Source organism: Acomys minous (assembly GCF_964271855.1).
Source record: "Acomys minous genome assembly, chromosome: 1".
Classification (NCBI taxonomy): Eukaryota; Metazoa; Chordata; class Mammalia; order Rodentia; family Muridae; genus Acomys; species Acomys minous.
In genome coordinates this window covers 47,018,914-47,091,002 of record NC_140483.1, presented here as the reverse complement: position 1 = coordinate 47,091,002, position 72,089 = coordinate 47,018,914, and the positions used below count along the sequence as shown (strand labels likewise).

The window sequence follows — 72,089 nt, the reverse complement described above, 5'->3', positions numbered from 1 at the left end:
GAGCATGTGACCATCCCATGTCTGAGCTGATACAGGGCAGAACTTTGGAGGTTGGCTTATGCACAACTATTCACAGTGTCTGTCAAAGCTGAGCCAGAAAGGCAGAGCCAAAGCCCTAAGTCAATTAAATTAAGTTGTCTTTTCTTTGGTTGTGTGTGTGTGTGTGTTTAAAAGTAGATTTATTTAACATTTTGTACTTCAGTAATACTAAATAGCAGCTGTTGAGTTTTGTTTTTCTGCATAATATGTATGGGAATAAGGTCCTTTAAAAGTTCCATCAATTGCACCATTTTAAGCCGGGTTTTAAAACACACACACATCTGATGATTAGATGTATTAAAACACAATGCTTGTGGAAACAAAGGCATGACTTTCAGATGACTATATTTCCAGGAAATTCAGGTTTTATGGAACTAGTGGTTTTTAGGTATATAGACTAGGTATATACACTTTTTATTCCCTGAATTCACATTTGTCACAACCTCAGAGAATGAGTCAGAGCCTTCCCGAGAACTTTGTGAAAGTTTGTAGCTCCTCAAGGGACTTAAAAGTTTTTCAAATTCAGGGCATCAGTCCTCCCAGAGTTGCCTTGGCAAACAGGTTAGACTGTCTGATCCTGGCCTTAGTCCCGAGGCAAAGTACTGGATGTCAGAGGACAGACCCAAGCACTGGACTCCAGTGGACAAGTTCACAGTCATTCCTATTGTGTCCTGGAGACTGTGCTAGACATTTTACAGGAAGGTACTTCCTCACACTGTCCTTATTGACTTGCTTACTGTCATAATGACATAGTCGTTTATTTCTTTAGCAGCCCCCACTTCTTCTAAAGGTGTGACCTATGCTCCATCTTACTGTACACCAATTTTCTTGTTGGAGTGAAATGGTCTTGGTAGTTGGGAGCCTCTTTTTTTTTTTTTTTAGTGCTTAAATTAAAGTCTGACATAATGTAGAAACTGAGGATGGAAGCTAATTCCAGCATCTTTGTTGAAGCTGCTGAGACCAAAACCAAACATGACTTACAAAAACAAATTGCCCTCTAAACAGCTCACTCAGAGTTTACCTTAGTACCTCATTTTACTGAGCTGGTCACTCCTATTTACTGAGCTGGAACTATCTTAAAACTGTCCAAAAATGGGTTTCATAGCCCAGTAATATGCTCCATGATTCTCCCTCTCTGGAGAATCTAAACCTTTGGTATTCTTGCTTGCAGCAATGACTTTATGGAACTCATCTTTTCTTGACCAACAGGTTTTTCTTGTTGACTTCATGAGCACTTTTAACTGAGATGATTCACATTTTATTGAGTTATACGCAAAATAATGGTTAGTATTTACTGTTTAACAGCGCTATATACTAAAGCTTTCCTCTAGTGTATAAGGAAGTATAACGAAGTGCTTACTTTAGTATATATGCGTACTTTATGTGAATGCAAGTCAGCATTTTTTCAGTCCTTCTTCAATGCACAATGTTGTTCATTTTTTAGGTCATGTGAACCTGCCAGAACATGCGTTATTTGGGTGGGAATGTGAAAAGAGGAGATAGAGTATTTGTGTGTATTGTCTTTTGTAGAGGATGGACCAGGACTTGGGGAAATACCTATTTTACCAGTTCCTAAAGGGAGCATGTGTTTTAGATGAGTTTGTGAAATTAAGGATATATTATTTAAACAATGGTGAAAAGAAAGTAGGATAAAAACTCTAATGAACATATTCTCAAAATGAATGGTTTTATCTCTAAGGGATAAGATGGATAGCTAAATGCATAGCAGATAATATCTGTGATATTAAATCTTCATGGGGAGAGGAAGGCAAGGAAAACTTTAAAAAGTACATTTTTAGAGGAATATAGAATAAAAAAATTTAGTACACTCTTACTGTGGTAATTTCTTCTGGAGGGGCCATGATTTAAAATCTATTACTTTTGATTCAATAATTTAAAACCTAATACTAGATTTGGTTCAAACCACCTATGGGCTCACACAAATTGTTGGGTCACTTAGACATAGATGCTTATATTTAAAAATCAATACTTTAAAATAATTTTAAATTGTTTTGTTATGTATTTATTCACTTATTTATTTGCTGTGTATGTGTGGGGAGTGATAGAGGTGTGTGCATGGCACAGCGTGTGTAGGGTGGGTAGAGGACAATGTATGGAGGTTGAGTTTCTTATTTTTGCTATTTGGCTCCGACTGTCAGCTTTGTGTGCCTTTGCCTATTGGACGATCTTGATAGTGCTAAGATGTATTCTAACAGAGAAAGAAAGATCCTGTTGTACATATTGGGTGTTTTTAGTGCCTTTGTAGGTTTAGCTTCGCATGAAACTGAAGTATGTGTTAGGGCTGTCAGAGGAGGGTGGTAGGGTAAAAGCTTGGGGAAATCAGCCAATTCACTTGACTTGAAGATGCCACCAGTCTCTCAATGTGAAATTCACTTTGGAAAAAAAAAAAGATTACTTGGACCTACCAGCGTGTTGGCAGATTGTAGAGAAAGCTACAGATGAGGCATGTCATTAGTGAGCATTATTTCCTTGCACAGGAAAAAAAAAATAACAGGCCCTAATATTTACTGTACTCCATAACATTACAAGATGTACCAGTCAAATGTAATCAATCACAGACACTAGAGAGCAAATAATTAACATATCTCATCATCATTCATCCTGCTAGCTGGCCAGCAGATTTGATAATGTGCACTGTGTGACATGACTGTTTGCATTTAATTTGAAGTGTAATCAGAAAATGCTCAAAGATTCTTAAAACATTAGATGGCAAAGACACTAGTCTGGGCTTATCAACATAACAGCTGATTATTTCTTTCTAAATAATTAGTTTCCAGGAAATATTAAACACTAAAGGATGTGCTGCTTTATAAACATATTTGCTGAAATGAAATTGGTCCATTAAACACCTTGACATCATGTAGGTGTGATGTGGGAGAGAAGAGCTGGTTCATAGTGTAATCCAGGCTGGCTTCGGATTCAGAGATCTGCCTGCCTCGGCCTCTGGAATAATAGGACTAAAGGCACGCATCACCACTGACCAGCTTGGACAACCAGCTCTTTAATGAGGTTATTTTCTTATTCTACTTTACAAGTATAGATGAATATCCAAAGTTATTATTCATAAAATGCAGGCCAATATGCTAACATATCTCTCAGTTTTTAGACTAAAAGTGTTTCATACTTTTCCATTTATAATATTAAATAAGCACATCCTGGACAGCTGTATTTTTCCACTTATAAACAACAGAATGGCATAGTAGAAACAAAATGCGGGTTGTGGACATATATTGAGAACTGTTGTGTGCTTGTTGGTTTGTTGGATCCTCAACATACTCTACCAGTCACCTTTTGTTTACTCTGACAAAATCAATACTTTAAAAGAAGAAGGATTTAGTTTGGCTCGTGATTTCTAAGTTTGAATCTATGGTCTCCTGCTCCCATTTTTGTGGGCTTGTGGTGGTGCAAAAACATTGTAATGGGAAGTGCTTGGGGGAGTAAGTTCATTCCATGGTGGGAAGGAACAGAGAGACAGACACGAAGGGGCAAAGAAACAAGACATGGCCATCAAAGCCCGCAGTGACACATTCCTTCTGTGTCACACTTCCTCATAACCCATTGAGCTATGAATTCATAATGGGTTAGTCCATTCATGCTATCAGAGCGTTCCTCAAAATCTGGCAACTAAGACTTTAAAAACAGGCTATCCAGATGAGACCTGATAGGCTGCGGTCAGAAGGTGGGGGAGGAGGATCCCACATGTCAGAGGGGAATAGGGTACAAGATGGAGGGAGGGTGGGAGCAGAAGGATAAGATGGAGGGGATTACAATCAGGATGTAATGTGAATAAATTATAATAAAAGAAAATAATAATAAAGAAAGAAAGGCTCTTAAGTGGAGAAATAAACCATTTTCATCACTGAAAAAAAATTTAAGTTAAGCCATAACATGTACACTTCATTACACCTTTGAGAAGTGACTTTTATTTAGTAAGCAGTTCCTTAGATCTCTCTCCTCCTTATAGTCATTTTCCTTCTATTGTATATTTCAATATTTTGAAATCTTTTATTTTTCAACCTATAAGTAAATGGAGGCTCACAAATACCAGCTTTCCTAAGTATGGTAAACTTAAAAGAAATAGTAGATTCTACAAGTGATTATTATGAAATGTTTCCTTTATTTTATCTCATTTATTTTGCTTAAAACATGTAGTATATTAAGCAAAAAGTCCGAGTATATAGAATGAGAGTAAAATATTGATCATCAAACAGGGTAATAGTTATATTTCAAATGATACAAATTATAGATATGCAAGGTGAATAAGGCCAGAGTTATTATCCAGACACAAAGAGTAAATAAAATTGTATGGCTTTAAGAATTTTTGTGAAATAAATAGATTTTTTTTAACAGTTTTTGTCCTTGGATGAAGTTCCAGACTCATTTGTCTCCCCAAAATTGGATGGAATTGGTTATTTGTTTCAGTTTAGTAATAGTTTATCATCTATCTGTATCTGCTTTGTAAACTTCAGTTATAGAAAGGGTAGATTAAATGGAAAAGTCTGAGTCTTGTATTATTTTTATATAATATGAGATATTGGAAACTAAGATAATTTTTAAAATATAGATTTGCTCATGCGAGTACTTAATGAAGTCTTTCCTCTTTGGAGGAGAGTGGGACTTGCATATAATAGGGATTGTCAGAAAGCAAAAATAAAATATGTGACAATTTTTGTAACGAAGAATAGAGTTAGAGGCTAGAAAGAAATAGCTGCAGCAATGTTAGCTTAAATGGGGTCACCAAAGAACCTCTGGATCATTTGAGCAGAAAACCAGCTCAAGGATGACGCGTGTGTGTACGTTGGGGAGAGAAGGAAGAGAGGCAGAATGGAACAAGAGGCCCAGGTCTGTAGATGTGAGGGGGTGGTTATGTTGCTTAGGGTGGTTTGAGGGAAGTAGACTGTAGAAGAGCAAAAGATTCGGTCGCTGTGGGGCTACTGGGGCCCTTCCAGAACATGTTAGGATTCTGGATATTTTTCTTTATGTGGAATAGAAATTACTTGAGGAGTTTGAAGAGTATGAAACATTGTTTAATGAACACTGTGGTGTGTGCGTGTGTGAGTGTGTGTGTGTGTGTGTGTGTGTGTGTGTGTGTGTGTGTGTGTGTGTGTGTGGTGTTGGACACAGAAACAAGGTGAGATTGGGGATGTAGAAGATGGAAGGTCACTTAGGAGTCTATTGTTATAATCCAGGCATAATAAATAGGCAGTGGCTTGCTTCTGGGAGAAAACTATGAAGATGTTAGAAAATGGGAGTTTCTATGATCTATTTCAAGGGAGAGATGACAAGACAGATCGATTATCAACATATAAGGTGTGACAGCGTAAATTTCAGGAAGAGTCCATGGTTTGGGTATTAAAGTGGTATTTTCTACAATCAGGTAAAAATAGGGAAAAACAGGTCTGGAGAAGATAAAATTTATTTTGTGGATGTTAATTTTGAAAAGTATTCTTAGAATCCTCATAACTTATGGCTATTGCTTAGGCATTTTATAGTCCCTTTACTAGAGAGGTTCTTTTTTTCTGCCTGTCTGGAACAGTAAACCAAGAACAAATAGTGCTGCACTCATAGTGCCTTATAATCTCCCTGTTCTTATTTTCATTGTATCTGAATCATGCAGATGATTTCTTTTTGCCAAATTAACATTCCATTAGGAGGAGTTTATTGAAAAAGAAACCATTTCGTTCTCTCATAGTGCTTTATTTAGTTGACATGAACTCTTCCATAAAGCTCCACGCCTTGACCATCTTGCTGTTCTTCATGATCGCCACCAGCTTGATGGTTTTAAATTACTGCATACTATCTGTGAAATCACGATTATTTACTTAGTGTTCTGATGCACTTTATATTTTTCTAGGGTGATTAATTTTTTCCATAATATTATTAATTCTTCATTAGAGCCATGAGCCAATTTTACCATCATCTATGTTTTACTTTTTGGAGTCTATGGCAGGGTGCTGTTTCTTTGTTCCTGGATGACAGAGTTACTTTAGCAGGCATTTGTTGCTGATAAAAAAAAAATGCATTTCCTAAAACGTTTTTTTAAAAGGACTGTTCCTGTTCAAACAAAGATAACACTGTAATGAAAATACAGACAAGTAGACATGCAATTATTTTAACGAATGACCAACAATACTATCCTTTAAAATTTTTTTCTTCAAGACAGGTTCTCACTAAATAGCTCTGGCTGTCCTGGAACTCATTATGTAGACCAAGCTGGCCTCAAAGTCAGAGATCTATCTGCCTCTGACTCCTCAGCGATAGGATTAAAGGCCACTACTCCTGGCACTCCCCATCATGGCATGTAATATGGAAAGAAAGCAGACACAGAGTGCAAAAAATGAACACATCTAGTTCTGGGCATAAAAAGTGCTGAGAGATCTTTAGAACAAGAACAAGGATTGGGGTTGTGGTGAGAGGAAATGGGGAATGCATAAATGAAAACTAGCCTGGGTTTCACTGCCTGGGTTCATCTCTTGTGAAGGTGTGACTTCAGACATGGTGAATTTCACTCCTGAAAAATGGGAGTCAGGCTGCTGACCCTGCATAGCTTTTGCAGGTGAGTGACAGGAAAAGATCCCATGTTGTGCTACATGGGGAGAGAAACTATACTTCTGGCCAAGGGCGGTTTCCAAGAACTGCCTTGATTTCTAAATATCTTTGACCTTCATGGTTATTCAGGTCTATGTCAGCTGAAGGATTTCCTTACTTTGGTGTGACAACATTAATCTTTTAAAATATCCCTTAGATTTTTAAAAAATTGGGCCTTTATGATTTTTATTAGATTATATCAGTTGATTTTTTTTCTCAGAATTTTCTACTGTGTATATGTTTATGATGATGAGTGCAACCATGCTCTAGATATCACTGGAACACCAACCGTAGCCATCTTGGGATTTATTAAGAAAGTCTCTTGTATGTTATACAGTACCTATGGAGTGTAAAAGGCTGAGTGATGTCATGAAGTCTGCACTTTGGCCTTCCTGTGCAATCTTGCATTTGGTTTATGTTAAATCATAAGTTTGGAGTTAGACAGTCCAGGGACATAGTCGTGGCTTTTTAAAATTTCTTTGAATACGTTTGCATAAATTTTAAATCTGTCTGGCCCCAGTGTTCTCAAGGGTTAAAATGTAGTTCATAATAACGTTGGAAAACACTTTTTACCAAGCAGGAGGCAGGAGGAGAGAAGTGACCATTTGTATTGCCTGGCGTCTCGTAGCCTCCAAGCTTTTCCTGGAAACAAGGTTTCAGAATCTTATTTTTTTCTCACTCTTTTCCCAAAAATAAGCTCTCATGACACGTTTCACAAAGCCATTCAGCTAATAAAAAAGAAACTATTGTGGCAAGTCTAAGTACACAACTGCCAAAATGAGGCATAAAACCTTCTCACACGTGCTCTCCAATTTTAGATCGAGTTGCTTGGGATGGACCTTGCATATGAGTCACTGATACAGAGGGTGCTGCCAGCTAAAGACAAGACTATATTTACCTTAGCTGTCACATATCCTTCTCACTTGCAGAGTCATGTGTGAAGGAACTCGTTGACAAGAGTTGCCTGAGGAACATGTCTAAGTGTGCAGTAACATAGCTAATATGTTATTAGAAACAACAGCTCATGCTATAATCTTGTCCAAAGTCAAGTTGCACATGCCCTTGATTTTGCACATTGTTCATTTTAAAGGATGCATTTCATGCTTGGTGTTCATAGATCTACTATACATCTTCCTTGTCTCCATTTCCTTTTTCCTTGCTGGGTCCAGACATTCTCTATTTATGGATATTTATCATTGTAAACATTACTTGTTGGCCATTATGACATTTGTATTATAACTACTTATTCGTTTGTCTTTCCTTCCTTCTCTCATCTTAAAAATTTGGAACTAATTTCATTTGCCTTCTGCATACTACCGACAGATAGGCAAATACTCAACATGTATCAAATGCTAATGAAGTGCTGACGAAGCAACTTGATGAATTTGAGCTTATTAAATAGAGACGCATTAGCTCTGTGCATACTGTTTGACATCTGAGGATGCTGCTCCCCTCAACCCTCTACCCCTCCTGTTTCTCTTTACATAATTTCATGGTTTTATTTTATCTCATAACACTGTAATCCATTCTGATTTTCATTAGCCACATCTCTCTAAATCCACATGCTCTCTTTTATTAACTGCTATTATTACATATCTGGTGCCTCACCCCCTATGTCTAGTACCTAGCACTCTCTGTTCCCACTTTCTTTCCCTCTTTATTGTTTATGAGAATGGATAATGTTGTTTATTAATGATTAATATGATTGTTGTCAGCTTGTCCATTATGTACCGAATCTCCATTCTTCAACACGCTCACTGACACAGCACCCTGCAGGACAGGCTCTGCAATCACAGAGTGGCTTGTACCTCACCATTTAACCACTGGCCCACACAGCACCAAGCTTTCTGCCTCTTGAGCTTCATCACACTCCTCCTACATATATCAGGGATAAATACGCATTTATAATGGTTTTGGTTTGAGGCTTAAGAAAATAAGACCACTGAAGGCATTCTGTCTATAAAGTGTGAAATACATATTTATAGATGTACACAGGTAATGTCATCGTGCATTTTCTCTAAATTTTGCTTGTTTGTGAGAAGTTGCACTCATAATGGATAACGAAGTAAAATCAGTAAACAATCTTGGGTCTAATGAGGGCACGCCGAAGAAAGATTATTTATCCAAGCCCCTAAACAATGTTAAAAATAGGTTAGTAGATTTGTTTTTCCCTGTTGTAGGAGTTACATATTTGGATACTAACTTCTTATCAGATGATTTGCAAATGCTTTCTCCCATTTCTCTAGGGTGACTGTGTTTTCCTGTTATTATTGTTGTTGCTTTGCTGAAGTTTTAGGTTTTATGTAGCCCGCTTGTCTTATTGTGTTTTTGTTGCTTATGTTTTTGGTGTGATCTGAAAGGACCATTGGATTTTAAAAAATATTTTGAATTGTTTACATCCCTATTGTAGCCCCATCCCCCAACGCCTGCTGATCTCACTCTCCCTCCCTCGCCTAGTCCTCAGAAAGAAGAGCCTTCCTCCCCTAGCATCTGACCTTAGCCTATCAAGTCTCATCTGTACTACCTATATCCTTTTCCTCTGTGGTCTGGCAAGGCCGCCCTGCCAGGAGGAAGTGATCAAAGTCATGGAGCCAGAGTCCATGTCAGAAGTAGTCCCTACTCCCCGTATTGTGGGACCCATAGACTGTGCTCTACTACATCTGAGCAGAGGGTCTAGGTCCACATCTTACATGGTCCTTGGTTTGTGCATCAGTCAAAGAAGACCATTGTTAGAGATAGTTTCATGAATCTTTTCCTTTTTTTTTTTTTTTTAAGGAAAAGATGCAATTTCAATCCTATGTTGAAATTATTTTTTATCTGTTTAGAGTTGATTTTTGTTTGTGATATAAGATTAGGGTATACTTTTATATGAGTGCATCAGTTTTTCCAGCAGCATCTTTTCCCTTTTGTTTATTATTAACAAATATTAATCATATCAATTAGTGCATTTCAATGGTGACATTTATGTACATGAAGATATTGTGCTTTTATCTGCTTATCTTATCTGGTCTCTCTTTTCCCCTTTACTTCCCTCTCTGGTCATCTTACTTCTCTGGTCTTCTTAAGACTCCATCCTTAATAGGTAATGTTACTTTTGCTGTTTTCATGTTACCAGGTCATCTTCAGTATTTTAATAAAGTTTCCATATATGAGAAAAATGTGATTTTTTTGTGTCATGGTTAATAGCATTCATTTTTTTCCCAAAAATTTTAGTATTTTTCTTATTTATGACCAATACACAATACATATATTTCTATACTTTATTCAATTAATGAGTTGACAGATATCTAGAATAACTCCACATCTTGGATATCGTCTTGACGTTCTCATTGCTGTGATACCACATCTGACTAAATTAACTTAAGGAAAGGTTTACTTATGATCCCAGTTTTAGGGTCCCGTCCAGTCCAGTACATCATGGCAGTGAAGTCATAGCAGCCGGAGTATGAGGCAGGTGGTCACACTGATTTCTCATTTAGGAAACAGAGGCATGCCTGTGGGTACTACCTTTGTTTTTGCACTTTTATTTAATCTCAGGCCTCACCCCACGGTATGGTAGACTTAGTCTAAGTCTTCCTTCCTGCATTAAATCTTTATGGAAACACCCTCATAGGTATACCCAGAAATGTGTTTCTGTGGTAATCTTAAATTTAGATGATGAAGATTACCCATCAGAGGTATCATAAATAGCACTGTAATAAACATGGTGTTCCGATTACCACCTTTTGCTTCTTTGCATCTTCATGAAAGATATATTTTTCTCCAACATGTATTATTGTCACGTCTGTAAAAGGTCATTTGACTCAATATGTATACACATATTTCTAGTCTTTGTGTTCAGTTCCATTGAATAATATTCTATTGAAAGAATAGAATGTTGTAAAGAAGATATATGTATGGCAAGAAGTTATATAAAACAATATTAAATGTTAGTAATAACTAGAGAAATGCAAGCAGAAGAGAACGCAGACATTATGACATGAATGAATGGGCAGCTTAAATAATTCCCTTCTTGCAATAGAATATTATTCAATGTAAATAAAGCCCCATTTCTTGTAACAATATAGATGAATTCTCAGACATAATCCTAAGCAAAAGAAACATGTCAAGAAGGACAAATGTTTCATGGTCACAGGAACCTGTGATGTCTACAGTCATTAAGCTTCAATAGCATGATGCTTTATATGGTTGAAGAGAAAAGGGAACTACAGAGTTGCTAATCACAGTCATGTAAGCTAAGTGAAATCTGGAGATTTGCTGTGTAATATTTTGTTTATGGTTGTACTGAATTTTTAAATATACTTAAAATATGCTGAGAGAGTGGAACTTGTGCTCATTGTTCTTAGCGCACACATGCTCACACACACGTGGTACATATAGGTGTTTAACTGTCTGTTGAATGAATGAACATGTCAAAATGCTGCATACTACTCCTTAAAACACCACATGTGATCCTCATCATTTCAGTTATATCATAATGAGCCTACAATGAGCATCTAGGAATTTATAGACTGTAGCTTTGTTTCCTAGAATTTTTTTTTTTAATGAATTTCTTCTTGCTTTCATGCACAACTTTCCTCCAAGATCCACTTTCTTGGTTACTTGGTCCTACAAATGGTTCTAATTTCATTTCTGTAGCTTTGGTAAAACACTTGCACAAAAGCCACTTAAGGGAAAAGTGGTTTATCAGCTCACAATTACAGGTTATAGTCTATGATAGCAAGGAAGTCAAGGTGTCGAGAACTTAAGGTAGCCAGTTGCATTATAGCTAGCGTCAACAGAAGAGAGCAGTGAGAGTATGTATGTCTGCTTGCCTGTTTGCTTCTGCTTAACCTCCAGTTCTCTACTCTTTCAGAGTTCAGAACCCCTTACATTTTCCCCCACTTAGGGTATCCTGATGCCTATAGTGGGCTGGGAATCCCCACATCAATTAATAAGTCACTGAGACTCTCTTCTGAAGTGATTCTAGATTTTTCCAAGTTGACAAATCTAACTTCTACACTTAAGGTTTCCACAACATGTAACCACTGCTCCCTCAGCTTTTTTTTCCAAGTCCAGCTTGTATCAATGTCTCACATAATGGTATTTGAACTTATCATGCTAGTTGTTTTAGAAACTTTCCCTTATTGTTCAAATCTGATTTGTTCACAATTTCTTCTTCAGAAATATTCTCTTTTCCACATTTTCAGAACTTCACTCTAATTTCCTTTAATTTTGGCTTTTTAGGTGACTTATATGGCTGCTTTCTGTGCTCTTTCTGAATAAAGAAGCCTATATCAGTAAATTAATTATATTATTTCATAGATGAAAATAAAGTAAATTCCAATGAGCAGTCTTCTGAAATATGTTAGTCTCTGGAGCCAGGCTGTGAACTTGAAGCAGCCTTCTAGCAGAACTCCCACCATCTTCTGCCTCTTTCTGAGTATCACATGTTCTCCCATCTCCAGCCTTTTTCCCAGCTCAAACGGCTTGTTTCCTGTCCTTTACAGATTTCAGCGTGTAGAAGAAGGTGCTGCTTCTGAGTTTCCAAAGCAGCCTTTGCCCATGTATGCTTGGCCATGATTGCTATGTGCTTTTTTCTTTTTTAAATCATTACACATGTCCAAGAGTGGAAAATACACCATAATTATTAATGGTTGTCTGTTCAGTGTCTTGGCCCTACTGGAGCCAGATTAATTTTATTAACCAGATGCCTCTATAAATGTCACCTATGTATTGATTTCATATTTATGCTACTATTTTCATAGGGACATTATATTCTTTTCTAGTAAGATATAAAATTCTCATGAAGCTTATTTCTCCCCTTTACTTTTTCTATTAACAACACTGTGAGGCTTTTATAAATAAAATACTTTGTTTGCATCCCATCTCTTGTTCTCAAGCCCACAGATTCCCTAATTAATGTCTTCATTCTCTGAGCCCAGATATTTTCCTATACTATACTATATTACTGCATTTTCTTTTTCCAAGTTTTGTTTTCTGCTAGGCAACAGCTAAAGTGTTAGCATTAGTCATTCATTCTTGCTCCTACTGTGAGTTTAGATGTTATTTTTCATTTGTGATCAGTGGTGGGAATTTCAGGTCCTAGATTTAAGCAGCTGGGACTTATCATTTTCTCTACATTACAATCTTTTATGCCTTTGAAGAAAGCGTTGTATATGTCTTTTCTGTAGTCATTATTCCCAAATTGATAGAAAGTCATTTGTAGATGATAAAATTGTTGTGTGCCGGGTGAGTTATAAATATAAAAAATGTTCATCTTTATATTTGTCTTTTTGAGTGTGAGTCACTGCACTCAACGTAACACTTTCTAGTTTCATCCATTTACATACAAATTTCACAATTTTATTTTTGTTGCAGCGGGATATGTTCCATTGTGTAAACGTACCACATTTTCATTATCCATCTTTCTGTTCAAAGGCATTTAGACTGTGATCAGAGCAATAATAAACATGGCTGAGCAATTAAATTCAACATGCCTTAATGTAAAGCCCCAGAGAAAACAGGACTCGAGGGAATGTACTTCATGAACTAGGCCATATATACCAAACCTATGGCTGCCATCATTCTAAATAAAGAAAAAAATATTAACTTAAAGGTACTGAAGTACTGGTCTTCTTGGTAAGGGTGTATTAGTCAAAATTACTTTGAAGACTGAGACAAGAGGATTATGAATTCAAGGTCGGTCTTGGTTATAGAATGAGTTGAGGGCAAGGGGGGTGGGTGACATAGAAAGACTTAAAAGTAAAGAGAGGACATAGAAAGGGAAACTTGATCCCATGAAATGCTTCGTGTGCTCCCCCCATCCCACTTTCCTGGTAAGTGAAGACTTTCATGGGACATGCCCCGTGGCCTAGTGTCCAGATATGAGTATAAGGGGAGGCCTGGTGTCACTCAGAGGAAGGACAGCAGGCTACCAAGAAGAGACTTGATACCCTATGAGCATATACAGGGGGAGGAAATCCCCCTCAGTCACAGACATAGGGGAGGGGAGTAGGGGAAAAATGGGAGGGACGGAGGAATGGGAGGATACAAGGGATGGGAGAACAATTGATATGTGATATGAACAAATAAATAAAATATAAAAAAGAGAAATACTTAGTGTGTAAAGGTGGTTCTGATTAAGCCTGACAACCTGATAACGATTTCTGGGGCCCACAAGGGAACTGGCTCCTCTCTACAAGTTGTTCTTTAGCCTCTGTATATGTATTGTAACCACCCCCCCCCCACATATAATAAATAAGATATAAAGTAAATTTAGAAAGAAAGAATTTAAAAAGTGATGAGTAGAGAGATTGTGACTGCCCCCCCCCCCAACTTTTAAAAGTGTATCCAGATCTAAATAAATTCATACAATAGTCCGTTGGGGAAATCCAAAAGTGGAACTTATCTTTTATATTCCATTTAGTATTCTTTGTATGATTTTGTGTGGGGTCAATGTATTCATTTCCTACTACATTGCCAGTGGCTCTTCACTTACTCACTGTTTTGCTGGCTTGTCTGGGAGCTGGAAGAAGGTGGTTTAATGACTTAACATTTCTCATCACCTGAGTACGCTGTGGTTGGCTGTGTAGTTACTCATGCTTGCCCTGTGATACATAGAAAGCAGCAGTTAAAATGCCTGGGGTCTTGTGAACCATGGAGACTGGCAAGTTCAAGGAGTAAGGACTGTGGTGCTATGAGAAGTAGGGAGTTATTGGGGAAAGTGGAAGCTTGACTTCACAGGAAGGGTAAAATCTATTTTAAGGGACTTTTTCAAAACCAAGATGAAATATAAGGATTGAAAAGTGATTCTGGGAGGGTGAGGGTCAGTTTCAATGTTTCCGTCCATCAGCAACATAAGACTTGACATTTTTTAAAGTATAAAAGGTTAACAGTTCAAATTTTGTACATGTGTATGTTTTGTTGACCCTCCAGAACTCCAGATCTGAGCATTGAGTCTAAATTCTTTTAACATTTTAAAATGGTAGTAGAGTGACATTAAACAAGTAAGTTGAACTGCTCTTCATGCAATTTTCTTACTTTTGCCATCTTTAGGCCCTCTGATTTATACTGTAAAGTACAAGGTGTCTTTGAAAAATAGGCATACAACTTTTAGTTCCTATTTATTGATTTCTAACACCACGATAAGTTAATATTTGAAGAAATTAATCTCAAGATAAAAGACCAAATTTTATACCCCCAATAGCAACATAAATATGAAATATAAATGAAATGAAAAAAGATTCACACATAGTAAGAACTTACAATCATCACAAAGATTTTATATGTAGATGATGTATGTGATGTAGGAGGTTAACTATGGACATTCTGCTAGGAAAATTTTATAGGTAAATTCCCTCTTCATAACATTTTCAATACTGTTTATGTTAAGATACAATCATTTATACTATTACTTCTAAGTTTATATACTAGTTCAAGGCCCTATCTGTAGACTAGCTAGAGATAAAATTCACAGAGAAACAAGTTATCTGTGCTATGAGGACATTCTAGTGGGACTCTAGATGAGAGAAGCATGGGAGAATGGCAAAGTAGAAGGATCCAGAGGGTCCTAGAAGCCTACAAGTAGAACATTATGATAGGCAGATTTGGGCACAGGGGTCCCGCTCAAACTAAGGCACCAGCCAAGGACAATACAGGCGGTAAACCTTAAACCCCTACCCAGATCTAGACAATGGACAGAACACTCTCCACAGTAGAGTGGAGAGTGAGATATTACTTTCTCACATACTCTGGTGCCTCAACTTTGACCATGTCCCCTGGAGGGGGAGACCTGGTGGCACTCAGAGGAAGGACAGCAGGGTACCAAGAAGAGACTTAATACCCTATGAGCATATACAGGAGGAGGAGGTCCCCCTTAGTCACAGTCATAGGGGAGGGAATAAGGGGAAAATGGGAGGGAGGGAAGAATGGGAGGATACAAGGGATGGGATAACCATTGAGATGTAACAAGAATAAATTAATAAAGGAGAAAAAAAAAGAAAAAAAAAGAAAGAAAAAATAGCACTACTTGCCTAGTATAGTAAAAATGTTATGGTTTATATATGATGAACACTAGCTTCTTTTTCCTTCTCTGTTCATCCCTCTTTGTAGTATGATATAAATTGTGTTACACTATTTGGGAGCTCATTTCATTTGGATTGCGTTTCCTTTGGGAACAAGAAATCGATTTACGGCTTGGTTTTTTTTTTTTTGTTTGTTTGTTTCATTTCTACTGTCATTCTCATTTGTCTACTTTTCTAAATTAAGTTAACACTTGCAACATGCCATCTTCAGTTTAAATTTCGGGAAGTAATCAAGAGCTTTTGGACTGAACCGTTTTTAGAAGTTTTTGGTACATTTCAGATTTTAAAAATCTGGGATAAGAATCCATTTCCATATGCATATACACGATCTTTTGAGCCTCTTCGAAGCACGTTTGAGTGGGGTCTTGAATGCCTTGGATGATAGCTTCCCTTGTTGTACTGTCGATGTTAATCTGAAAAAATGAAATTATAGGTTAAGCAGAGCAAATGTGTATCCCTGCGGTGGGATGCTTTAACTTACTACCTACTTTTTCGGAGTAGTGTGGTACTATGGGTGCAGTTTTCCTAGGCCTCTAAAAAGACTTTTAGGAAATGAAGTCTTTGCTCTTTTTAAAAGTAAAAATCCACCATTAACATCTCAGGGATATAAAGAAAGCATGATGTCCGTGGCTAGGGAACTCTCGAAACCACTGATTACTTGGAACATTGGCAGTGGTTTGTTACTGCCAGTCTGGAAACATGGAAGTCTATGAACCAGAGGGCTATTTTTAAAGAAAAAAAGGAAGCTGGTGGCTGCTTTAAACTTTACTTCTCTTAATAGTCACAAAAGCGATGTTAGCCAACCAAGTCTTGAAATGGGAAGCAAGCGAGAAGAAGTGAAGAAATAGAGGGAAGAAGTGGTTTTCTCAGAAAACTAAAATTTTCCAGAGGATTTGTGGAAGCAATTGAATAATATAGGGTTACACTGGGTGAGGGAAGCCTCCTATGTTCTCCTCCACCCATGCATTCAACGTGAGTTGTAAGTTTTGGCTGTCTGTCTGTCAGGAGTCTCAGTGTTAGGCAGCATAGGTAACAGTAGTAATGGCAGCACGAGTGCCAGGGGCAAGTGTGTTGGTTTATGCTAAAGTGCAGTGGCACACAGGACCAACACGTTGGGGAGTGCTCATGCCCACTCATGGCATTTCAAGTTTACGCTGCCAAAGAATTTTTCCGATGATGCCTTTGTTCTTTTTGTCTTCGCTGGGAATTAAGATAGGCTAATGGGCAGAGAATTGTTGGATCAAACAGCTCACCTTTGAAGCCTGACGTCACTACTTAATGACTGTACCACACGGGGGTGGGAGTTGGGGAATTCATTAAGTTATCTAATTCTTGGGTTTGGTGGCTGAAAAATAAAATTAGCAATTCTTGATTTATGCCATTTTAAGGAGATATTGGGATGGAATATATCTGCCACGCAATGATGCTCAAGTTATTCGTGTTCTCCAAGGGATGTCCCATCTGCCATGACCCACCCTTATTACCTCTCTAGGAGACTGTGGATGGATGTAGATATTGTAAAGCTTTCTTGCCCTAGAAATTCTGCCCCTCCGTGAAGCAATTTTCTTGTAGGTTTCACATGCCATCCAGAATTTAATGTTTTCATCACTGTGCTCCAATTTTAAATATGCTGTGTACACTACTGGGCCATCTAAAAGTTAAAAAAAAAGTTACTGTTTTCTCAGATTAACAATTATCAATGAAACAATAATTCATACAGTTTAATACAGAGGCTTGAAGAATTGTTCCAAAGATGCAGAACAAGTGTATATCTTCTGAGTATAACTTTTATCAGCGACACGCTCAGGTCTCTATACATCTGAAGCATGTTTAACAATGCCACCAGTTGGTGAAGTCACCCTTTTGTTCTGAGTCACTCAGTGGAAAATAAATGTCAGAAAATATTTGTGCCTATGACAGAAAGGCCAGGAGATCTCATAAGAACACCCACAAATGACTTAAGCTTCATAGGCAGGCAGAACTCTCCTCATAAAGTTATATAAAAATATCTAAGACCTCACAACAAAGTGATAGGTAAGAACGAGGTTAACAGTCTGGCATGTTAGGGTTGGAAGGAAACTATCCAAGCTATGTATGAGTGATATTTTGATGAGCCAGAGTTGTCTGGAGTGTTTCTCGGTGTCTAATCAGCAGGAGAACGGGAAGATGAAGAATTGAAGATCATATTCATAGTTTATGCTTCAAATCAGAAATAAGGACCAAGTAAGGAATGGAATCCAGAGGGATGTTGGACGTTTTCTCACACCCTAACACAGGGCAATGTGCTGTGCTGAACATAACCCTCAGATGACACTTGATGGTGGTCACCTTCAGCTGCAGTCTTGAACAGCCTCTGGGATGAGTAAATAGCAGAGAGTGCGTGGACTTTTATTCAGCCCCTATTTTGCGGGGGCTTGTGCTCACGGGTTGAACATGCTATGATAAGTATAATTTGCTGCTCATTATCCCTGGAGACATCAAGCCATCTCAAGGTTTGAGATGAATACTTTGAGATTGACACTAAACTCGTTTTGGTGCCTGTGAGGTCTTCTGGTATATCTGAGTCACTTAATTGCTAAATGATAAAATGACAAAGTAACTTTCCATTAATGTTAATAGAATTGTGTTTAGTCAGACTGAATACAAGACCACTTACAGAATGACAGTGTAGATTTTTTTTCTTTTACAAACACTCAGTCTATCATTTAATGTTTGCAAGTTGATGAATTTTGAGGCCAGTACCTGTCCATGAAATTGTTTTCACAAATTGTACCATTAAGTGCCCATTAACTCCTAAAGCATAGGATTTTACTATCAAAAATCTTAATTGGTATCATTAACTGTCGTGATAAATAGTGATAATCAAATGGAAGAGAAGTGATGAGTAAGGTCATATTTTCCTGCATCTTCATGGAAGACATTATTACATCAATTTTCTAGCACTGGAAAATCAAGCTACATGCTTCCTTGTTTTTCACTGATTATATCAGCAGTGAAATAAGAAGAAAGACATTATTTCATATTCAAGGAAAGTAACAGATAGAGTTTAGATCCCATTTATAAAACCATTGGGCTTGGAGAGGCTGGCAGTTTGCAAGAAATGTGGCATGCAGGGGATACATAGACCTAGAGCATGGCTCACTGTTATGTGGGCAGTTGTAGCCATCAGTACAACAGATGGGAGAGGCTTGAAAGAAATTTCACCTTGGCTGATAGTACAGATCAGATGGGGGCACAATGTACATAGTTGTGTAGCCTAGGAAGTGACATAGTTAGACACTACTACCCAATGGGAAATATACTGTAGCCTATGGTTCAAATAAGAAGTTTGCTTTCCTGCTGTCATAACTTTATGATAGTCCTTGCTTCCCCATAAGAATTGAAAATTGGGAGCAGAGAACACAGTGTGGTTATAAACTCATATGTTAGCGAAATAGCCAACATTGTGGGTCAAGGAAAACACAAAACAAAAAATTTAATAAGATTTAATAAGAAAAATTGAAAGCCCTACAGTCTCAGTATGCAGTGAAATAAAGTCTTATTAAAAATAATTTTATATAGTTGGTACTTAGGAAAATTTTGACTGAGGACTTAAGTAGGAATAGAAAAGGACTTTGAGATAGAGAAATAAGCTATAAATCAGAAAATGAATATTGGTAAAGTCCACCGCTCATTGAATGAGATGATTCCTGGCAAGTTTGATGGTTAGGTGGGGATATAATCTGAAAGCCAATAATTGAGTTGTATAGTACATCTGAATTCATATTTACCTTTATCTTAAACTTGTACTAAAATGTTTCTAAATTCTTCCTCCAGAACTACCTGTGCCTATCCCTGCCTTCTCTGGCTCCCCTTCGGTGAAAGATGAAGAAATATCTTTTTCTCCTTGGCTGGACTAATGGCTCCATAACTCCTGACATAAGCTAACAACATGTTTTCTGAAGGTACCTTTTTTCACTTTCTAAATTACTGTATTCTGTATGTGATAGATGAAATGTACTGAGTGCGGGTACCTGCTGTATTAGTGCCTACTATTATTCTGTTACTTTCTGCTCGTTTTTTCCTAATTTTTTAATGCTTAATATCATACTCTTTTTTAAAATATATTTTATTAACGTATTCACGTTACATCTCAGTGGTTATCCCATCCCTTGTATCTTCTCATTCCTCCTTCCCTCCCATTTTCCCCTTAATCTTCTCCCCTATGACTGTTCCTGAGGGGGACCTCCTCCTTCTGTATATGCTCATAGGGTATCAAGTCTCTTCTTGGTAGCCTGCTATCCTTCCTCTGAGTGCCACCAGGCCTCCCCATCCAGGGGACGTGGTCAAATATGGGGCACCAGAGTTCATGTGAAAGTCAGATCCTACTCTCCCATGAAAGTCTTCACTTATCAGGAAAGTGGGACAGAGGGGAGGACATCCTATTGGCACTCTAGGTGAGAGAAGCATGGGAGAAAGGAGAAATAGAAGGATCCAGAAGGTCCTGGAAACCTACAAGAAGAACATTATGACGGGCAAATCTGGGCCCAAGGGTCCTGCTCAAACCATGGCACCAGCCAAGGACAATACGTGCAGTAAACTTTGAACCCCTACCCAGATCTAGCCAATGGACAGGCACTTCCTGCTCTTTTAACAGGTCCATATTTCCGTGTTCCACTCACCTCCTCACTGGCCACTGGATCTGTGTTGGTCAGTAAAGGTTGTGCAAAGTGCATTTTAATGTGAAAGCATTAGGCTGTCACCCTCATGTGGCTCTTCTTTTCCATTATCATGAGGGAATTAAATCGAGAGGAAAGCTACTCTTTTAGCTCAGTGCCAGATTAAGGCATGGAGTACTGACCTCAGTTGTCATGTATCAAGAATGAGAAGAGAAGCCTTCTTTGTTACAATCAACTGGAGTTTTAATGGTACTTACTGTTGCATCATGATTTTGCAAAAGCTGACCCAGACTACTGGAACCTGTGTAACACTTCAGACATGCTCTCATATGCAGAAAGACTAGGTTTACATAATTGGTTTAGTTTTCAGACACCTGTGTAAATCATGTAAAGTTTTGTCTGAAAATGCCAATTAACTACCTAAGCAAGCAGCTGGAACAACATCTGTGTGAAAACAGTTCAGGAATCTTAGTACATTTTAAATGCAAAATAGGATTGCTGAGTTTATGATTCTGGTCACTCATACCACAAATGAATTACAGGAAAAATGTTTTCCCTAAATTAGGCAGTGGAGCCCCTAAATAGCCCCATTTTGAAATTATAAATGGTGCTCAGAAGATTTGATGCTGCCTAAAAGAGCGAGTGAAAGATAATGACCAGGATTGTTCATTGGAGAGGATGAGAAAATAAGTTTGTGTCATAAGTTGTGTATGCATTTTCCTTTTAAAATGCAGGTGGTACCTTTAATAATCTCTATATTGCTCTTTAAAAAGTAGTGAGATTACTATGGCCATGACACACAAAGAGACACGTGACAGTCATCTTGATGGGAAAGGAACACAAGAGATTTCTTTGAACTAAGTTAGAATAGTGGCCTATAGTTCCCATTTTGTGGTTTCTGCACAAGACAAGTCTTAGCCATGCAGTACATCTGACAGGTGAGCTGTGGTCATTGGTACATGTTGAAGTATGTGTGAACTAATTTTAAATTCATGTACTTTCAATTTACACAACTGGGCATGCTAATTCTGCTAGAATTTCTATAATCTTTTATAGTATATCTTCTGTTTTATTAAAACTTGTGTTTTGTAGTAAGAGTTTTTCTGACTTTTCTGTTCTCTTTAGATGTTAAAGACCCTTTTATGCGGCTGCGTTATCTTCTGTTACTTGCACATTATTTGAGGTACATCTGTAACCATCTTATATGGGAAAGCACTTTAGCAAGTGCTCCTTTCAGTTTTGTCAGCAATTTTATTAGAGGAAGAAGTTCTTTAAAAAATGTAGTCATGTTATTATGTCCTACTAATACTTTCCCATGACTCAAATGGTTGGAGCTTTTGACTATAATTGTGGGGCTCACTGGACACAGTACTCTACCCTCCCACCTATATTTAGTCACTCGCAAATGTGGTACCTGAGCAGTGTCCAGACACACTTCTTGAAACACACTTTGTAGTTATGTGGGATGTCATTCGTTTACACAGTCTCTTTCCTGTGTTGCCCTTCCTATCTCAACCCAAGACTTGGATTATACATCACAACTTCTGCAGAAAATTCTCTGAACTCTCCTGTTTGCATAAATATGCTCTGTTAGCTGACAAACCTAATATAGAGAGAATCTATCATTCCAATACATATATTAAGGTCTATAATATTTGTTGTTTTCCTCCTATTCAGCTGAGAAGCTACGGGAATCAGGATTGCAGGGTGTTAAGCACTGTATATACAGTTCCTATACACTGGTAAATGTCAGCAACTGGTGGATGAATTTTTTTTAAATCTAGGCTTCTGTATTTTTCATGCTTCTACATTTTAAATGACTATCTTTTAAGTTAAAGAGTGAAGTAGGCTATAAGTATTCCCCATGCAAGAAGCACTGAAGACCTGAGTATTATACAAAGTATACTACGGCTTTCGTTTTCTGACAGTGGGGGAAAGTGCTAGCTGAACAGCAATGTCTATAAAAGACTATTTCTTTTTTTCACCCTGTGGGTGAAAAGGTGCATGAGAAATGGAGAAGACAAAATGTGCTAATGGAAATGGCTGAGGCAGAGTTGTACAGTAATATAACGCGTGACAAAGGTAACCATGGCAACAGCGGCAGTTAGCAGGCATTAGGATAAATGATAGTGTAGGAAGCTGCCAGCCCTGAGTGGGAGGCAGGGAATCTCTCACAGATGAAGAGAGCTGAAACAATGCATAGAGGGGACAACAAAACCCACTGGGAACTTCTCATGTCAGCTCTGTGACACTGCATCAAAAAAGATATTCCGCTAGCCTGATGGTTTATCAGTGCAGAAAGATTTCATCGCCTTGAGCAGCTTGTTAATCCTATACTGTTAGACTCCTTCGTTTTAAGATTGTCTGCCCGTAATTATGATAATTTAGAAGGAGGAGTATAAAGTATATTCAAATACAATTTTGACCCAAAGTAAAGGGCTAATGCCAGCTTTTACTTAGAACCCTTGCCTATGCAGAATATCAGTTCTTGGCAGCTGAGCAGGACGCAGGAAAGCCCACAGCTGTGCTTTCTGAGTTAAAATGATCCCTGCAATCATTTTAAATGATCACTCAAGAATGTGCAGTTGTGAACTGCCATTTCTCTGATACCATAGCCTTAGAATTTACCAGAAGAGTTATTTTGACTCCTTTTGCACTGGCTAAATTTTTCCAGTTTCTCTTCTGCTGTTACAGTCTTCAGTCCTTTACATTTCTGTTTCTTTTACCATGTTATCCCCCTTCCTGTCTGTCAAGCCTTCTTCCATGCCAGCTGTCATCAGATGAGCATGATGCTGTGTTTCCTAAATGCAATTAAAACAATTATTGACATCACACTCCTTCCTGCTACTGACCAAATGTATCCTTTTCATCTCTGTTATCTAATATATCTAATATATATATTAATATACACACATAATACAGTGTGTGTGTGTGTGTGTGTGTGTGTGTGTGTGTGTGTGTGTGTGTGCCACTTACTGGTCTGAATCTGGCTAAGTAGTCTAGGCTTGGCTGCCCACAGACTTCAGCAGTCTACCTGTTTCTGCCTTCTCTGAACTGGGATTATAAGAATGCACAATTATGTCCAGGCATTTTTCTTTTAAAAAAAAGATGCAAGCTCTGGGGACTGAACTCAGGTCCTCATACTTGCAAGTTCAGCATTTTACTAGCTGAAGTATCTATAAATCCTCCTTTCTGTTTTTTAAAAGTCTATTTTTATTTTTAACCGACATATAGTGACAGTAAGTAGTATGTTGTACACATGTAATATTTCAGCCTATATGTACTGTATGTAATGACTAGGCTAGGGTAATTTATATGTTTATCACTTCAGACATGTATTTTCTTCTACCTATTCTGAAATGTTAAATTCCTTGTCTTTGAAAATAATTATGCTAGTGTATTACATTTGAAGGTATTCTCATCAAGATTGCAATTTTGTGTCCAGGTTTACCTTTTCTTTGCTCTTCCTTGTCTCACACATGTCTGAGGAATTGAAGACCAAGTTGTATTCTTTACTGCTTTGAGAATAACTTTTTAGATTCCATGAGTAAATAAGAACATGTAGTATGTCTGTGTGGGTCTGATTAATTTTATTTATAAAATGTGTGTGTGTGCATGTATGTGTGTGTGTGTGTGTGTGTGTGTGTGTGTGTGTGTGTGTGTGTAGGGTGTGTGTAAGTGCAGGCTCAAGCATGCCACATGGAAGTCAGAGGACAATCTAGAATGTCAGTCTTACTTTCCAGCTTATTTGAGGCAGTCTTTAATGAACTGGCCCTACAGTTCTGGAGGACCCCTCTGACCCCACCCTCCACCTTTCTGTGGGCATGCTGCAACTACAAGTTTGTGCCACTGTCTCTGGCCTTTTTACATACTGGTGATTTGAACTCCAGACTTTACACTTATATGACAAACATTTAATCCGCTGGAACATCTATCTGGTCACCTAATTTATTTATTTTTACATAATTATCTCCAGATGCATCCATGTCCCTGCAAACAAAAATTTTCATTTTTTTTTTGTGGTTAAACAGTATTTCATTATGAACACACATTCTCTCTCTCTCCCTCCCTCTCTCTCTCTCTCTCTCTCTCTCTCTCTCTCTCTCTCTCTCTCTCTCTCTCTTTCCCCCAATTTCAACACCTTTACACTGATGTTTTTCCCATATCATGTTGACTGAGAATAATAGTGTTGTGTAAAAGATCAAGTACTGATGGATTCTCCACATCCACATTTCAACTCCTTTGGCTATGTAGACAGTAGTACAGATCATTTGGTAGTTTTATTCGGTTTTGTTTTTTGAAACTCCAGACATGCTTGATTTCATCTATATTACCATCAGCTGTGTACAAGCAGCCCCCTGTTTTCACATCCTTGCAATCATCTTTTATTTATTATCCTTTTGATAGTGGTTATGTTGATAAGGTATGTAATAATAGCCTATTGTGGTTTGATTTGCATTTTCTTCATACTTAGTGGTGGTAAGCCTTTTTTCCCCATACCATTTGTGTATTCTCTTTTGGGAAATGTCCATACAAATCATTTATCAATTTCAAATTGTATTGTTGTTATTATTATTTTACCGTTGAATTGTTTTAGTTTTTTTGTACATCCTGGAAATCAATTCCTCTTTAAGTGAATAGTTTGTAAGTACTTTATCCCTACCCTTAGGATGTATTGTTACTTTCTTGACTGTTCCCCTGCCGGTATTGAAGCCTTTCACTTTAATATAATCTTGTTTGTCAGTTTTCACTTTTGTTATCTGTGTGTGTGTATGTGTGTGTGTGTGTGTGTGTGTGTGTGTGTGTGTGTGTGTGTGTGGCTATACACATTAATTCATGTTTATTCCAAGATTCTAAAGTATTTCTCCTAGTAGTTTTATGGTTTAGCTACATTCAAGTCCATTTTGAGTTGATAGAGCAGTCAAATTTCTTTTGCATTTAGATATCTGTTTTTAATCTCTTGGGAAGCACGAACTGAAGATTATTTTATTTCTCTAATGTATGTTCTTGTTGCCTTTCTTACAAAAAATCAGTTGGCTGGAAATGGCTGATTTATTTCTGAAATGCTCCATTCTGTTCCACAAGATTTTAAACCTATTTTCACATTAGTTAGTTGCTGTTTTCAATACTAGAAATCCCTTTGAAGTATGTTTTGAAATCTGGTGATATAAAGATTTTATCTTTTGTTTATTTGCATTTTGTTCCTGGATGATTGGACAATTTTGGTCTTTTATGTTTCTGTAGAAATTCTATAATTATTTTTATTTAATTATGTGAAACAATTAATAATTTGATAAGGAGATTTGAAAACATTTCTATACATTTATTTATACAATTTCTAAAATTCCAAATGTTATGGGGATATAGTTTATCTGTGATCAGAAAAGATAAATATCATGATTTCAAGCTTTTAAGCTTGGTTGAAAGTTGACTATGCAGCTAAATATGTGGTATATTCTGGAGATTGCCCTGTGTGGTGGTGAGAAATGTGTGTTTTGCAGTTCTTTGATGCAGTGACCTATAAACTTCTGTTCATCAGTCTTATAGTCTAATGCCACTGCTTGTTGGTCAGTTTTTGTGCATTGACAAAAGTAGACCAAGTAAAGTGTAGCTCCTCAAGTAACACTTCATACATTCAATTGGTCCAGCTTTGGGTATACACATTGTTACAGTTTTTGATTAATTGAGCTCCTTATTACTATATAGTGATCATTTTGTTTTTCTCCTTTGCTTTTTATTTAAAGTATGTTTTATCTGACACATGCCTAATTATTTTTGCTTGGTTTTGGGTTCCACATTCATGGTTTATCCTTTCCTTCTTTTACTTTCAGTCCTTGTAATATCTCTTTACAGCTAAAGTAACTTTTGAGGAAAGCATATTATTGAGTCTAGCTTTTTGTGTGTGTGTGTTTTTTTTCACTTTTCTCTTATTCTTTTAAAATTTTTTAAATTAATTTATTCATATTACATCTCAATGGTTATCCCCTCCCTTGTATCCTCCCATTCCACCCTCCCTCTCATTTCCCCCTTACTCCCCTCCCCTATGACTGTGACTAAGGGGGACCTCCTCCCCCTGTATATGCTCATAGGGTATCAAGTCTCTTCTTGGTAGCCTGCTGTCCTTCCTCTGAGTGCCACCAGGTCTCCCCTTCCAGGGGACATGGTCAAATATGAGGCACCAGAGTTCGTGTGAAAGTCATACCCCACTCTCCACTCAACTGTAGAGAATGTCCTGTCCTTGGCTAGATCTGGGACAATACAGGCCGTAAACTTCAAACCCCTACCCAGATCTAGCTTTTTGTGTTTTTAAAAAACTATTTTATTGGCCTATATACTTTAATTGGGGGATTCAATCTGTTTATATTTAACAGTGTTAATGATGAATAAAGACTGTTTTGCTTTTTGTTGTTTCCTCCTCTCTTGTTCACTTTGTGGCTTGGTGGTGGTTTTGTACCAATAGACTTGGATTCCTCTTTCACCTTTATACATTTGATCCATTTTGTGATATATTTGTAGATTTGTACACTTTTTTGCTGGTAATAATTCTGTTTTGAGAAACTGCTCTCTTGAACATCTCTTGTAGAGTGGATAAGGTGCTGACAAATTTCATGAGTTCATGTTTTATTTAGGAAAGTTTTTACTTCTCTTTCAACTTTAAAGGATAGCTTTGGCTGAAATATTTTTCTTTTATAGCTTGGAGTATGTTATACCATCCTGCTCTCATCTATAAGATAGCTATCAATAAATCTGCTGTTGGTTTGATGGGAATTCCTTTGTAAGTGACTTCCTGCTTTTATATATATATATATATATATATATATATATATATATATATATATATATATATATATAATATATATATGTGTGTGTGTGTGTGTGTGTGTGTGTGTGTGTGTGTGTGTGTTGTGTTTGTGCATGGACACACACACACAAAAGTAATGGTGGGAACTATATCTACAGACTTATTATGCATTATGTTCCAAAGCCTCTGCCACTGATCTTCAGAGCTAGTCTCTTGTAATTTATGGAATTCTGTTTTCCTTCTAATGTTGACAGTTTGTCTATAACATAATTTGTTACAGAGGAAAACACAAAGACTTCCTAGCTAGCCACCTTCCAATCTCTATTTTTAAATCTTCTTGTTTTCACATGAAAGTTTATGTAAATTACTTTATATATTCTACCTTGCTTTCACCATGGCACTGTAAATGCTTCTGTGTAGGTGTCAAGAGTTCTATGTTATCAAGTCGCATAGGCCTTGCTATAGCCTGATTTTTCTCCAGTCTTCAACACAGTTTATGGCGCTTTTCTTGAAAGAACTGTGTCATTTGACTTCCGTGGTAGTGTACTGTTTTTATTCACCACTGACTCACCTGATGCTCCTTTGTATCCACTGGCTCTTTTGCCCAAACTCTGGACTATCACCAAGCACCCAAGCACCATCTCTCAGTCTTTCTTTTTCATCTTGGATCTTCTAGTAATCTCTCGTATCCCTAGCTTTCACTAGCAACCAGATGCTCACTATTTCCAGGTTTGTATTCTCTCCCAAGCTCTGCTCTTTGCTGGCTTATTGCAATATCTTTTTGGCCCATTTCTCTTTGCTTTTCTTCAGAAGAGAGCTGCAGAGCTCTTTTAAAAATACATCTTTTTTTTTTTTTTTTGGTTAGTGTTCAGGATAAGGCCATTTACATGGTCTCATGAGGTCTTATGTACCTAACATATTAAATTTTCTTTCACTTATCTGCAGACACCAGTCTCTCGCATTTTTGGACCCTTTGGGCATGTTTTCTTCCTACTTGGCTTCATATACAAAGACCTCAACACATGTCTGCTTCTTACAACTTGTCACTTTGCTCAAATCTTATCTTGTTTTCTTTTTTAATTCTGTCAGAGATTCTGGCAGTTCTACTCCTTCTGATAGTCTTGTTCCCTGTTGACAATTTTCAGTTGAATTATTGTAGTCTTACACCTTCTTTCCATATCACTTGATTTTACTTTTTCAAGCACTTACCACTTCATGGAATTATCTACTTTGCTTGTTCCTTGTCTCCTCTGTCTAAGTGGAGTATGTGGGCCGAGTGTATGTATGCCTCCTTCATCTCATCTCCATCCTCATGTTGTCCCCCAGATACATGGAAAGCTTGTTTGAATCATCCAAGTGGTCTTTTTATTTATATGAAACAAAACATTCCAGTGAATAACCTCTACTGTTATCTTTTGAAAATGTGTGTGCTCTCAGAAGAAGTCGGGTTCCTATTGCTGAAGACACCGTGTACTACAGACACAGCACCTTCCTGAAGACTGGCGTTCATGGTACAAGAAGGCACCATGTAAGCTTTTAAAAGATTGAAGTATCCAAACGTGCTACCCAGCTATTATTCCCTATGAACCACAATGACGACCAGTACAGCATGGTAATTCTAAGGGTGCAATAGTGAGGTGGATGTCTTAGCAGTAGCCAACAGCTTTCTAATTGAACTTAAGACCTGTGCAACAAGAGGGAAATCATTCCTGGTACTGGAAACCTAGCCAATTACCCAGTGCTAATGAAGGCATGGATCTTGGAGGAGAACCTCCAACTACTACTTTATTAAACTAGCATAATCTCTATCTACATTCTAAATATGTATGTTTATACCCACAGATAAGTGCAGTCCTCAGACCTCATCAAAGAAACTTCTCTTTGGAACAGACACCACTCTAGAAACCACAACCAATCAAGATGCAGAGATTTAGAGCCCAGTCCCCATGGATACATTTACAGTACAACTGCCACACTTAAGCCTCAGATATTACTTCAGAAGAGGGCAGAAAGATTGTAAGACCTAGAGAAACAGTGAGTTTGCAGTGATTTTGTGTCACCTAGGAATTTCAGAAGCTACATCCATAAAGTATTATCAGCGTGACTGCCTATCCATGGAATGAGGAAAGCAAAGACAACAGACATAACAAAAGTGAATGGGACAGAGTCCACAGGGCCTCAACTCTAGGCAAAGAACAGTAGGCAACAAAGTGGGAGAAATAGCCTTCCTCAGGGAACAGCATACAAATTGGTTATCCAGTACCAAATGGTCAGCCCTGAGAACACACGGGTAACATTGTACAAATGCAAGAGTTTGTATTTATGTATTTAGGAAAATATGCCCACACATGTGCATGTGTGTATGTATGTATGTGTGTGTGTATGTGTGTGTGTGTGTGTGTGTGTGTGTGTTTGTGTGAAATAAGATACCATGAATTTGAACGAAATAAAGGTTGAGTATATGGTTTGGAGGAAATAATGGGAGGGGGAAATGATCTAACTATATTATAATCTTAAAAAATAAAAGAAATAATTAACAAACATCTATCACTAGAGCACACATGGCGCAATGCCGGGGAGGCATATTTCACGAGTCCAGTCTTTATATAAGCGTATCTTACAGATGCACCGGGCCCTTCCCCCAGACCTCAAAGCTCTGGGCGACCAGTACGTGAAGGATGAGTTTAGGAGACATAAGACTGTTGGTTCTGGCAAAGCCCAGCGTTTCTTGCAGGAATGGGAGACACATGCAGCAGTGTTGTGGCAACAAGCTAAGGACAGCAGAGTTTTGGCGCTTCTCTCCCAGAAGAAAAACTTAATGACTTTCGTGATGAGCAAATTGGACAGTTGCAAGAACTGATGCAGGAAGCTACTAAACCCAGTCAGCAGTTTAGCATCACCGAGTCTACAAAACAAAAACTGTGATACAGTAATCTTCAGAAAGCATGTAAAATTTATAACCTCTTACCTCATCTATCAATGGCTCTTTGAAGTATATCCTTTCAGCTTTAATGGTATAGTTCCTTATTTATGGACAGTATGAATGATATATGGATCAAGATCACAGATGTCACACTATGCCATCATTGGAATAACATAGTTATTTACTGTGTGGAATGTAATTTTGTGGAATTTAACTTTTGGACTAAAGAAAGGTACTAAAAAGGGTACATTTTGGAATTGTACATGAATTTGTTTTAAATTTTGTTCTCATCAAGCCTCATGATTTGTTCCTAGCTTCATCAGTAAAATAAACACATCATGATAATGGTAAAAAAAAAAACTGTCACTAAGAGGATTAAAAGAAATTGATTAATGTATTTATGTATCTTCTGTATTTTCTGTAGATTCTGATTATTTTTAAAGTTTTGGCCTTTCAAGTTTGATGAGTTCTGGGACTTTTAGTGAATTTGGTCTTCTATAATTTCAAATGTACCTTTCTGTGTCGTTTCTGCTTTTATTAATCTCACTTAATGTTCAGTTACCAGAGACCCACAGAACTACTTTTCCCATATTCATGTTGGAGAAGCAATTTTGGTTGCAGTGGCAAAGTCTGGGTTCCTATCATCTGAGGAGAAACCTTAAATAAGTCACAGGTATTTTGTTGGATAGATTAAAAGTTTTTATTTCCTGTCATATATTTATTCTTGTAACTTCTGAAAAAATATTTTCTAAAATATTTAGATTTTTGAAAAGATGAAGAACTTTCAGTCACCTCTAGACTTTGAAAACTTATAGAACATTTTCTGCTTCATTCACTGTAGATGATTTTTAAATGACACTGACTTTCACATCAAACACCAAGAAGTCAATAAAGTGTGTTCCTCACTTAAAGACACCACTTACATATACTGGCCTTACTTCTCAAATAATTTCCTTAATATTTATTCCTTAAATAAATTACTGCTATTTGTCCCCTTATGTAGTCTTAGGATTTTTTAAAAGTATTTTTGTTGCCTTTGGAATTCCATTCATGTTGTTGTAAAAGTTGGTTTAATAACTATTTTTTTGTCTTTCCATCCACAATCTACCATAAATGGTGATTCTTTCATTCTTTTTAAAAGGACCTTCAGATTCTGAAAATTTTCTTCTTCTTCTTCTTCTTCTTCTTCTTCTTCTTCTTCTTCTTCTTCTTCTTCTTCTTCTTCTTCTTCTTCTTCTTCTTCTTTTTCCTGTGGAATTTTATGTCTGAGAGGCCCATGGGATTTTCCCTGGCATGCTACCTTAACGAGGCCTAGTATGTACTCATTAAGTGAGAACAACAACAACAAAACTTATTTGCCTGCAGCTTATCACTGATTAACATCTAGAGTGTGTCTAGGTTGCAAACATTCTTAATTTTGAATTAACATGTGACTTTGCCATAGCTCTGTTCTCAACTTGGTTCTCCTCTTTCTTCTCCTCTCTTCCTCTTCCTCCTCTTCCTTCCTTCTCCCTCTTCTTCAGTATCTTATTACACGTTCGTCTTTTTTTTTCAAAAATGTGCTTTTAATTGGAACAGAACTATATCACTTTTCACCCCATCTATCCCTTCTCAGCCAATCTTCCATGAACTCTTCCGATGGTCCTTTTTTTGTTTTGATTATTATTATGTGCATATATATGATTTCATGGCTGACCACTATTTACCAATAAGGGGTTCATCCCTGCGAGAATAATTTTTCTTCTTCCATTTATTAGTGGTCTGTGGTTTGGTCTATGGGTAGGACCCCACAACATTTCCTTCTTCCATGTTTACATATCCATTGATATTGACATTGTTTTGATCTTGGCAAGAAATGCACTTAATCAGTGGCACTTAAATGATGGTCGCAACCAAAAGCCATCTTAATGGACTCAAAGCCCACTCAACAGGAAGGAAATCATGACTGGAAACCTAGTCAGTCTCCTGGGATAGGGAGGCCATGAACTATCACTTTGATAGGCCAGCATAATTGACTCCCACATTCTAAATATTATCCTTGTACCCACAGATAAGTGTCACTACCACACTTCATCGAAGAAATCTCTCTTTGTAGGAAACAGCAGAAAAATCAACTTGAACAAAACAGATATTAACAGTCTGTGCTGCACAGTCCAAGTGGATACATCTACATCCCAGTTCCTACACCTGTGCCTCAGGGAACATTGCAGAAGAGAGGTCAGAAAGATTGTTAAGAGCCAGAATAGTAGAATTCCGCTGTGAAACAGTCACTCCTAGAAATGGCTGCATAAACTTGCTACTTTTTAATTTCTAGTTTTTATAAATCCCTTGAAATTGATGACATTGTGTTGAATATAGCAATTACTTAATGGTTTTCCAACAAATATTTCCTATATTAATTTCTCATCATCTCTTGAGGCTCAAACTAGCACATTTTATTTTCATATGGGTTTCTGATCTCTATATTCTTAAAGGCTGAATTTTAATCTCAGTAATAGTAGAAGTTTACATATTTTAGCCTACAAAGTACATTTTATCAGTGTCCTTTGTTAGTGTATAAACATTCTTATTTTCTAGAACATATAGTTACTATATGCTTCTTAGTTTTTCTAGTTGACTGGTCCTATCTTTTCTAGTTGACTGGTCCTATCTGTAGAATAATTAATTTTTTTATCACTTTCTAATTATGAGATTGTGGAATTTTAAAATGAATTTCATATTAATTTAACTTCATGATTCCACTTACTTCATTAAGAGCTGTATGATACCTTCTTGCCTCACATTTTCTGTAGACTTTATTCATTCTTATGACACTATATCTCTACCTTACTGAGCCTAGATAAACAAGTGCTTACTTGATAGTCATGTCAAATAATTAGTTCTATCCATTCTATTCATTTTGTCATGTCTTCAGCACTGGAACATAAATGTACATAATATAATTTGGTCTATTGATGTTTTCTTTTTCTTCTTTTTTATTGTCTTCTTTTTATTATTATTTAATTAATTTATTCAGATTACAACTCAATTGTTATCCCATCACTTGTATCCTCCTGTACCTCCCTCCTTCCCCACTTTCACCCTGTTCCCCTCCCTTAGGTCTAAGACCGAGGGAGCCTTCCTCCCCCACTAGGTAAGGGAAATATAGGAGATGGGAAAATAGAAGGACCCAGAGGGTCTTAGAAACCTACAAGAAGAACATCATGATGAGTGGATCTGGGTTCAGGGGGATCTGCTCAAACTATTGCACTAACCAAAGACAATATGTGCAGTAAACATTGAACCTCTATTCTGATCTACCCAATCAATGGACAGGACATTCTCCACAGTTATGTGGAGAGCGGAGTCTGACTGTGACATGAACTCTGGTGACCCATATTTGACCACCTCCCCTTGGTGGGGAGGCCTGGTGGCACTCAAAGAAAGAATAAGCAGGCTACCAAGATGAGACTTGATAGCCTATGACCATATTGATCTTTTTTTATGCCTACTAGGTACAAATGACACTTTTATTCTCTCAGTGGAATGGGAAATGAATAAACAATATCTATTCTTCAAAGAACTTCACAACTTATTGAGCAAGATACTTTGAAAACAAACTCATCACCCAAGCTAGTTACAATTAAAAGCAGAATAAATAGTCTTCTAACGAAATAGAACAGGAAGAATATTTTAAATCATTTCATAGAAAAGGTGGAACTTGACTTTTAATTTTAAAAGTGTGGAGGAGTGGGCGAGAGAAAAATGGACACTGAGCAAAATCCTGTAGTGATAAAGCCACTGATGTACATGTAAGGGATGGAGCTGTCACCACAGTGGGTTGGGTTACATTATCATGGATCCTGAACACTAAGAGTTTGGATGTTTGGTAGAAAGGAAAGAAAAAAATGAATGTACTAGGAGATGTGTACTTTATTACTAATAAGAGTAAATGCCAATTATTTTGTTCATCGGCTACACTGTGCACCGAAGCATATCTTTTATGGTTAACCAGTAGAAAAATGTTGAATAAAGAGATTATATTAACCTCACTTTACAGAAGAGATGTCTATAACTTTGATTGTGAGATTAAACTGGCGATTCTGTGAACACGGGTTAGGACTGATATAAAACTGTTTGAGAAGAATCAATGCAGCTGATTTAACAGGGAAGTTTCTCTTTTCCTTCCATTTAAGTGCCCTTAAATTTAATCCAATGATATAATATTTAACTCATCATCATGCTGGCAAGTTACATCAGAGATTTATGAATAATATTTGATAAATAAAAGGCATAGTTTGAATATTCTTTCAAATAAATGAATGAAAGAAAGAAACTATGTTATGTACATTTTCAGTGAAATGGCTTAAACTAAAGATAGATGCTTAGGTGGTGTCCCAGATCTGGAGATGTACAGCACTAACAGAGGAGTCTCAAAGTCCACATAAGAACCAAGGCGTCACACATCCCACCATTGCCCTATGAGTCAGAAATAACAGACATATTAAAGAACAATGTTGGGGCTGTGAGAACAGGTAATGTCCTAGGAACACAGAGGTCCCCAAGAGTGACAGGATGTACTGTCTAGATAACCCTGCACACCAACGAATTCAAACATCACAGTAGGACAGTTAACTCCTATTCATAGTCAGGATATCCGAAAAAAATCATTATTCATAGACAGCCTCACCCCAGGAAGTCCCTAATAAAGATATAAGCCCATAGACAAAAACTAACAAACATTTGAGTACTTTGAGTATCCTCTACCTTTTTTGTTTTTATTTGTCTTCTGTTTTTTTTTTTTTTAACCACTTCCAATCATCTACCAATTTTCTGTTACAGATACAATAGACAGTTCTCCCGAGTGCCTCTCATCCTTTATATTAACTGTGTTGTGCTTCTAATCGTTTGTTTTCACCCACATTGCTATGGCCTTTCATTTGTATCATTTGAATTCTGGTGCTTGTGCTATTATACACAGAACCACTGGAACTAGAGACTGAAGAACTCCACAGAGTTTAAAGAATGAGGCTCAAATTGGTTCTTACTTTTGAAAGCACTTAGAACAGCAACTTTTTAATAGTTTCCAAGCACTAACTTTAGTGACCTATGGGAAGGCAGTATATTTCAGTATGTGTTACTATTTCAGCATATTCCCAATGGGTTTTATTCATATACTTGTGAAGAATAAATACCCACAGTGACTAATCTTGTTTTAATTAACACCAAAGAAAATAACAGTGGTTGGCATGACAAACTATTTTCAGGTTTTCCTTTTTTAACTATGTCAGTTGCCATTTAGAAGGTGGCAAGCAGAGCGAGCAACACCCATCATCTGGTACTCCCCACCCCTTGCTCACGAGAAAGAAGCAAGCCACTTATTAAAAGATGACATATGCATCATACTCACATTTTGTAGCCATCAGACTTTCCAAAGATTGGGCCCATCCTAAAACTTCCTCCAATGTAAGGCTTTGAAAAGAAACAAAAGCACTGATTGGGCTAAATTATCAAAGTTTTGCTGAACTAAATAAATCTATGTCATCTTGAGAATAATAGTAAAATATAATTACACTGCTTAGTATTCTTGGACCCTTTATATTTTACTTTTCACTGAAGTTTTACACTGTAAAAAATATAAGAGGTGCTTACTTTAAAATATAAAATAAATATTAAAGATATGAAATATAGTTGTATAATCTCATTCCTAATTTTCTATTATAATTGTTATAGACTCATTCTTACATATGTTTGTGTTGTTAATGAAGAAATTATATTTTACATACAAGGATTCTGTGTGTATGCTCATCTTATACACATTTTATATGTGATTAGTATGGCCTTACTCCTTAACTTATAAATTAATCATAAATAGAACCTCTTGGTGACAGTGTATTATTCTACAAGGGGTCTCCTAGAGCTCACATAGCTAGTCTAAAAAGTTTTGAGTATTTCTCAGTTTTCACCATTAAAACTATGTGCGGTCAAGCTTGCGTGACCATGTAGCTATGGTGATTTTGTAGACTAGTAGAAACAGACTGAAAACTGATAACAGGCACACACACTGCATGATAGGATTATCTTGTGTTTTTCTGCCACTGCCACACATGCAACCACTTACCTAATGAGTGCAGAGTTTAATTTGCAAAGCTTATGTGCATATTTTCTTTTCTTTCCTTTTTTTTTTCTTTTGGAGCAACAGAGTGTACCTTTATTTATTTATTTATTTTTTTACTTTACATCCCGTTGTCTATGCAAGACAAAGCAGAAGCCCAAGGCAGGACCTTGTGGCAAGAACTGAAGCAGAGACCACAGAGAAACATTGCTTGCTGGCATGCTTCCCTTGCCTTGCTGAACTAACATTATTATGTAGTCCAAGTCCCCCAGCATAAGTGTAATGGTGGTTAGAGTAGACTGGGCCCTTTGCTATCATTTATTAATAAAGATCCTGTTTCACAGAGAATTGCATAGTCTAATCTCAGGGAGGCAGTTGCTGAATGGAGGTTACCTCTTTATTCATGACTCTAGTTTGAGTCATGTTGAGAAAAACTAACTAGTACAGGGTGGATTGATTTTTCTCCTACAGTAGTCAGTATGGTCCCTTTGTCACAACTCAACATTGTAGACTACCCACAATGCACTCTTCCATCAATACCTCTATCTTCTCTTGTGTGCATATTTTCATGTGATATCTTGTCTTTTATTTTTGAAGTTTCTTATTTGATATGCATTCACTTATATGTTAAAGTTTGAAAGTTTTTACTTCAATGACAGTAGAATATGTCAAGTTAGATTTGACCTAAACATAATGAACAAAGCCGTACTTGTAAGATGTATGTGAAAGATATTGCCTTGAAGGCGCCATTTCTGTTTCTGTTGATGAGCTTCTTGAGGAGACTGGTAAGGGATCCTACTTTCTAACACATAAATAACTATTTCTCTGTATCAAAATTGCTAATATGTTCATTACTATTTTGCTCCTGCTTCATGCGTGCCTTTCTGCCTTTAGTACCAGTTCAAACTAAGAAAACTGAAAATGCAAGCAAGGCCTGTTCTTTTCTGCCGAGATAGAATCAGCCTGACTGTTAATTTATCAGTATTGACCATCATAATTAATTATAAACATAACTAAATATTGAAGAAGTTAAATGTAATCTAGACCATGGAACACTATTAGTCCTAAACCAACTCTGATGGTCCTGCTGGATCCATGTAGACTTTCAGATCAGCTTCGAGGCTGAACAGTGCACGGTGTTGAGTGCTCTCAAAAACATTTCCGTGGCATTATTTCTGACTCATTGTCTTTTTCTCTCACTAGAACTTCAGAAGAATAAGCTAAAATAACATTTTCAATCTACTGAAGTGGGAAGTGTGAGGCATGTTTCTTGCATAATTTTCTATCACTGATTCCCTTGTAGAGGAAAGACTAAAATCTACAGTAAGGGGAGACAACATCACTGTGTTGGGAAATTGTTCCTAAGAGAAAGTCTTTGCCTGAAAGATTTATGAGACTTACAGATGCAGATCGTGCTTTAGGGAAATTGTTTTTTTGAACTTCATTTTTGCTTTTGCTTATTTTTTTGTCTCATGGGCTTTGTGCTGGCTCATGATGAAGATGATATCCTTAGAATTATTTTTACTACTTTTTATTATTATTAATTTGTTCCTGTTACATCTCAATGGTTATCCCATCCCTTGTATCCTCCCCTTCTTCCCTCCCTCCCATTTTCCCCTTATTCCCCTCCCCTATGACTGTTCCTGAGGGGGATTACCTCCCCTTGTATATGCTCATAGGGTATCAAGTCTCTTCTTGTTACTTGCTGTCCTTCCTCTGAGTGCCACCAGCTCTCCCTAGAATTATTTAAAGATTATTTGAAGGACCTTTGCTTCTAGATCAGCCTGAGTTTCCCAATCTGAGCTCTCCAGTGTTGTGTTTCTTCCTTTTTTCTGGGCAGGAAGGCAGTGAAAAGCAATCAGACATTGGAGATATCATGAAGCTCATGGGATTAGTGCTTAGAGTGTGAGGATTGGAGGATCCAATCCCGAAGCTAGAATCAATACATCTCCATACCTTAGTTTTGTTATTGTTTCTATATTTGATGAAGTTATTATGAATGTAAAGCCTCCTATCAAATGACCATAAGCAGCCTTTTATAAACATGAATTCTTCCTTTACATGGAGGGTCTGCAAGACAGACAAGAAACTCACGTTCTGACGTAGCCATAGGGATGGAATCAGAAGAAAGTTGGTACTGTGGGTATACTTGCACGGTTCACAAAACAAACTGGTCACTAGAATGGTGAACACTGGGCTTTACTGCCCACCATGACAGCTGCCTTTCTCCAACAAGCAGTAGCTTGTGACCTCCTGAGACTTTCCCTACTTCAGTGATTGGTGAGACAGATCAAGAGTTATGATCTGCAAGACTGTGTTCAGAAGAGAAGCCTTCACCTTACCCTAGTTTGGAGTGTGTGTTTAACCTAACAGGGGTCTTTGACTGGTTAATCCTTTGTGATAAATCCAGCCATTATGGTATCCTTCCAGTCACGTTTTCCATTTTAGTTTACCTGCGTATACCAGGGGGAAAAGGGGGCTGGATCTTTATAATGAAACATATCCCAGTGCTCCAGAGGCTTGGGCAGTAGGATCACAAGTTTGGTGGTGGCCTGGCTTATGTTGCCAGACAGTACAGAAAGCAAGGAAACAAACAAACAAATAACACATTTTCCTGTTTTCACAAAGGATTGGGAGCTTGTCAACCTCATGAAGAAACGAGAGGTTTAATTATGAAAATATGTTGGATTAAAAAATTCTCTTTAATATAAACATGAGACTGTTTTTTTAAAAGGATGTTTGTAACAGACTCTCTAAGATACTAAAGGTGCCATGTTTTCAGGTGTACACCCTGAATAATGGAAGTGAATTTTAGTGTGCCACAGACTGCTCCTCTGGTGCAGTTTCTCATGTGTAAATGAACATTTTACTTTTTCACAAAATATATTTAGAGCACAGTTAAATATGTACCTGTTTATCATGTGACTAAAAATTCTTTAAAATGGCCATCATACTTAAAAGTTACTTACTTTGAAGGGAGCCTCTTAGATTCAGCTCTGCAAAGCTTACAAATCCAACAGATATGCCTGCTCATTTTTTCTAAAAAAAAAAAAGAGAAAAAGAGTATATATATATATATATGGTGTAAAATGACTGCATGACAGATCCAATTTTCAAAGAACACATAAAATCATAAATCAGAAAAAGGTAAATTCTTAAAAGTTAATAGAAGTCACTGTGGGTCATGAAAGAAGAAGGAATAAAGTGACTCACCTCATGCATATTTCATAAGAATATAGGTGATTAGACTTTTCAGTGACTTTAGAATTCCTCTTACCCACTTGTTAATTAATAGCAGGGTTTTAAAAATACAGAGCTTTAAGAGATGTATTTTAATTAAAATCCACTGAACAATAAATCCATCAATTTCTAAGGCGTCCTTTTTGGGAGAATTCTTATTTTTAGAATGCTCCCAAAATATATGAAGAAAAACTTGCCTCTTTGTAATTAGTCAAATAAAATAGTATAAAGGGCCCTATAAAAACTCCTTAAGAATGAATTCGGAGAAAAGTAGTTTTTACATAAATTTAGGCATTTTGGACATTTTTAACTTTGAAATTCTGACAGAGTTTGACTCCGTCTAGGCTAAGTATATATATAGCAACACATGTCATCGTTGGTTTTTTAACTCAGGACTTTGAGAAAACAACTAAAAAACCATGCTAGGGATAATTGAATCCACATTTTATATAAATTCTGAAAATAGTTTTGTAATTGTACATAGGTAGTTATATGAAGTGGATCACTGAGGATCAATAGTGAGCTTTTATGATTTTACTGACGTTTGCAAAGCTCTTTTGAGCTCACCTCCTTTGCCAACCTCTCAGGGCTAGTGAGTGACATAAAGGGACCTCGTTTCCTCTCTTCCTGTCCCTACAAGCAAGCCGTGAAAAAGCATGTAGGACTCTGTTAGAGAGAGGGGCTGTGTACGCCTGCAGGAGAACTGAGTGAGACTTGAGAATAGTCAACCAAGACGTCCCAATAATGCATCACGTGAGTGGGAGCCAATCGGATATGGTGGGAAGTGTTGAATTGCAGAGAAGTTGCTTAGGCAAAGTTTAGGAAGTAGTGGTTGGTTGAAGAAAAGACAGGAATTGGGTTGTCTGGAATGAAAAGAGGAGAGATCTGGGAAGAGAAGACTCGAGAGCTAAGATTGGCCCAATAATATCTTTGGCTGTATTCTTTAGAGGAAAATGATGGACACAAGGTTAGCTGAGTGATTTGGCTTGAAGGTAAAGTTGGGTATTTTCATAAAAACTTAAGAGAAGTAAAAAAAAAAAAAACACACACTGAGGAGCCGGGCGTGGTGGCGCACACCTTTAATCCCAGTACTCGGGAGGCAGAGGCAGGTGGATCGCTGTGAGTTCGAGGCCAGCCTGGACTACAAAGTGAGTCCAGGACAGTCAAGGCTACACAGAGAAACCCTGTCTTGAAAAACCAAACCAAACAAACAAACAAACAAAAAAACACACTGAGATGTCTTGAGAGAAGGGGTGAACTGAAAAGAAGGCCAAGATGACTGTCAAACACATACACATCTCAAAAAGACTGTGGAAAAGGAGCCCACAAGCAAAAGTCAGCATAATACTGTATCACAGGCATCAAAGAACATGACTATTAATGATGAACCCCTTATTCATGGTTGAGTTTCAGAAAGAGATATCTATTGTACATTTATATTTAGAGATCATTAAGAAAATCAAAATCCTGTATTGTTCAAGACTTGTACAATTTCAGACAAGATTTGGAAGTGAAAAAAATTTTAGAAATGAAGGAGTAATCAATCATGTTGATATTAAAAGTTGGGAAAAGAGTAAGCGGGCAAGGATTTGAAGATGCTCCCTAACCTGTTAACGAGGATGCTGCTCATGAGCACAGTGGAGCAGAGTGGCCAGCAGCAAGGTAGAGAAAGTAATAAAGTGGAGTGCTAATTCCTTCCCCCACCCCCGTTGTTTGTGAAAGCTGGTGTACAATGATACAACAGGGATACAGAGGCAGGACTCGCCTTCTTGACCATTCTAGCTTGCATGTTGGAACTGTGTGCCAATGAACTCCTTAGTGCCATAGTGTGAATTTGGTAAAAGGTATCTATGGACCGAGGAATTGAGAAAATTCAGAACCATAACAGAACAAGATTCGTGCAGATAAATAGATGTACATGAGGAAGCAGGTTGAAGGGAGAGAGGTTAATTGATAAACTAAGACTCTTTTGATTGTAACTATAATACTAAACTCTCCTTTCTATTAACAGAAGTTCCTTCATGCATGCCTATGTGTATGTAGCGAGCTTCTAGATGACCTTAAATGCAGGAATGAATTATCACATTCTAAACTGTGGATAATAGTAATTTACCAAAGTTTTAAAATCTCAAAGTAGGAAAACACAAGTCTTTCTTTAGAAAGGTTAAAAATGATTAATAATGAAGTGATTGAGAATAAGAGGACTGTGGAATTGGCTGGCTATTTATAGGGCCCTGAACTCTACTGGTGCAGTTAAGTTTCCATACCCAACGTCCCTTGCTTATTCTTGAACATCCTTATTGTCAACGTAACTGCTCATCCGTGTCTCCTACAAGGAAGGACTCAATATTTCTTCTTGAGCAATTGATGTTGTTTCCTTGTCTTTTTACGTCATCTACTAAAGCCATGTGTACACATTTTTATATTTTTAATCATCTGTAGCTTTGGAATGTGTTTTTATAGATTATAATATTCTTAGTAGACATAATGAAATCAGACAAAAGCGTGACAGTCAGTAAGCAGCTCTGACTGAGGCCAGATGCACAGTGAAGGCACTTTGTGGGTACACTAGTATTCAGGGGTTTCCCAGAGCTCCTGAGACCAGCCAGTCTATTCAGATAGCTCAGGGATCTGAAACTAGCATAGCACGTGCTTGAGCTGAGGCTTTTATTAACTGTGTGACCTTGGGCATGTTAATTTACCTCTCAGATTACCTACTTCCTTTTTGCTGAAACGGAACAACGAAGATTAAAAAAATAGCCGCATGCAAAAGTTTCTGTTCCAGTTTATCTGACCTTCAGCTTCCTGTACTCGGCCACTGAGGAAGGATTTCCCAAGTCCTTTTGTAGGAAGGAAGCACACATCCTATCAGACCGATCATGTTATCTCCTTCTTTTTACATTTCAGCTCAGGTGACCAGTGTTCCTTATTAATATTGCACATTCCTCTACATGTCTGCAAATCCTGTCCTTTCCCACCCACCCCGCCCTGCTTTTAAAATTGCTACCTCATTTCTGTTTATGGTTTTAGAGATTAGTTCGAAGGCTGAGTTAGGTGAGTCGGCTACAGGTATTTAGACTCCTCGAGCAGTGTATGCCATACTGAAGGGCAGGAGGCACAAGATAGGATTTGCCCGGCTACAAGTTTGAGTGCTGAAGTGGAAAGGTAAGAGAGAGCAGGTCCCCAACATTGTCCTCTTGGATAGAATTGTCTGCGTGTTTCTTTTATAGAGATGTGTGGTTCAAAGTGTACCAGGAGACTGAGATTCCTGTGGGTACCCTTGCCAAGATACAGGACCCTGAGAAGCTATCTCGTGTGTGGTCCTAAATTTTCTAATCCAAGCAAAACTCTGTCTAGATAAACAGTATCCTTGTGCTCAGTTAGATGATTGATACAAAACAAGGTTCTATGTTACAAGCCATTCATCACTTGGGAAACACTGGAAGGACTGATATATAACTATAAATATACATACATTAATTACATATACATACTATTTAGAGGTCCGAACTTATTGACCTCTATTATAAGTCATTTCAAATATTATTTGATAAACATTTGTAAGCAGTTTTTATATTGTTTAGTATTCCAAGTCACACTCAAAGACTTATTAGATTATAGAATACAAATAGAATACAAAGTCATAAAATTGCCAATGATTAAACTGCACAAAATATTTAGAGATATTATACACAGAGTGCCTAGATGTTGTGCTCTATGATGTCCTCTGGCTTTTTAGTCCCTGAGAGGCTGAGACTCGATGGGTGGATGTTGTTCTAACATTGCCGGACTTTTCCGGGTCCGCCCAAGACCTTCAGCCCTCTCTTGCCCATTAAGATTTCCAGAACTGGATGTCCACCCACATGCCCGTGAGGCTGCATACCAATTGTTATTGGATTCATGATCACCATGCACCACAGATTTGCTGGGATGAAGGACAACAAAAATATCTCATAATGTTCCCTAGATTGAAGCAAAGAGGTTAAGTACAAATATTTAATTTTGAAGAAAAAGGTCAGATTGACCAGTTGATTCACGCTCTCTTCCAGCCAAAACACTGGTAAAATGGAGGTAAAGAACGCACAAGACTCAAACATGAAGGGAAAAAAAAAGATTAAAGAAAGGAAAAATAATAAAATATTTCAAAGTAGTTTTGGAAGATACGAAGCAGATGGAGGGTAAAGTTAAAATCCTCAAACTTCTAAAATGAGAACAAACACAGACTTTGGAATTTCATCTGACCAGATGAAGAACATATAATTCACAGTCTGAGGACAAAGAATTTCTAAAGTAAGTCTTTCCTAAATACTTCTAATTTAAAAAGAAAAAAAAAATAGCTGCAATTCTACATCCTACAATTCTTTGTCACTAAATCATACATCTTCACTTCAGTCTCCACCAAAATATGAAGTGACAGGGTCAAATGCACTCAAATTTGCACTTGAGGAACTTTAAGAAATGTAACTGGTATTTAAAAAAAATGCTGAATTCTAAATTTAAAAATAGGTATAATAAGGATTTAGTTAATCTACCCCATTAGTAAACTCAAATTTGTTTTATTGGCTAAATCCAGCTAAACACATCTTTAGTTAAATTGAGTTTTTTCAAATTGGAGCAAGAGCAAAACAAAAACAAAAACAAAAAAGTTAACCTCAAATATTCCTTAGAACTTCAACTCTAATTGGGTAAAAACAGAGACCTAAACTGACGCGATGTAGGACTGACTCCTACATCAGACAAACTTACCGAGCTTCAAATCAGTGGTAACCCTGCTTCTTTCATTCTGGTGTAACGACGTAGAAATATTCCATTAACCTAAGAATAATGTAATGATTAAAATAAGAGGAAGCAAAACGATGGGTGTGAAAATACAATACTTCACAAGCATTCTGATAAGACCTTTGCCATTGTTTTCATCCAGAGAGTTCCACTTTATGGGCTGTGGCCATCCCCATTTCTGCTTCTCTAGAATTTTGCTAATTTGATAGATTATTATAAAAATACATAAAATGAACTTTATCTCTTTCCGTTGATTTCACTTAATTGTCTTATGATTAATTATGTATTAATTTTCTTACCTTTTTTCTATATTCTGTTGATAAAATTACAAACCCAGGGCCTTGTTCTTGCTAGGCAAGCGTTCTACCACTGAACGAAATTCCCAGACCCACTTTTACAAGCCGTTAAGCATAGTATATTTAGGATAAATTTTGTACTTCATAATTTTTTCCAATATTTTCATCTGATAACTATTTTTTCAAGAAGAGTACATCTCATTAATAAACTAATAGTAAATATGCTACTAATAATATGAGTTGTGTATATACTATGATATAAATAAACTTATCCTCCTGCCTTTAAGTTAAGTCTTAAAGTAAAATAAAAATAAATAAATTTAAAAATTCAACCTTTTAAAGCATATTTAAATTTTGGTAGTCTTGACAGGTAATCAATACATTCTTTTTGTTAATATACAAACTAACAAAGCCCCCCGCCCATTTTCTTTTCTTTTAGCAGGTTGAATACAGTTTAGAAAAACCTGGACACTTTACATTTTGAACAACTCCTTTTTTGCAATGGCACAAAAATTCCTGCCCTTAAAAAAAAAGTAATTTTGTGAATTTTTTTTTAGGTGAAGCATGAGGAATGAAGAAATCCCATACAGCAAAATCACCAGTGCTTCACAGAGCCCTTACAAAAACCCACGCTGGAATGGTCAGAGATAATACACAGAAAGAAACAGCAATTTAATCATCACTGCTTTTTAATTCTAAATTTTCTGATTTTATATCTCTATCATACACTCATGGCCATACAAACCACACGAAAAGAACATATTATAAAACTGCAAAATATCTTCTGTTGCCCTATTTAATTTTTATAGGAAGCCATTCTTAGTTTTAGGTACAGAAAATATAAGCCAAGAAAAAAATATGTATCTATAATTTTGTTTATTTCTTGGGAAAAAAAACTTTACATGCAGTACTATAGCCCTGCTACCAAAGTCAGTACCCACTAGGAATTCATATCAAGATAACAGTCTCCAGCTCTTTTACTGAATCTCATACTCACAAATGTGTCCCGTGGAGCAGGCTACCAAGCTACATTTTATTTTCTCCTTGGCATGATCCTTTTGAAATCAGGTTCTGAAATTGCACGAGGCACCAAGTACTTTATTTTTCCTGGCATAAGAAACCTCTACTGTCTGTATAATTACCTTCTATGGCACTCCGGTCTCTGCGCTATGAAATTCTAGTTTTACAGACACATATCTATGCAAAGAGAGGTTTTTTGAATATGGAAAGTAGTGCTGTGGGATTGCAATGCCTTGCTGATAAAAGAGGTTTTTATCTAAACATATCAGAACATCTGACATGTCCAGATGGCTGGAAGCAGCAGCTCCGGAGAATTTTCAACTGTTGTAGTCAAAACTTCTCTTCTGAATAATTAATTTTCAAGCTTTTGACAATGTGCAGCCTAAAGGAAAATCCATTTTGCAAATAAATAAATAAATAATAGTAAATCAAGAGAGCTGAGTACAAATGAGCACACTACCATTGCAGACACTAACAAGTGATGGAACAATGGACTGCAACCTGTTCACAATAGTTAGCTGACTAAGGACTTGTAACAACCTAAGGGCTCTCTTCTCTGCCTGAACCTTGTAGTTCTTACTGATGGTCTCTGAGGCAGGATTTTGACTGTCTGTTGTTATTCAGTCTGTTGACATAGCCAGCTAAACTTGGGACTGAACACACGTGAGATCTACTGAGTGCAGATTATGGGGGAGATGCTGAGTGCCTTTGTCTTATGTCCTCTCTCTCTCTCTCTCTCTCTCTCTCTCTCTCTCTCTCTCTGTGTGTGTAGGGGGGTTGTGTGGTTTTTTTTTTTTTTTTGTGTGTGTGTGTGTGTATGTGTTTTCTGTGCATGAACTCTGAGCACTCTCTCATAGAAATGCTGAAATAAAATAGCAAGAAGGAGCAGAATATCATTTAGTACTTCTGAAAGTATTTAGGGACTGTTTCCTACCAGCCCCCTGTTTAGGGCTCCGTCTTCCCACTATTCCTGCTTTCCTGGCCTTGGTGGATACTCCAAGTTTTATACTGAAATCTAAAGATTTGGAGTGAGGATCCACAAATAAGAGAAGGTATGGGGTGTTTCTCTTTCTGGATCTATGTTACCTTACTCAGTAAAATATTTTCCAGCTATGCCCATTTACCTGAAAATGTCATTATTCCATTTTTTTTCTTTACAGCTGAATAGAATTGCATTTGTGTATATGCCTATATTTTGTTATTCATTTATTAATTCAAAGATATTTATATTATTTCCATTTCATAGCCACTGTTAACGGAGCAATTATTAAAGAAGTATTGGCACCAATAGCTGACCAGGGTGGGAGACTCAGTTTCTCTAGGGACAGACTCCCTGTTAGGTCTTACAGTCTCTAATGATCAGCGCCTGACTTCTCTTTCAGTCAAGTCAAAAGTAGTAAAAGTTAAAACATGCACAATTAGATATTGTTTAATCATTTAATATCTTTCTGTGACCTATTTGATGATTTTATACAGTTAGAATCTAAAGTGAATTTCAAAAGAATTTTAACAACTACCTGAAAATAAGATTTGTTATTCCTTCATTATCAGTGGCTTACTGGTAAGTAAACTTGTTTTCAGTGCACCTTGGTGATATTGTATAGATATTATGTGCCACTCACAAAAAGCACAGTTATTAATGAAAAATAATCACAGCTTGGAGGTTATCTCTAATGGGATTCTAAAATCCTTTGTGTTCAAACAATGAAGCAGAGATGCACAATTGCAACAGAAACAGAACTTTTCTTTTTTCTTTTTCTTTTCTTTTTTTTTTAAGGGATAGTACATTTCCAGGCTTGAGGAGAATAGGCTCAAGTTGAGCAGTTCAGCAGACCTACAACATAAAGGATGAGGCTGTTATGTCACATAGCTCAGGCCTTTTGATCATTGCGTAGTGTAGGCTTTCCATGAATGCTGCTACATGTAGGTCTACATACAATATCATGCTTCCCATATTTTATTAGCATCTTACATCTCTACCCGGGGCTGGGTGTTTTAGCACACAGAGCAGCCCTGGGTCCTCTTGAGATGCTGAGGAGTGCTCTGTGACTGTAGGTAGCTGAATTTATTCAACCTTGGCAGAGGGGTTTTCCAACCTTCCTCTTTGCCAACGTGTTTATTTAATATGCTAATTTCGTAAGGCTTTGTGGAAGGCCTTCTGACCTCACTCTCAGTCCCATTCTCCTGCCTCAGTCAGTACTTTTCATTTTACTCTGCAAGCAGCATAAGCTCATAGATACTGGAGAAGTCTCAGTGAACTATCCCCAGCAGGCAATTGCTGCTGACGTTCGGAGGGGGAGATCTGTATCTGCTGCTTTCCTGAACTCTGGGCCCTTGCCTTTTAGCCTTTTATTAGTCTTGGCTCTTTCTGCTGAATTCTTCCCAGTGTCTTATCTCTCAGAATAACTACAGCTGGTCTACATAGACACGTTACCCAGACATCCAGAACACGGCCCAAACAATTGCCACCCAAAGTCTGGACCCAGGAGAGCACATGCCAGTTTCAGTGTCCCCTCTGGCTTGTTGATAAATAGACACGTGTAACTTACTTTGGGTTCTGATATATAAACATCAAGTTTAGTGGCAACAATAATTAGATTATGGGCATCTAACATAGTTAACTACACAAAATGCAAATAAACAGCATACAAGCTAGCAGCCAGTTTTATCTGCATTTACTCCAGTAACTTGTATTAAAGGTGCCTTTCATTATAACCATTATCACATGGTTCCATGAAGGTCAGTCACTAATTGCAGTCATACTTAGTTCCTACTGAAGCTGCTGTAAATGCTTCTCTTGGCTTTCCCAGGGAGTCAGCACAGTGAGGCTGCCGGCCTTTGGAACCGCAGCCTAGAATTGAAAAGAATGCTGCTTGTCTCTTTTGCTTCTGGGTGAACTCATTCATTATGATAATTTCTAGGTCAATCCATTTGTCCACAAATTTCAGAATTCCTTGTTTTTAATAGCTGAGTAATACTCCATAGTGTAAATGTACCATAGTTTCTTAGTCCATTGGATGGGGAGGCCTGGTGGCACTCAGAGGAAGGATAGCAAGTTACCAAGAAGAGACTCGATAATCTTAGAGCATACATAGGGGGTGGAAGTCTCCCTCAATCACAGACATAGGGGAGGGGAGAAGGGGGAAAGTAGGAGGGAGGGAAGAATGGGAGGAAACAGGGGAAGGGCTAACAATCAAGATGTAATATGAATAAATTAATAAAAAATGGTAAAAAAAAAAAAAAAAGAAAAGAAAAGAATGCTGCATGGACTCAGTTACCACTTTCTGTAGAGCACTTAGTAGATCACTCAGACCTTTGTAACCAGACTCTAATTTACTAGTTAGAATCCCAAAGTTCCCTGACATGTGGTAAAGGCAACCACCACATGTCCTTCATGAGGCAGAGTATTTTGAGGACTGAGTCAAGGATGCCCCTTCTGAAGATAATTTGCATTGGCTCTTCTAGGTACCCAGGCATTACCATGGTAGGATTGCTTTGTTACTTTTTATTATTTTTATTTTTAATATTTATTTATTTTTCTATATTTTCTTTAAAAAATTTATGTATAAATTTATATTATTACATGTATATACAATAAACTACCTATAGCAGGAAGAACCATAACACAATCAGGAATTATATAAATATTACTTTCTTAGTGCTTTGGCTATTTGTATTTGACAGCTTGAAGAAAACATCTTTCCTATCTTGGTACACCTAAAATTCTGAATGAAAATCAATCTCCATCACATCTTGTTATTATCAACTTTAAACATCTATCCAGACCTAAAAACATCTTAACCCCTAAACAACTAAGGTTTATTGTAAAACTAAGCTACCTGGTCTTCAACCCCATCTGAGACTTGAGAAGGAATAAACTTGATTACCTGAGTATGCCAGGAGTGCAGGTTAGTAGCTTTCCAAGTGAGAAGATGACAGAGACAGTTTGCTACCTGAATAGTCACCAAAACTCTCCATTATGTTGAAGCATCTTCTTCAGCCTTCTGATCCAGTATATCTGACAGACACAATTGTGAGACAGGAACTATTAAGAACTTTCTTACACTGCCTTGTCAGAGTTTGGCCATAGACTCTGCCTGTATCCAAACTTGCCCATTTTTAGGCAGAATTCTGTCTGTGGTAGAAATGACAGTTTTCCCAGTGGCTTGTTTGCCACATTTGAAGTCATTTCCATAAGGAGGTTCTTTGATGCTCATCTTCTTCTTTGAGGCAGGCTGGGTGTTGCCAAGAGTTTACATGTCTCATTGTCAGTGAATCTTTAAAATAATAAAAATATTTTTAAATGTCATAGTCTGCATGTCTCTGAGGTTTTTGAAGACCTCATCTAACTATGTTACCTTATCTTTCTAGAGAATCATATCTATCTGCTGTGCCTAAGATATATATATATTCTTGTGATAAAAGTAAATTAGTAAGTAACAGGACCATGATTTGATCAACTAACAATTAACTTGTATAACTTATTTATCCTAAACAGCCTGTAACAGCACTTTCAAAGTATTGGAAGTAAACCTTGTATTATAATTGAATTATATTAGCATAATACCTCATATTAATAGTTTGTGAAGAATAATCTTACATTTGAATTCTATACCACTGTATCTAGAATTAAACTTATTTTGAATCTATATACACAATTCTATACCACTGAAGTAAAAAAAAAAAAAGCTTGTAAGTGACAAGACCAATCTACTTTTTCACTAATCTACTTTTTGTTCTATCTTCCCTATATATTTCCATATTCACCCTCCTTTCTTTTCAGCCCCTATCTCCAATCATAAGAATGTAAGATAAAGGAAAAGAGAGACATCTCTGAGTCTAACCTTGCTTTCTCTCTGAATAAGACCAATAGTAACTTGTAACCAACTCCCATTGATAATAACCCTCTATAGCCCAAGAGAACAACCAAAAACCTACCCAACCTCATTAAAGGAAATGGGGTATTAGTCTTTTAAGTTTTTTTCTGGCTGATTTGATACAAATAATACCTTTGTAGGGGCCCAAAGAAAATTGGAAAAATGGTTAAACAAGCTAGGAATGTTGAGAAACTCTAGGCTTAATTAGAGTCCTGTGTGGGACAGTCTGAAATGCTGGACCAATTGGGATTGGAAGCTTTCTTTGCAAGTGACCTGGGAACTGTCTTGTTCTGATGAGGAACAGCAATTGAAGCACTTGGTGCTGGAACGTGAAGGATACAGGATGTCCGTGTCCAGAATGTTGAGAGGAATGAATCCTGTTAGGTGTGATCCAATGTCAGTGCCCGATTCTTTTGTTCTGAAAGCATGTAATTTCTCACAAGCATTATATAGTCCTAAAATTATAAGCATATAAAGTGTGCGTGGTGCATGGAACAAGTAAGGCTGGTTTTCTGTATGAGCAGAAAAAAGAGACATCTATAAATCTTCATTCATGCCATATAAGAATGACATCTAATAAAAATTTATAGGGATTCTGTAGCCAAGAAGAAGCATTGTCTATACCTAGACGTTCATGTCTTAGCCCATCTCAGAGATAGTCCCATATAGTGGGATTAGCAATATAAGTTACTTGCTTGTTCTGCAGTTTAAATTCTTCATATCCCAATTGTGTCCCCCTCCTTCATTCCCTCCAGATCCCCCCTCCCTCCTTCATCCCATCTCCCTCCTTCTCTTAGTCCTTAGAAAAGTCTTAGAGACCTACAAGAAGAACATTATGATGGGCAGATCTGGGCCCAGGGGTCCTGCTCAAACTATGGCACCTGCCAAGGACAATACATGCAGTAAACTTCGAACCCCTACCCAGATCTAGCCAATGGACAGGACATTCTCCACAGTTGAGTGGAGAGTGAAGACTGACTTTCACATGAACTCTGGTGCCCCATATTTGACCATGTCCCCTGGATGGGGAGGCCTGGTCGCACTCAGAGGAAGGATAGCAAGCTACCAAGAAAAGACTTGATACCCTATGAGCATATACAGGAGGAGGAGGTCCTCCTCAGTTACAGTTATAGGGGAGAGGAGTAAGGGGAAAATGGGAGTGAAGGAAGAGTGGGAGGATACAAGGGATGGGATAACAAGTTACATGTAATATGAATAAATTAATAAAATATATTTAAAAAAAAAGGGAGTCCTCTTCCCCTAACATCTGACCTCAGCCTATCAAGTCTCATCTGTACTGCCTGTAACCTCTTCCTCTGTAGCTTGGCAAGCCATCCTGCCAGGGGGAAGTGATCTAACTTCGGTGGTCAGTGTCAACAGAACAAAATGACAGCCCACAGACTGGCAAAAGATCTTCACCAACCCTGCATCTGACAAAGGTCTAATATCTAAAATATATAAAGAATTCAAGAAATTAAACACCACCAAGCCAAAAATCCAATTAAAATATGGGGTACAGAACCAAACAGATAATTCTCAACAGAGGAATATCAAATGGCTGAGAAACACTTAAAGAAATGCTCAACATCCTTAGTTATCAGGGAACTCAGAATGACTCTGAGATTCCATCTTACCCTATCTGAATGGCTAAGTTAAAAAACTCAGATGACAGCAGATGCTAGCAAGGATGTGGAGAAAGGAGAACACTCCTCCATTGCTGGTGTGAGTGCAAACTTGTACAATCACTTTGGAAATCAATCTGGTGCTTTCTCAGAAAATTGGTAATAACTCTACCTCAGGACACAGCCATACCACTCCTGGGAATATACCTGAAAGATGCTCCAACATACAACAAGGACATTTGCTCAGCTGTGTTCATAGCAGCTTTATTTGTAATAGCCACAATCTGGAAACAACCTAAATGTCCCTCAACCAAAGAATAGATAAAGAAACTGTGGTACATTTACACAATGGAATGCTAGTCAACTATTAAAAACAAGGAAATCTTGAAATTTGCAGGCAAATGGATGCTACTAGAAATGATCATGCTGAGTGAGTTAACCTAGACTCAGAAAGACACGCATGGTATATACTCACTCATAAGCAGATATTAGCCATGTAATACCAGATAACTACGTTACAACACAGAGACTGAAACATCAACCAAGGACCATGTATGATGCGGATCTAGACCCTCTGCTCAGGTGTAGTTGTACAATCTCCATGTAGGTTCCATGTGTGGAAAGTAGGGACTACTTCAGGTATAGAAGATTCTTAAAGACTGGATTTCTAGGTCACTGAGGTGATCAAAAGCTGAACTCAGTTGTATTTTAAATCTAGGTTACCATTCTGATTTAGGATTCCTATTTCTTTGGATATTTTATTTTTGCAGCCTTTACTATACATTTAACAGAAGATATTTACTATTTTTTGTGTGGGTTTGTGTGGATGTTCATATATGTATGTATGTTCATATGCATGTGGGAACAAGAATGCACATGTGGCCGGGCGTGGTGGCGCACGCCTTTAATCCCAGCACTTGGGAGGCAGAGGCAGGTGGATCGAAGTAAGTTCGAGGCCAGCCTGGTCTACAAAGTGAGTCCAGGACAGCCAAGTCAACACAGAGAGACCTTGCCTCGAAAAACAAAAACAAAAACAAAAACAAAAACAAACAAAAAAAGAATGCACATATGAGTGTGCAGTGAATTGTGCACATATGTGTGTGTTGTGTTCTTGCATCACTCTTCACCTCACATACTGAGGCAGAGTACCTCACTTGAACCCAGAACTCTAGGTCCAGCTATGTTAGCTAGCCATCTTGCTCTAGATATCGTCTGTCTTTGCTGCATGGATGCTAGGATCACAGGGAGGTCGCCATGGCCACTGACATTTACATGAGGACCCAAACTCAGGTCCTCGTGCTTGATGAGCAAGTGTTTTATCTACTGAATCACCTCCCAGCCCTTACTTCTCCCCCTAACATTTTTAGGTGTTTGGTAGACAAGTATTTCAAGGTATACCGTGCCCTTTAAACTCCACGTTTCACTTTATGTGAATTAATGTTACATATTGACTTTTAAATAAACCAAATGTGGTGAAATATGAAGGCAAACGGGGCTTGAGCACTTCTATATTGTCCTAGATGGCAAGTAGCGTTCTTTGCTTCACAAGTGAGGAACATCCTGGGTATATAGGGCTCAGTGATATCTAGCTACAAAGCTTAGGTCTGTCTGCTTTGAAATGACCTAATCAACTCACTCTTCTTTCTATAGATAAGCATCTTCCCTTTTCATGGACAACGTAGAACAAAGCAGCACAAACTTGTTCTGCCTTTCCTGTGTTTTTGCCCTGTCGCAGAGATTAAAATGCCTTTTTGATTTTTTTTTTTTTAAAAAGGTAGATCAGTAAGAGTCTGCTGACTTAAACTTGAAAGAAATTCATCCTCGTTGCAATGGTGAGTGGTGGTGGGTACCCCACCCATTCTCAGAATTCCAGGTGGTGTCTAGTCATTCGCTCCCGGAGGCAGATAGCGATAAGTAACTCTTTGGAGGATGCAGTTGGAGAAGGAATCTCCCACAAACGATGCCTGCTTCACCTGCCTCTGTGCTTATGATATTGAAGCTGGTATAGTTGATTCTCAATAAACATTTGAACAATGAATAAGTCTATTTCTTTCTCACAGGATTCATCTAAGGTAAACAATGAGAACACCTTTAATGTTCTTTATAGCTCGTTTTACTTACATAAAAACTTGAGTGTGAGGTTTGAGAAGGATTATGTTCGTCTGTATCTTCTCCCCTCCTGTAGGATAGTCCTGCTTTTATGTTCTAAATTTCATGCCCTATAATTAGTGTAGTCTTTATGAATGCACATTTGGAAATACTAAACTTTGTAAGTATAATTTACACAAATACATATTTTCATAGTGCATGCAAATTTCAACAATGGAGTCCCTGCGACTCTCAAATAAGGAAACGCAGTGAAACACAAAGCCATTGTTTGTCTTTAGGGTCTGAAAATAACTGACTGAAATTCTGTCTTAAGCCTCTGGAGGGACATGATATGCAAATAAGATTGTATAAAAGTTTTAGTATTTAGGAAAGGCAAGAAACAAAAAGCATTGTAATCCTTGAAGCTCCTGAAACTTATATTACTCTTTCACTAAAAAAAGTACACAATTTCCCCTCCAGTTTGAATAGTTTGGGATTTGCCCCTTAGCAACTCTAAAACTACAGCTAACAGTCAAGTCAATGTTTTTTTTTTTTTCCTTTTCTAAGAAGGAGCAAACGTAGTCTTAAAACATTTTTATGTGATGGAAAAACCATTTTGCCCAGATTAAAATTATATCCAAAGGAAAATGAAGAATAAGTGTCATGCAAAAAGGCATGGTCGTGTATGCCATGGGACCACTAAGACATCCCACATGCACACCATGGCCAGTGGAGATGTGAGAGTGGGCACTACAGAGGAAGCTGAGAAAAAGAGCAGGATGATTATAGAGAGAGAGCAGGACCACGATGTACAAGACAGATGACTTTCATCTGAAAAGTAAAAATGGCTATTTTTTTGAATAAAATTCTACAGGGAATAATTTATAAAAAACATAAAATTGGTTTACCTTTTTTTTTTTGAAAAATTCCATCTATGAAAGTTTAGGAAAACCACTCCCCCCCCCCCCCCCCCGCCCAGGTAGGTGGGCAGTTCTCTCAGTTTACTGCTTTTCCAAGTGAATACACAGAAGGCAAATAGAAATGAAAATTTACAACAGTCATTTGCTTTCATTACACATTTGTGGAACTGGTTTGTGAAGGTGACCATTACAACTATGGAGGTATTTTTATACTCAAATGTAGGTTGTGCATACAGGAAACAGGAGAACATGTTTTAGAAGGAGCCTTCCTAACCCCATTTTAGAGCAAAAATTTCATCCCTAAAATTTAGAATTTGAAGAAAGTTTAAATAGGTGACTTTAAAGCTTCCACATAGTTGAGTAAAGAGATCAGCCCTGTGGTGTCTCACCCTGCTGTTCACAGGATCTGTGGTGGAAGTAGAGCGAACCACTGAGGGGCTCTTATAATCTTTTTAATACAAGGTTTGTCATTTTGCTTGTTTTGTTTGGCTGAAAATCAAACAAATACATAGATCTTTCCTTGTCTGGCTGTGCTTATGTTCACATATGTTCTCTCTTTTCTTACTAGAGAGACATGATGCAGTGCTAGGTTTATATGAATTCCACCTACTTTTATTGTGTCATCTGTATTGTAGTTACAATTTTCTCTTAATTCCACAATTGTCTCTTAATCTGCGTACTGTTAGCTTGACTCAATTGTGTTGAATGAATGTATATACTTTTAAATATAACTTGTCAAGTGATAAGATTGGAGCTTTATTTCTAAAAAGAATTCAATACTTCCAGCCTTAGAGCAGAATATACTAAACTACATGAGAGAAATGATTGCTACAAGAATGATTGCTACAAACAAAATATGATTTATTTTAGGAAGGATTCCCACAAAGATTCCTTAATGAATTTTATCTTACAATTAAGAGTCATAGGGGATGGGAATAGGGTGAAAGTGGGAGGGAGGGAGGAATGGGGGGGATACAAGTGATGGGATAACAATTGAGTTTTAATATGAATAATTAATTAAATAAAAATTAAAAAATTAAGATTCAGTTTATGCTCAGTATTTCAGTTATATGATATAAGACAAAGTACATTTAAATTCAATGCTGCATTACTACCGCCCAGACTTCTAAGTAACTCTAGTTCTTCAAAACACTAGTCACATCTGATAATAGAACAAATAATATACTTAGTATATTTCCTCTTATTTTATTTTTACTTTCTGCCAAGGGCCAGAGTTGGTTTATTTATTTATTTATTTATTTTAGAAGAAATGATGCTATCTGCAGATTGGAAGCAGGCTTAAATTACTAAATACAATGCCTAGAAATACCCTGGGGAGCCACAAAGGGCTTGAGCAGAAGGGGTCAAAAAGTATTACAAAACAGCAGTAATTAAGGAATATTCCACTTGGGTCTGTTTTAAGTCAAGCACTTTCCCAAAAGGATCATGTGGCTTTATTTTTAGGCATCACTTATTGATTCAGGCTGTAGCCACTGCTAACTGGCAGAGCCAGCTCTAGGCTACAGACATGGTATTGGCTCTAGATACTGAGACAATGAAAGTTTTGTCTGCTATGAAAGCAATTACTTAGTTAAAGAATCTTTGTCCAGGGTCAAGCCTTATTTACAGGAAGACCACCTGCAAGGTTACTTAACAGATAACTGAGAATCTCAGTGCTCATGTGCTCAGGAATTCCCTGCTTAACTAGTGACAGGTTAGTCAGTAAAAAGGTAGCCAAGATTTTAGAAACCATAGTTGAATGGGAATGTGAGAATTAGACATCCCAAGTCCCATTAGACTCATTTGGTCCAGTGAATTATCTTGCTCACAGTGTTGTCTCTGAGCATTTGATACAGAAGACTATCAATTAAAAATAGACTAAAATAAAAATCCACGGAACTAATATACTGGTGAAGACATTATTGTCCTTTGTTTTGGGAGAAAGGCAGTGTTTTATGCCCAAGGAAGACATGAGCTTACATGTGTAGAAGTGTTATTGTGAGACCCTGGCTCCACAAACACCTGACACTTCTCACAGTGCCACATGGCCCAGAGGATGCCCTGCAGCCAGTCTAACTGATGATTCTGAAAAGGTCATAAAGATGAGGAGGTAGACCCTGGAAGGCAAACTTAGTGTTTACTTAAACTTGGGTTGTGGAAAATTCTTTATTACAGGCTTTAAAGACAAAAACCACTTAAATAATATACCAAATGATTTAGTTATGGAAAATGTCAAGAGGGCGTTTGGCTGTGTGTTGCAGTGTGTGGAAGGCAAACAGCGCTACTGATAGTGATGTTTCTGAGTGGAGGAAGGGCAGTGTCGACCCTCACAGGGTAGAATGGGGAGATAGTGGAGGATGCAAGGCCCGAATCTGGGGCCTCAGAGTAAGACTTCTGCATCAGCCACCTGGTGGAAGATCCCCAACAACAGTCATCAACCTGGGCAGTCACAGTTGACTTAATTAGGAGGCTTGAAGAATGCACAGGAAATAGACACCTACTTTGACTCCAGTGACCGGTACTGAAGAGAAAGTCACTTGACTGCTCATGTTTCAGAGTACTTGTCAGGATGACTTTTTGTGCTAGCTGCCCTCTGTGACCAACAGTTAGGCTATGATAGCATCTGTGAGGCACTGAGGGGCCCTAAGAGATAAGTTCTTCATCTACTTGCACAGTAGCCTGTTCCTTACAACAGAAACAAATGAACTTGAGGTTGGGTAGAGCTGCCTCTGAGGATGTGGTTTGAAGGTTAGCTCTTGCTGGCAGTTCTCTAGGAGGGTATCATGTGCTGTAAACACCATTGTCTATAAAAATCTGAATGTGATCTGGTTGTTTCCTTACAAAGTTAAGTATTGGGTCACACACAAGACATTAGATGTCTAGGATATTGTTGGAGAGCCATGATTAATCTAGAGGAGCCATTAAATTGATTTTATGTGAGCTCTTGGTACATTATAGTCTATTAAGGTTGACTCCTTAAAACTGTAAATGAGAGAGAGAGAGAGAGAGAGAGAGAGAGAGAGAGAGAGAGAGAGAGAGAGAGAGAGAGATGGGGTAAGTGTTGCTGGGATTAGGGCTAATTACCAGAACAAGTCTGGTGGCAAGGCTCTGGCTTGGTACTTTCCGATTTTGCATTTTTCTAGCAGTCCAGTCCAATATGGGTGTGTTTAAGACCTCAGCTGCATCATATTCTTACAGATTCCTCATGGTTATTATGGTGTATTTCTTAATCCTACTGCTCACGATGCTAATGCTGTTTATTTAGGAACTACAGTGTACACAGGGAGACAGTAACTTGACTTAAGAAGTAGATATGAAAAAAAAAAAGAAGTAGATGTGACCAGCTTCATTTTTCACAGAAGAGGAAACTGAAAAAGTCATGTGGCTGTTAATGAGAGGGGTATCAGGATTTCTTCAACTTTCCAGAAGATTCTGGGAACTCTTCTAATCTGAAAAGACCCCAGCACATTTAGGATTCCTCTTTAAAAGGAGGTGTATTGGTTTCTCCTCTCTCCCTAAAGGCTGTTCTAAAAGAAATTGGCTTGTTAGCTTTGAAACTTTTCCATTTGCCACCCCAAATGTCTTTTATTATTTTGCTTTTTAAAATTAGCCTGCCGTTTTAGTAAATGAAGAAAACAGGCTTTAGAAGCACAGGGAGGGCATCTGCTTTGCAGAAAGAGCTAATCAGTCCCCGTCTCTTAATGCTGAATTTTGCTATTACCCAAAATAGGAAAATATGCAAATACATGACACATGCATTGATTATATTTTTATCCCAAGGCTATTCTACATATCTGAGGGATGGATTTTCATATGTATACTTAATTACTGGCTCTTGACAAGAAGAGGCTTGTGGATTCAGGAGTGCAATATGATCTAGAAGGTATAAAGCCATCTGTAATGTGGTCAGATAGCACCTGTGCCTTCCGTGTCTCAGCACTGGGGAAGAAAATGGACTTGACTGATAATAATGACTGCAGTGTGTAGGTTCTAAGTTGCATGTCTCAGGGCTGGACAGAAAATGGATTTTATTTCAAATAACACCTGTAGTTTGAAGGTGCTAAGTTTTATCTTTTAGGCTATGGTTTGAAGATGTTGGAGAACAGAGTCTTCCAATTATCAGTGCCCTAGAAGTGTACTGTCCTTCCTTCAGCTTATCTCAAGACACTATGTCTTCTTGTCGAATTGTTTGTGTTTTTCCACAGAGGCTTCATGATTTTGGAAAACAGACCCTTTGTCTGTTTTGTCCCTTTTCACAGCCTCAAAGTGGTTCATCATACCTAGTGGTCAGTTGATAAATATTTTTAAACTGAATTAGTACCTTCAATTCTACTTTAAATATCTTTATTTGTCAGGTATGGTAAAAAAAATTTTTTTTAAAGTACTCTGAACATACTTTTCCTTTCCATTCCTCCCAATAACTATATGATTCCTATTTTGATCTTTGTATTAGTGAGAAGAATTCTAAAGCCCAAGCAGGGTAAGCAGTGTGTTTATGTCTGCTTGCTGTGCTGTATAATATGGAAAGAGGCGGTGGGGACTGCAATTTAGGGAGGTAGCATTTGCTATGTCACATTGTCTTGTACGGCAGAAGGTGGAGTAACAACCATCACTCAGATCTGGGAGAACACTTAGAAAATGAGATCTTGGAACATGTGCAGATTCATGAGCAAAGGAATATTGGCAAAAGGATGAAGTGTCTACTATGACTCCAACCAAGGACAATACATGCAATAAACACTGAACCCCTACCCAGATCTAGCCAATGGACAGGATGTTCTTCACAGTTGTGTGGAGAGTGGGGACTGACTTTCACATGAACTCTGGTGCCCAACATTTGACTATGTCCCCTGGATGGGGAGGCCTGGTGGCACTCAGAGGAAGGATAATAGGCTATCAAGAAGAGACTTGATACCCTATGATCATATAGAGGGGGAGGAAGTCCCCTCAGTCATAGACCTAGGAGAAGGGAGTAGGGTGAAAGCAGGAAGTAGGGAGGAATGGGGGGAAACAAGGGATGGGATAACAAGTGAGATGTAATATGAATAAATTAATAAAAAAGGTAAAAAAAAAAAACTATCACAATACTCCACTGTTGGCTAGCGATACTTCCTGCTGTTTACACAAATGAGACAGATAAAGCCTGCCTGATCATTCCCTCCCACAGCCATGTGAACTGATACTATACTGAGAAATTGTAACTATAAGTAAGGATAGTGAAGCTATTACTATTTAATTTAAATGGTGCTTCTGAGCACTTTGTAATTCCAAGAATGGTGTTGGGTGGGGATGAAGGTGGGAGCAGAATAGAGAGAACGAGACACTATGATAGGCTTGTTACTGTCAAACTAACAGTAGAATTAGTAATGGACTGGATGAGATTATTATTACCTTCAGATAATATAATAGATGTAGCTAAAGTGATGCAATTTCTAGAAGGCTTAACAGAGGAAAGAAATGATATTTTGTCTGTGATATATCAGAAATATGTTGTGGAAGTGTAGCACCGGAGCATCCTTTTAAAAACAGACAGAACTTAATAGCTTTATGTGCAGAACATTTGAAGATGGTCTACTGCTCTCAGCTAAGACTCACTGATAAAAAAGAGAGTTTGAGTATTGACAGATTAAGGAACAGTGAGCTAGAGAATGTTAGTAAGAAATAATTATGTGAGATAATATTGGAAAAGTAATATGATTCTTTTTTCCAGGGGAGCTCTAAATACTTTATATGGATGTGACATGCACATTATGAGCCTGGGAATTTGCCTCACATTTATTGGTCCCTTAAAGTTTGTTTTTAGGTCGAGATAGATGTTTTAAGTTGATAGACATGAGATATGATAGATATTGAGTTACAATCAGAATTTTAGACTCACCTAGATAGGAAAACATTTTCTTCAAAGTTGCCAAATACAAATAGCCAAAAACACTATGAATGTAACAGTAACATAATTCCTGATTGTTTTGTCGTTCTTCTTGATGTAGGTAGTTTAATTTATATATGTGTAATAATATAAAAGTATATGTAAAAATTATTTTAAAAAGTTTGTTTCAAGAAAGAATGCAAACAGGCTTTCAGAGAATCCTAGGAAACTAGCTTAGTCAATATATGTGCTGGCTGGTGACTTAGTCTTGGTGGAGAGTCAGTCAGAATGGTTTGAGTATGGAGCCCGGTGAGGTCTGGAAAGGGAAAGGGTTCCTCCCTGAGTGGTGGAGAGGCCTATTGTTGTGCTCACCAGACTTGGCAAAGAAGAATCCTGCAGCATTTGTGTTGAATTATGTAGAAATCACGTCAGAGACTATGAATAATTAAAACCACTCTAAAGGAAGTTTGTTTTTCCTTCTTTCGATGCACATATGATGAGGACACGGAAAATCTTTTTCTAGTTAAATTTGCTTCATTTCCCATATGAGATTTGTCATAGAAAATAATCCTCTCTCAGACAGCAATATCCTGTATGTTAAACACAGTGAGTACTGTCTGAATGTTAGGCAACTGGGGTCATTAAGCTTTTCCTTTGATGAAGATCACAAAACACAATAAAATACCACTCGTGACAAACACTGAATATTTAGATGGCTAAATATACATTTGTTAATATAAATAATGAGATGTTAAAGATGCTAATTAGTGGCAATGGTTCTTCCCACAATGCCAAGTTTCTCTATTTGCCTTTCATTCACAGCTCCATGTTGCCATCAAATGACAAAAAGTATAAGCGCACATTTCCCCTGATAGCTTTTTAAATTAATTAATTAATTTTACGTACTGATTGCAGCTTCTCCTTCCTGCTCTCCTCCAAATCCCTCCCTCTCATCTCACCTCTCTGCCATCCTCCCTTTCTCCTCAGAAGAGGCTCAGAAAAAGGGTGGCCTCCCATAGATATCAACTAAACACATTTCTACACAAAGCAGTCCCAGTTAGGGGAAAGGAATCCAAAGGCAGACAACAGAGTCAGAGACAGCTCGAGCTGTTAGAAGTCCCACACGCATTCTGACCTGTACAATCGTAGTATATGTGCCAAGGGCCTAGGTCCACCCAGGTATACTCTGTATGTTTGGCAGCTCAGTCTCTGTGGGCCCCTCCTGTGCCCACATTATTTGGTTCTATAGGTTTTCCTGTGGTGTCCTTGACTCCTCTGGCTCCTTCAATCTTTCCTTCCCCTCTTCCATGGAATTCCTCAGCTCCACCTCATATTTGGCTGTGGGTCTCTGTATCTATTTTCTTTAGTTGCTGGTTGAGGCCTCTCAGATGACAGTTACGCTAGGCACCTGTTTGGATTTATAGCAGAATATTTTTAATAGTGTCAGAGGTGGGCTTTCTCTCATGGCCTGGGTCTCAAGCTGGCTCAGTCATTGGTTAGCCATTTTCTAAATGTCTGCTTCATCTTTACCCCTGCATATCTTATTGACTAGATAAATTATGGACCTAAGGTTTGTGGCTGGGTCAGCATTCCAGCCCTTCCGTTGGAAGTCTTTTCTGGTTACAGGAGATGACCATTTCCAACTCCATTTTCCCCTTCAATAGGAATATCAGCTAGGCTCACCCTTGTAGATTCCTGGGAGTTTCCATTGTCCTAGGTGTCTAGCTTTTCCCAGAGATGCCCCACCCTCACTAATTCCCAGCTGCCATTTTGTCATTTTGACAGTGTTCTTTGCCTTACAGAAGCTTTTCAGTTTCATAAGGTCCCATTTATTATGTGTTGATCTTAGTGTCTGAGCAGTTGGTGTTCTGTTCAGGAAACTCTTTCATGTGTCTATTTGTTCAAGGTTATTTCCTACTTTTACTTCTAATATATTTAGTATATCTGGTTTTATGCTGAGGTCTTTGGTTCAGTTGAGGTTGAATTTGTGCAGCGTGATAGACATGGACCTTTTTGCATTCTTCTATATGTAGACATCCAGTTAGTCCAGCACCATTTGTTGAAGATACTTTTTTTTTTTACTGTATAGTTTTATCTTCTTTTATCTTTTTGTTTTTCCATATGAAGTTGACTATTGTTCTTTCAAGGTCTGTAAAGAATTGTTTTGGAATTTTGATGTGAATTGCATTGAATCTGTAGATGGCTTTTGGTATGATGGTCATTTTTATAATGTAATCTTGCTGATCCATGACTATGGGAGATCTCTCTATCTTCTGATATCCTCTTCAATTTTTTTCTTAAAGATTTGAAGTTCTTGTCATACAAGTCTTTTGCTTGCTTGTTAGAGTTATACCAAGATATTTTATATTATTTGTGGCTATTACAAAGGATGTTGTTTCCCTAATTTTACCAGCCCATTTATTGTTTGTGTATAGGGAGGATACTGATATTTTTTAGTTAATTTTGTACCCAGCCATTTATTTATATTTTATTGACAATGACCAATGCTATTTTCAGTAGGTTTCTTAACCTATTGACATATAGTAAAAAGAAATACCTGTCTTGGTTATACAATTCAGTGATTTTAGTAAATGTATGGAATTGTGTAACAACCCCCAGAATCTGACTTCAGAAAACATTACCAGCTCCCAGAGATTTTACATGCTCAGTTGTAATCCTCCCTGGCACCCACAAACCAATTTTTGACTGAATCAATTTGCCTTCAACAGATACATGGGTGGAAATTCAACCTATAATATCTAATAACATAAATCAATTCATGATATGATCTGTAATACTTTTACATGTATGTTTGTCCCGAATCAAACCTATAACAGAAGTACTTCCCTTCATCACTTATATGTAAAAAACATTTTGGTATAGGAAGGTGATAAAGCTTGCAAATACTGTGTGTGTCTGTGACAGAGAAAGAAAGAAGGAGAGAAAGTGCTTGAGCCATCTGGTTCTAAAGCCATGCTTGTAAATCCCAGAATTCTCAGGGCTCCCTCTTGAATATTCACAACATGTCAAAATGACTATTAAGCAGTGACGAGTTAGCAACCTTGCTTTCTTAACATAAGTATGTAAAATGAATTTTAGCCGTTCCTGACAGAGAACCAGGGATTCAGAATGATCTTTGACTTCTATTAAACACAGATGATGTTGAGCAGATGAACTGACTCATAGTGTATACGCACTTATACTGGGTTGAATATAAGTGGGTTTTGTTTTTTGTTTGTTTTTATAAGCACCGAAATGGGATGTATTATATGTGGTTCAAGCTACAATACTTGTGTTTAAAGACAATCTTTGTTGGCTTGTTTCTTTGTAGATCAAGTAGGCAAATTGGCTCGTTTCTATGGAAATTGTGCCACCTTGCTCATGCCACACTACTCCCCTCTATCTCTGAGTCACTAACTCTGCAGTATTCACTGCTTTAGGGGAAAATAACACATAACACACAGAGACTGAAAACAGCAGGGACAAAATACAAATATTGGCTTTTGAAGTTTAAATGCTTAGTTCAGGATATAAAAGCATTTTAAGAGAAAGTAGAATTGCTCTCTCTTTCCAGATTAAGAATCCACAGTACAACAGAAGCAAAGGAAAGTGCGAGCAGCAGAAACCTTCTTCTGGAGGTTACAGGCCCTTGCTGAGTAAGACAGTGCCTTCCTGTCAGGCCAATCCTGAAAAAGATGGAGGGAGAAGGAAAACAGGAACAGGGTCTATTTCTCTCTCTCTCTCTCTCTCTCTCCCTCTCTCTCTCTCTCTCTCTCTTTCTCTCTCTCTCTCCCACCCTCCCTCCTCCTCCTCTCTCTCTCTGTCTCTCTCTCTCTCACACACACACACGGAGACACAGACACATACACGTAGATAGACAGACAGAAATAAACACACAGATCCACACAGACACATAGAAACACACCTACAGATAGACACATAAACACATAGACAGACAGAATGCATGCGCAGATACACAGAGACACACAGACAGATAGACATAGAGACACACATAGATATACACACACATGAAGACCCCTCCACACACACACTCAGAGACACATACCACAAACAAACCTAACAGCCCTACTCCAAAGCAGTTGCTTTAGTCTTTCTGGGGTCACATGGTTTGAATTATGTCATAGTGATAAATCCCACTGGTTTCGTTCTTTCTTTTCTTTTCTTTTCTTTTCTTTCTTTTTTTTTTTTTTTTGGCTTTACTTAGTTTTATATTTATTCACTGACCCAAGATCTTAGCCATGGTCAGAAAACACCAAGATTGGCCAGTGTCAAGTGACAGCCCTTCAGCAGGGAGTGGAACTGGAATTTTCTGTCCTGCCAGAAATGGAGGGAAAGGGACAAGGTATTAGATATGAAGACTGTGACCTCTACCTGAAAGAAGTCATATTGCAAAGTAACTCTGCCTGTGGCTACTTTGAGATTTTGAAGGTTATGTTTCCTAACAACATTTTTCAGAGTATGGCATTTCCTTCTAGTTTCCCAAATCCCTCCCTAGCAAGAGTTTGATCTTCTTCTATCACCTTCAGATATTTCATCTGTAAGGCTAAACTTGCCTTTTCACTTCCAGTCCCCACCAGCTTTTGTTAAGGCAATCTTACTAAGTCTAAATTTATGGACGATGCAAAAATATGTTCCATTAAAAAAAAGTTCTTTTTTATCCTTGGATTTGTTACTGATAGTTGTGATAGTTACATAAGAGAGTTATAAGACTGAAACTTTAAGTATCGAATTCAGATGATCTCTTTGTTTTTATACTAAATGAATGTTCCAGTTATTTTTAAATACTTTTTAATTAATTTATTCAGATTACAACTCAGTTGTTCTCCCATCACTTGTATCCTCTCGTTGCTCCCTCCCTTCCCCCCCCCAATGCCCTCCCCTAGGTACATGACTGAAAGGGATCTCCTTTCTCACTTTATGGTCACAGGCTATCAAGTCTCATCTTGGTAGCCTGCCTTTTCTTTTTTTGAGTGCTGCCAGGGCTCCCCACCAAGGGGAAGCCGTCAAATATGGGGCACCAGAGTTCATGTCAGAGTTAGTCCCTGCTCTCCCCATCACTGCAAAGAATGTTCTGTCCATTGGGTAGATCAGAGTAGGTGTTTACTACTTGTATTGTCCTTGGTTAGTGCAATAGTTTGAGCAGACACCCCTGGGCCCCGATCCATCTGTTGTTCTTCTTGTACATTTCTAAGATCCTCTGGATCCTTCTATCCTTCTATTTGCCCATCTTCTATATTTCTCTTACCTACAGTCCCAGTAGGATGTCCTCACATCTATCTCAATCTCCTGGTAAGTGAAGATTTTCATGGGACATGCCTTTTGAGCTAGTGGCCAGTTATAAATGAATATATACCGTGTGAGTCTTTCTGCTTCTGGGTTAACTCACTCAGTATGATCATTTCTAATTCCATCCATTTGTCCATAAATTTCTGGATTTCCTCATTTTTTTAAAATAGCTGAGTCATATTCCATAGTGTAAATGTACCACAATTTCTTTATCCATTCTTCAACTGAGCAGCATTTAGGCTGTTTCCAGGTTCTGGCTATTATGAAGAAGGATGCTATGAACATGGTTGAGCAAATGTCCCTGTTAAGTGGTGGAGCATTTTCTGGGTATATTTCAAGGAGTAGAATAGCTGGGTCTTGAGTCCTATTCCCAATTAGCTGAGAAAGTGCCAGATAGATTTCCAAAATGGTTGTACAAGTTTGCATTCCCACCATCAATGAAGGAGTGTTCCTTTCTCTCCACATCCTCGCCAGCATGTGGTATCACTGAGTTTTTGATCTTAGCCATTCTGATGGGTGTAAGATGGAATCTCAGAGTCGTTTTGATTTGCATTTCTCTGATGACTAAAGATGTTGAGCATTTCTTTAAGTGTTTCTCAGCCATTTGATATTCCTCTGTTGAGAATTCTGTTTAGTTCTGAGCCCCATTTCTTAATTGGGTTATTTCCTTTGGTGGTGTTTTATTTCTTGAGTTCTTTATATATTTTGGATATGAGACGTTTTTCAGATGTAGGGTTGGTAAAGATCTTTTCCCAGTTTGTAGGCTGTTGCTTTGTTCTGTTGACAGTGTCTCCTGCCTTACAGAAGCTTCTCAGCCTTATGAGGTCCCATTTGTTAATTGTTGACCTTAAGGCCTAGGCTATTGGCATTCTGTTCAGGAAGTTGTCTCCTGTGCCAATGTGTTCCAGGCTCTTTCCCACTTTTTCTTCTAACCAATTTACTGTCTCTGAATTTGTGTTGATGTCTTTAATCCACTTTTAGTTGAGTTTTGTGCATGGTGACAAATATGGGTCCAATTGCATTTTTCTACACGTAGACATCCAGTTAGATCAGCACCATTTGTTGAAGATGCTATCCTTTATCCATTCAATAGATTTGGCTTCTTTGTCAAAAATCAAGTGACCATATGTGTATGGATTCATTTCTGTGTCTTTGATTCAATTGTATTGATCAACCAGCTATTGCTGTGCCAGTACCATGCTGTTTTAATTACTGTTGCTCTATAGTACAGCTTGAGATCAGGAATGGAGATTCCTCCAGAGGATCTTTTATTATACAGGATTGTTTTAGCTATTCTGTTTTTTTTTCATATAAAGTTGATAATTGACCTTTCAATGTCTTTGAAAATTTGTGTAGGTATTTTGATAGGGATTTCATTGAATTTGCAAATTGATTTTGGCAAGATGGCCATTTTTACTATGTTAATTCTCCTGATCCACGAGCAAGGAAGATCATTCCATCTTCTCATGTCATCTTAAATCTCTTTCTTCAGGGATTTAAAGTTTTTTTTAAACAAGTCCTTTACTTGCTTGGTTAGAGTAACTCCTAAATATTTTATATTGCTTGTGGCTAACATGAAGGGTGTAGTTTTCCTAATTCTTTCTCTGCATGATTGTCATTTATATATAGAAAGGCTACTGACTCTTTTGAATTAATTTTGTATCCAGCCAATTTTATGAAGGTGTTTATCAGCTGTAGGAGTTCTCTGGTAGAATTTTGGGAGTCACTTATGTACACTATCATATTACCTGCAAATATGGATAATTTGACTTCTTCCTTTCCCATTTGGATCCCCTTGATCTTCTTTTGTTGTCTTATTACTCTGGCTAGAACTATTCCAGTTATATTTAAAGAGGCAGTTGCTAAGAACTGATCTCTGGGTTTTTCTAAGAAAGATTAAATTTACCTTTGGTAAATTGTCAGGTACTTATAAAGTACTTAAAGATTTAAGAAAACAGAGAAATAAAACATCTTTCGAATCATTTGGGTTTTCTTTAAGTAAATGAAGTACTTGTGAGATGTGGCTATATATGTGAATCAGTTAGCTGGGGTTGTGTTTTACATAGTTATTTATAATTTTAATCCCTATTTATGATGACTTAGGCATGCTTACAAATAAAATAACTTATTGATATGGAAGATGATGAGGTTAATATAGCAAGGCAGAGAAAAATAATATGAATTTTACTTAGACAAGTTGAGGCCATGGAATTCAAAGAAATGATACATATTTGAGGTGACAGATGAGATTTCATCATCATACCATGTATCGTAACATCACGTTACATCTGAGTAGTGTGTATAATTGTTACGTATGTATTAAAAATAATGGGTTTGCAAGGTACGATGGTTCAATGGGTGAAGGCAACTACCACAAAGCTGCACAGAGTTCCATCCTTGGGACCCAAATAGTAGAAGAAAAGAACCTAGCCTTCCAAGTTGCCTTCTATCTTCAGTATACACACAGTCATGACACATGCACACTTGCACAAATAAACAAGTAGATGAATGAGAGAAAAAATAAGACAAAACTTTAAGAAGGTAGGTAAATTTAAAAAAATCTCTAATATGAATTATCTGAGGAACTTTTTGCCTTGGAAATACTAACATTGGTCTTAGAAAGGACAGATTTATATTTCTAGTTGATTTAAACTAATTGAATATTTATGGAAGGGTTACTCGGCAGTATAAATATTACTTTCCTGAAATAAATAAAGAGTTATTCTAAAGATTATAAAAATATAACATATCCTAAGTGCTTCATAATTGGTAAAATGTATTAATTGTGTTTTGCTTTTTGTTTTTTGTTTCCATGAGACTGAGTTTCTTTGTGTAGTTTTGGCTGTGCTGGGCTCGCTTTGTAGCCAAGGCAGGCCTTAAACTCATAGAGATCCACCTGTCTCTGCCTCCCCAACTGCTGGGACTACAAGTGTGCCACCATGCCCTGCTGTATTAATATTTTTGTTCTGATTTTCTCATGATAATGACAACTCATTATAAATACCTTTAAAATGTTAGTGATCATGGGTAACACTTGAGAAGAATATTTGTATTTATAATGAGAAAGAATATTCTATCCATATTTGTGCTTAAAATAATTATTTTGGCAGGGAAAGTTTCAAGACAGCACACAATGGTTAATATCGACTGTCAACTTGATCGAACCTAGAATCTCATAAAAGACAAACCCCTGAGAATGCCTATGAGGGATCATTTAGAGTTTAGGTTAACCTCTAGGCATGTCGATGATGGATTATCTAGATTACATTAGTTGAGGCGGGAAGATCTACCAAATTGTTAGGAGAAAGCAAGGTGAGCAATGACATTCATTCTAAATATTGAACAGTATTATTTTGTATACTTAAAAGTATGAGGGAATCTCATGATTTGGGTTCTTCCTGCAAAAGAGTAAAATATCTTTAAAAGTAAGATATCTTTAAGATACCTTTGAAAGATCTCTTTAAACCTCATATATTTAGAAGCTAAAATAAGATCAGTCAAAGACAGTAAATACAAATACATTTATAATTTTATGAATAAAAATTATAGGGTAAAATTAAAGTGTCTATTGCTTTGGTGAGAGTCTGAAATGTGGTTCACACTGACTTTAAAACTCACTTTGTATAGCCCTTTCTGTCCTCAAATGCATCACCTCCCAACATTAGTTTTCCAAGGCTTGAAATACAAGTATAGACCACTAAGCCTGGCTCCTGAAGTGATTCTCAAGAAATTTTATATAACTAAATGCTTATATTTTAAAAATAACAAAACTGTAATGTGATTAGCTTATTGCCAACACAATAAGGTATAAAATGACATGTAAGACCCATAGAAAGGAACAAAAAATTACTGAATGTAAAAGCACAATAAAACCAAACCATGAAATGGAGTCTGAGGAGGTAGCGTGCTTGCTTGGCATAATACGAAGCCCTGCATTTGAACCACAGCACCAAGTAAACAGTGTGTGATGGTGCACACCTGTAACCAAAGCACTTGTGAATTGGACACGGATCGCAAGTTCAAGGCTGATAGCCTAGGCTACAGGAGATCAGGTGTTACAGAATCAAAATCAAAGCCAAAAACAAAACAAAAGGAAGAAAAACATTTGCAGGTTTTAGTAGAAAGCGAACAGGATTAAAAACTCTCTTATTTCTATGCAAACTTAATAAGGAATTATTTTGAAAAAATTACACAGAAAAATAACAGATGATTTTTAATAATAGTGACAAAAACATGGGTATAGATCTATGGGTCCAATAAATGTTAAACATAATCACAGGAGAGTATTTTGAATGCAGGAAGCAAATCATCATGTTTCTATGAAAATATAACTTATGTTATGACTCAAATAACTAGAAAATTTGAATAGATTGTAAGTATTGTGGGAATTGAATGAATGTTGAAAATATTCATCTCCTCAGAATCTGCCTACTTCCCTGTAATTCCCTCATTATCGTTTGCACTTACAGAACACAAGAATCTAGCTGCAGACAAGACAGACAATGCAAATGAGGTATCCTACTCTTTTTTCCTTCCTTTCTTCTTTCCTTCCTTCCTTCCTTCCTCCCTCCCTTCCTCCTTCCCTCCCGTCCTTCCTACCTGCCTGACTGCCATCGTTCCTTTACCCTACTTATTTATTTAATATCTGTAGATGTTTTGCTTGCTTTTATGTTTGTGTACCACCGGTATGCTCTGCTTACAGAAGACAGAAGAGGATCTTAGATCCCTGGAAGTAGAGTTGTCCCTGGATGTTAGCTGTCATATGAGAGCACTGGCAATCGAGTCTGAGTCTTCTGGAAGAGCAGCCAGTACTCTTAACCATGGAGCTATATCTACAGGCCTTCCATTTAAAAAAAGATAATGTCTGTATTAATTCTTTGAGAATCCATCAATGTATCTTGACCATATTTATCCCTTCCTTATCTCCCTGTCCAATCAACTCCGTGTTCTTTCTCTCTTCCTGCCAATCAACTCCAATATACATTGTCCAAATAATCTTTGGTGTGGCGCCTTCCCTTGAGTATGACTGACCTACAAGTGGTCACACCACTGAAGAAATCTGACTTTCCTTCTCCCAGCAGCTATTACATGACGTGTTCCTCCCCTAGGGGACTTTATACTCAACTGTCCACCTCTGTGTTGGGATTTCGTGTGGCTTGAATTTGCACAGGTTGTGTGTATACAGTCAGAGTTGCTATGAGTTCAGATGTGCAACTAACCTCTTGTGCCCAGAAAACAGTTTCCTTGATGTCATTCACCACTTCTAGATTTTGCAGTCTTCCCACAACTTTTACCATGAATATGCTTGAGTCTTGGGGAGAGGGTTGTGATATAGACTTCCCATTTGGGGCTGAACACTTTTATTTTCTTCATATTGACCTATTTGTGAATCTCTGTGCTAATTGGTACCTACTGAAAAGTGAAGCTACTTTGATGAGAGTTGAAAGCTGCACCAATATGTGGGTGAAGAAATAAATCGTTGGGGTGATTTTAGTATTACACATAGAGAATAATAAACAGCAGTAGGTTCTCCTCTAGGGCCATAGATTTTTTTTTGTACATTAATGGTACCAGAAATGCAGTCCATCTTTTGGAGGGGGCCTTAAATCCAATTAGAAAGAACTGGATACCCAATTTGCATCATTTGTTCCTTACATGTTTGGTAGATTTCATGCTACTATTGCACCAGTGGGCATATCTTGCCAGACCAGTGATTTTTGTAGCCATCAGGATTCACAGCTGGGTGAGATTGATGATTACTATTTTTTTCTTCCTTCCGTAGCATTCATATTGCATTCCAGCGCTATGATAGCCAGCCAATAAGGCTGAAGCTCTCTGAACAGCACCCACTTACTTTTTCTGTATTTGTTATTTTAGTAGGTGG

General features: G+C 37.5%; 1 protein-coding gene and 1 pseudogene across 3 annotated transcripts; one reads left to right on the top strand and one right to left on the bottom strand.

The window, feature by feature from the left end:
* Nucleotides 1-15,548: 15,548 nt before the first annotated feature.
* On the bottom strand, nt 15,549-45,663 carry RGS13 (regulator of G protein signaling 13). 2 transcript variants are annotated; one of them, XM_084775409.1, is made up of 7 exons: nt 45,648-45,663; nt 45,503-45,576; nt 44,177-44,245; nt 39,160-39,229; nt 35,486-35,547; nt 17,198-17,364; nt 15,549-16,126 (listed from the first exon to the last, which is right to left on the bottom strand). In XM_084775409.1, exons 4-7 carry the CDS (start codon nt 39,222-39,224, stop codon nt 15,944-15,946), a joined length of 477 nt encoding a protein of 158 aa, XP_084631535.1. In that variant the 5' UTR covers nt 39,225-39,229; nt 44,177-44,245; nt 45,503-45,576; nt 45,648-45,663; the 3' UTR covers nt 15,549-15,943. The 2 variants fall into 2 exon arrangements, with proteins under 2 accessions (XP_084631535.1, XP_084631534.1); XM_084775408.1 differs by lacking the exon at nt 45,648-45,663 and having other exon boundaries at nt 45,503-45,645.
* LOC311593992 (succinate dehydrogenase assembly factor 3, mitochondrial-like) lies at nt 29,562-30,149 on the top strand (annotated as a pseudogene). The gene has a single exon. The product of its transcript is annotated as a succinate dehydrogenase assembly factor 3, mitochondrial-like (transcript).
* Nucleotides 45,664-72,089: the final 26,426 nt, after the last annotated feature.

Bases quoted from the DNA above. Each gene is read 5' to 3' on its own strand.
- RGS13 (XM_084775409.1), bottom strand. From the start codon at position 39,224: ATGAGCAGGCATATCTGTTGGATTTGTAAGCTTTGCAGAGCTGAATCT. The intron at 17,365-35,485 runs GTGAGTATGATG...TTTAACTTTTAG, and splicing joins AAGTCTGATGGCTACAAAAT to ATGGCCCAGTAGTGTACACA. The intron at 16,127-17,197 runs GTAATAAGGGTG...TCATTTTTTCAG, and splicing joins ATCCACAGTCTCCTAGAGAG to ATTAACATCGACAGTACAAC.